Source organism: Canis aureus, chromosome 19, assembly GCF_053574225.1.
Source record: "Canis aureus isolate CA01 chromosome 19, VMU_Caureus_v.1.0, whole genome shotgun sequence".
Classification (NCBI taxonomy): Eukaryota; Metazoa; Chordata; class Mammalia; order Carnivora; family Canidae; genus Canis; species Canis aureus.
The window spans coordinates 49,005,066-49,066,013 of record NC_135629.1 but is presented as its reverse complement, the minus strand read 5'-3'; the positions used below and the strand labels follow the sequence as shown (position 1 = coordinate 49,066,013).

The 60,948-nt window shown below is 41.0% G+C and overlaps 1 protein-coding gene across 3 annotated transcripts; it reads right to left on the bottom strand.

Moving 5' to 3' along the window:
• Positions 1-2,419: 2,419 nt before the first annotated feature.
• LOC144290415 (adhesion G protein-coupled receptor E2-like) lies at positions 2,420-32,755 on the bottom strand. Of its 3 annotated transcripts, XM_077859621.1 has the most exons (20): positions 32,551-32,750; positions 29,803-29,856; positions 25,461-25,610; positions 23,425-23,475; positions 22,995-23,129; positions 19,029-19,184; positions 18,167-18,295; positions 17,592-17,638; positions 17,374-17,451; positions 16,824-17,001; positions 12,089-12,196; positions 11,699-11,922; positions 11,317-11,496; positions 10,057-10,254; positions 9,540-9,775; positions 6,351-6,417; positions 5,853-5,944; positions 4,706-4,874; positions 4,510-4,620; positions 2,420-3,763 (listed from the first exon to the last, which is right to left on the bottom strand). In XM_077859621.1, exons 1-20 carry the CDS (start codon positions 32,576-32,578, stop codon positions 3,749-3,751), a joined length of 2,406 nt encoding a protein of 801 aa, XP_077715747.1. In that variant the 5' UTR covers positions 32,579-32,750; the 3' UTR covers positions 2,420-3,748. The 3 variants fall into 3 exon arrangements, with proteins under 3 accessions (XP_077715747.1, XP_077715749.1, XP_077715748.1); XM_077859623.1 differs by lacking the exon at positions 22,995-23,129 and having other exon boundaries at positions 32,551-32,755; XM_077859622.1 differs by lacking the exon at positions 17,374-17,451 and having other exon boundaries at positions 32,551-32,752.
• Between the last annotated feature and the right edge of the window lie 28,193 nt (positions 32,756-60,948).

Sequence of the window (60,948 nt, the reverse complement as noted above, 5' to 3'; positions counted from 1 at the left end):
TGTCTGGAGCTGTCCTTCGTATTGTACAACTTTGAGTAGAATCTCTTTCCTTTGTTCACTAAATGCGAGTAGGTACCCCTCCAGCTGTGAAACCACAGATATCTCTAGAAATTGCCAAATATTCCCTGGGGCAAAAGTGTCTCCCAGGTAAGAACTACTGCACTAGAGCCTTTGAAATGTGAAGGAGGGTTATTTTAAACTTCCCTTGCTGCTAGTTTTCTTTAAGTCTGGTTCGGTTGACTTCTACATGGGCTGTTTTACTTGTGTTTAATAACTTTTGATTCAATGCTGGACAATGTGTATAGAACAGCAGACACTGAGGTATATGCTATTTATTACTGGAAATAGGCACACGTATTCTTCTGCTAGGCTATTTTTGAGGGAGCTTGAGTCTAATCAGGAGTCCTTGCACTCTGGGCTTCAATTTATTCTGGTGTTACCTTTTTATTTGTACTTACCGTCTGTTTTGCCAGAAGATTTTTTCTCATTGTTCTTTCAGCTGTAGACCTTCCTTTTGTGGCTGCATCTGAGAGAGTCTCTCCACATTTTTGCCACTCTCTTAAGAGTGGCACTTTCTATACTCTCATGATTGTCTACACTTGGGCCTGAGCAATTCATTCAGAAATGTAAGTTCTCTTTAAGTCTTTCTGTGGTACCCAGAAGACTTCTTTTTGTCCTTTGCCATAGGTCAGCCAGGACTCCAGATGGTCTCTCTGTGGATGATCCTGTCTTTCCTTAGACTTTAGGCTACTTTGTTGTCTTTACCTCCCCTCTCTTATAGGTTCAAGAAAATGAATGATTTTGTAGTTTATGTGGATTTTTCTTATTGTTAGGTTGAAAGCAATACCTGTTTCCATTTTTTATTTTCTTTATTTTCCAAAGATTTTATTTATTTATTCATGAGAGACACACAGAGAAAGAGAGAGAGAGAAAGAGAGAAGCAGAGACACAGGCAGAGGGGGAAGCAGGCTCCATGGAGGGAGCCCAATGTGGGACTCAATCCCAGGTCTCCAGGATCACTGGATCCCTGGGCCAAAGGCAGATGCTCAACCGCTGAGCCACCCAGGCATCCCCCATTTTTTATTTTCTAGGAGTGAAGATTCCCTCTATTTTCTTATATTTTAATGATTTTGTTTTACTTTTAATTTTTGATTTTAAATCCACCACCATTAGTCATGAAAATTCTTAGTTTTAGAAAATATCTATTCTGGGGCACTGGGATGGCTCATTTGGTTAAGCTGCCAACTCTTGATTTCAGCTCAGGCAGGTCATGATCTCAGGGTCATAGAATCAAGCCCTGAGTAGGGCTCTGAGCTCAGTGTGGAGTCTGCTTGTCCCTCTCCCTCTGCTCTTTCCCCTACCCTCCCTGCTAGCAAGCTTTATTTCTTTCTCAAATAAATAAATAAAATATTTAAAAAATCCATTCACAAAGTTAGTTTTGTGCAGAGGAAAAGGCATTTTATCTGGACATATAGGAATTTACAAGGGTATATATCTTTAATGAATTAATAGCTAATCAGTATATTACTTACTTTTCTGACACCTTTAAAAAATTAATTAATTAATTAATTAATTTTGGGGGCTTTTTACATATTTTTTTAAATTGAAGTTCAATTTGCCAACATATAGCATAACACCCAGTGCTCATCCCATCAAGTGCCCCCCTCAGTGCCCGTCACTCAGACTGACACCTTTTATTTACCATTTTAAACTTAGAATTTGGAAAAGTGATATAATTAATACTCATATACTCTCCATCCAGAGTCAGTAATTGTTAACATAGTGCCACATTAAAACATTTTTCTCAATGTATTTCCACACATGGATAAATTTTCTTGCTAAAACATATGATAGTCAGTGGCAGACATCATGACACTTCATTCGTCAATACTTCTTTCACAAGTATTTGTGAATTCAAGGAATCCTCTCTACATAACCACAATACTATCATTATACCTAAGAAAATTAGCAACAATTTCAAAATAACTTTCAATGTCTGATACATATTCAAATTACCCTAATTGCCTCCAAAAAGTCATGGACAGCTGTATATCTGAACCAGAGTGCCACTAAAATTGCCTCTGAATTTGTTATGTCACTTTCATTTCTTTTAATTTAGAGTAACATCTAGTCACTTTAAAAAATGATATTGGTTTTAGAAGAGGCCAAGCCAATTGTCTTGTTGAATGCTTATGCTCAGGATTTTCCTGATGGTTTCTTCATGATGTCACTTAAATTGTTTTGTCTCCTGCATTACCTATATATTGAAAGTTACCTAAAAGGATATGTACCAGCAAGTTTCTTCTATAAGGGCCAGGCAGCAAATATTTTTTGTGGCCTTACAGCCTCTGTCACAACTCAACTCTGACATTATAGCATGAAAGCAGCCATAGACAATACATCGATGAATGGGTGTGGCTGTGTTCCAATAAAACTTTATTAACAAAACAGGCAGATGCCTGGATCTGGACTGCATGCTGTACTTTGTCAACCCATAGTCTAAAGGCTGGATTAGATCTCAGACTGATTTGTTAATAATTCTTTATTGACTAAAAATGGGATGTTGTAAATTCATGACATATCAGGAGATACATAGGTCAGTTTGCCCACCATTGATGATATTAAGCTTCATTAATTTCAGGTGATGGCTGTCAGATCTCTACATTGCAAATGTACACTTCAGCCTTTGTAATTAGTTGGCAGTCTTGAGGTGATTCTTTGGTGCTATGGTCCCAGCCTGCTCTCCAAAGCCTTTCAGTCAATGCTTTTAGTGGCCACTTACGGGATATTGAAAGAATCATGCTCTTCTAATTCTGTTGTATTTTCTGCATCTATTAGCTGATATTTTAAAGTATCACTATGGATACATGGATATGTTTATTTAAAATATAATCTTGTACAGTCATTTTCCTTGATATTCAAATTGACACAGAATTGGTCAGAGGAAACCCACGTAGAGTTTCCTGTAGGTTTAACTGCTCTAGATTTAGATCTTGCCTAGGCTGCATGAAGAAGGTGAAATAATATGTTATCTTGAAATACATTTCACAAAATGTGTAGTAGCTGTATACACCTTTTTCCACAACTCAACTTAAAAAACATAAAGATGCAGATTCTAGTCCCAAGCTCTAATTTTGCTCTGATGAAATTTTTTTCTTCACATTTAAATTTTGTGAAATCAGAAATTGGATCTTCTTGATCTGTTCCCAGCACGTATTTTTGGAATAAAAAATTAGTAAGTCCTTAGAAATGGAGAGTGAAGTTGAGGCATGCCATACAGAGACCAACTGGTCTACTTTTCTGTAACCAAAGTGTTTTCTGGGATGTAATACTTCCAGCACTAAAACTGGGAATGTCTTGAGCAACTGGGATTAGTTGTTTACACTATATGCAGGTATGTGAATTACTTTCCTCTCTTATGCTATTTTAGGAAAGTCCTATGGGGCAGGTTTTCCTTATTATATATCATCAACCCGAGGAAGAATTTTTGTAGAAGAGGCTTCTAATGAGATATTCGGTAATAGTTCTTGATTATACTGGGAGTAAGATGAGAGTGTTGTATGCACCAGAAAATCCAAGTTTCTAGCAACTGAATGTCAAATATTTCCTGCATACTTTCTCCCACAGTGGTGCCAAGAAGAGTTATTTGTAACAAACATGAAAAAAGCATTTTTTATATTCTTTGTCCAAAGGATGGCAGCCAGTATTTTCTTCATTTTCTAAGAGACAAGTTCATCAGGTTTAGCTGTTAATTATAATTCTCCTAAGAAGGAAGGTGTAAACATGATTCTATGTTAGAAAGTGCAAGATGGGTACACAGAAAACTACAAAATACTGTCAAAAGAAGCCTAAAAAGAGAAAAGGTTTTTGTTAAGCTGAACATACAAATGCTCAGTATAATTCACATTGCTGGGATTTCCCCTCTGTCCTCTGTGATTCTCTAGTGGGGTTTTGAAGTATTTGTGTATTTGGAAACACTAGGAATGATTGCAAACTTTGAAGAGAAGTCTCCATTCCAGCTTAATACTTATTTCAATTTAATTTTATGACTATAGATACATATTTATTGTTCATCACATACAGGGATGGCATAGAGTGACTTGAGATAATTAATGTGCGGTGACTCTGAGCATCTTGTGTAACAGTGTTACAGATCATTACTTACTGATTACTTGGTTGACCACAGCATCTTTTTCTGTTTATGAGTACTTTGTATTTTGTCACTAAGTACAATTAAAAAGGGATTGCACCCATGTCACACAAGGTGGGTGCTTTACAATTGTGGGGAAAGAGGACAGTCATGTACAAGGGTCAACATGAGCATATAAATGAATGAAAGTATAAAAAGACCTCCTTTCAAGACAGGGAAGTGCCTTCAGGGGAGTCCAGGAGAAAACCAAGTGTGAGCCATCCTAGGGCACTGACTGCTATATACAGGTTGTCCAGTGAGGTAGGCACGAACTTCCCAAGAGGATTGGTTAGTGCTCTGGGAACACTGCAAAATCTTACCACACTGTGTTTGGAGGCATTGGACATGGTCCCACTGGAGAGAGTGTACTGCTCAGACTCAGCTTTGGTTTTCCTGACACCTTTGAACCATTTCTTGTATTGCTCTCGGACCTGCAGAGGCAAAGCATGCTTGGGTCAGCTCATTTGAGGGGACAGAAGTGGGGAGGAGTCCCAGGTGGGAGCTGGGCAGTGATACCTGATGGCTGAGGAGGCAGTACACCAGGAAGATGAAGACACCCTGCAGACTGTTGATGATGGTGAATAGGTAAGCCATGATGTGGGCAGCTGGACCCACCTGAAGGACGCCCAGGCACCATGTGCAGCCCAGGATGAAGAGCTGAGCTGTGGCTTTAAATGTCAGCATCCTGGGTAGGAAGAGAAAGGAGGCTCATGATGCCTGCACAAAGAGCAACACAACCAGAGCTGGTTTTATATCTACTCCATGGATGCTTCTGACTGAGTTGTGATTGACTTTGATCTTTATTGTCAATGATTCCCTAAAAAGAAACACTATTTGGATCCAGGATGGCATTTTGACTTGGACTGAGGATTATGGTGACACTACAGAATGTGGGTCTCAAAAAGCTCATGATGTTTCATGAAGACCCCCAATTTTATTCGACCAACATTACCCAGAGAGTTCTGTGCACCTGGCTTTAGGCTGGGGTCAGGGCATTCAACAAAGACTTCTATTCTTGCAGGTCTTAAAGTCTAGTGGAAACCCAAAAACAAATGATCACTTATACCCTTTGCAAAGTAAGTTACTTCTGCTCAGGTCCAATCTAGGGCTGTTCCTGTCCTCACCCTCCCCATGAATGAGCCAGGACATGCTTTGCCCAGCATAGAGGCCACTGATTCTGTGCAAAGTTGAGGAGAGCAGAGGACATTCCAAAACTCTCAGATGATGTGATATGTGGATGATGAAGCTGAGTTCACTGGGTGCAAGAGAAGGGGAAGGCAGAGAGCAGAGCATGCATGAAGGTATGGGCATGATGGGGTGGAGTGGTTCTGGAAACTGCTATGTGATTTCCTGAATGCATTATAAGGGTATGAATGTTCTCAGGACCTTTTTCATAGGGCCATAGTAGCAATCCCTGCTTATCAGAACAAAGCTGGTTCTCTCTGCAGCTGAAGTAGTTTATTGGTGGGGTGTGCACAGATGGAATGTTTTTGGCATGGGTGTCAGTAACAAACCACAGAATCTGAGCTGGTGGCCAAGGAGGGTGGTGGCACCTCTCTCCTCCAGTCCCCTAGGGAGCCCTGTGAAGGGACATCAGAGCCTTGGAGCCAGGAGGATAATGCTCTGTATGGGTGGCGGTGTGTACCTCTGACCCATAACACACCTTGTGTTCCGGAGGGTGGATACATCTCTGTTGAGTGAAGAGAGATTCTTTTTCACAATCCAAAAGGTCATCAGAAAGAAAGCCAAATTTATCTGCAGAAAACCCACAGATATATTACCTACACTCCACATCTGGCAAAATTTCCTCTTTGCTCACCCAATACCTAACCCAGCAGGGAAGATTTGAGTTTCAAACAGTCCGAGAAAAGCAGACTAAACACCCAGTAGTAACTCAGGCCCATGTCTGTCCCGTAACTTTGATGACCACTTCAATGCAATTTGCATGGGAATTCCGAATTTTAGTCCTGACAGTGCCATGTCTCAGGAAACACCTTAGTCCTGGTTTTACAATGGGAATTCCTGCCTCCTGGGAGCCTCTCATCATTCCTGGGGCAACTGGAATGATTGCTCATCCTGCCTGTAACCCTCCTGATACACCTGGCCTTTGAATGATCCTCAGCTGGGCAGGTGGGCTGCTCTGATATCATGCACTACTCACGGAGAAGATGGTGCAGATGGGGCCAAGGAAGGTCCATATAAATCCCTTGTCTGTGTGGAGCCAGCACCTAAGAGAGATGGAAAGAGATTCAAGAAAATATGGGCCTTGTGGATTAATAAATAAACATCTCCCTCACCTCCTAGTGTTTCCTCCTGCTTCATTCATTATTTTATTACTGCTTTTTTTTTGGTTAAAACATTTAACATACCCTCCTACCAAACTTTAAGTATATAATACACTATTGTTAATGATATGTACTATGTGCTATAGATCTAAACTTATTTATTTTTGCAGAACTACAACTTTGTATATGCCTTTGATGGTGGCAATGGTCATGGGTATTAGCCCCAAACTCATCAGGTTGTGTACATTTAATTACATACATCATTTTACATGTCAATCACACCTTACTAAAGTGGTCTTTAAAAAAGATGAGTTCCTTTCAAAAAGCTCTTCTATATCTTGGCTCCCAGGTATGCTGGCAGAAATAAATATAATTTTAAAAAAGAAAATAAAGGTATTGATCAACAAATTATGTTTTTTTTTGACAAATATTGAATGTCTCTTCTATGTTAGGATCTGTGCTTGGCTCTGAAGACCCAGATGGATTAGGGTAGAGTGGTCTCAGTTCTCAGGGGGACATCAGTGATATGGGAGGATCAACAATTAGCCCTTAGATAAAAACAAGATGATTAGTTTTATGATCAAGTATGAGGAGCTCAGACACCTGCACCCCGATGTTTATAGCAGCAATGTCCACAATAGCCAAACTGTGGAAGGAGTCTCGGTGTCCATCGAAAGATGAATGGATAAAGAAGATGTGGTTTATGTATACAATGGAATATTACTCAGCCATTAGAAATGACAAGTATCCACCATTTGCTTCGATGTGGATGGAACTGGAGGGTATTTTACTTATTTAAATAAGTCAATCGGAGAAGGACAAACATTATACGTTCTCATTCATTTGGGGAATATAAATAATAGTGAAAGGGAATAGAAGGGAAGGGAGAAGAAATGGGTAGGAAATATCAGAAAGGGAGACAGAACATGAAGACTCCTAACTCTGGGAACCGAACTAGGGGTGGTGGAAGGGGAGGAGGGCGGGGGGTGGGGGTGACCGGGTGACGGGCATTGAGGTGGGCACTTGACGGGATGAGCACTGGGTGTTATTCTATATGTTGGTAAATTGAACACCAATAAAAAATAAATTTATAAAAAAATAAAATAAAATATTGTGTATAACATGCAAAAAAAAAAAGTATGAGGAGCTATGAGGACATGTAGTTGGATCCATAACTTGGTCCAGAGTATAGGAAATCCAGATACTTGGGAAGGGTTTCCCTGAAAGAACTGAATTGTATTTATGCTGAGATATGAGGGGTGAGTAGGTGTATAGACAAGGTGAAACTTTTGGACCATGGAAGAGATGAGTAAAAAAACACAAATGAAACAACACAGTGAGCCTGCCCCAGTGGTACGGCTCATGAGCACTACATACTTTATTCCTCTTGAGGACACAGGTACTCACATGCCCACAGGTCAGGCATCTCAAGACCACTCTGAGAGCAATGACAGAGTTGGACTTCAGCCCCAGAGAGGGGAGCTGTGAGTGAGGTGGGAGGTGTGAGGGCCAGGGAGAGGGTCAAACGGACCCAGCAAGAAGCATCAAAGTGAAGCTTTGAAGGGAGGCAAATTGCAGCCTGTGGGCCAGGGTGGTTACCACCTGCTGTTGTAAGTGGGTTTTACTGGAACGCACAGTCCTTCCCTCCTGGATTGTCTGTGACTGTTTCTGTGCTCTGATGACAGAGCTGAGTAGTTGCAGCAAAGACCAGAGGGCCCACAAAACTAGAAGTCTTGATTATTTGGCTCTTTATGGACAAGTTCCCTGACCTTTATGCTCAACTCCCTAGGGAGGCTAGCTGGCCAGGGCTCGCTGATGTAGCTGAGTACTCATGTCATCAGGATAGGTGTGTGTTGTGAGTGCCAGACTGCATGTGACCAACTCTGCCATCAACCTGCTGTGTGACCTTGGCCATGTTAGTGAATCTCCTTGTATCTCAGTTCCTCATCTGTATAATGGCTTGATACTAGTTTCTACTTCATAGGTTGTGGGGGGATGATTTGAGCTGACACACAAAACAGTGATTGTATATCAGAAGTTGTTTCTAGATCTTAGCTGTGGTCAGTTACTTCATCATGCAAATGACCCTCTGTTTCTTTTAAAATTAGAAGAGAGGGCAGCCCGGGTGGCTCAGCGGTTTAGCGCCACCTTCATCCCAGGGCATGATCCTGGAGACCAGGGATCAAGTCCCACGATCCCCACGTCAGGCTCCCTGCATGGAGCCTGCTTCTCCTTCTTCCTGTGTCTCTGCTTCTCTCTCTCTCTCTCTCTCCCTGCCCCCTCTGTGTTCTCTCATGAATAAATAAATAAAATCTTAAAAAAAATAAAATTAGAAGAGAGTTTACACAAATCAATGCCATCTATTCATTTCAGTTTTACTTTCTGGAGGATAAAACTGCCCCTCAATCAATGCAATAAATACTATATTAATATATATTTACTAATACATATAAAGCTATTTATATTATAGACTGTATCCATTAATATAAAATAGCTATTAATATAATATACACTTAATATTTATTTATTTATTTTTTTGTCTTTAATATAATCCTTTTTATTTCAGCCTTTCTGCTTACTTCTCTGACCAATTACAGTTTTTTTTTTCAACTCTAGAATATATGTAAAGCCATTCAAAATTGTTAACTAGTGCCCCCGTGGGCAACAATTTACCAACTAGAGTACAATCTTTCTGGAATGTTCCTTCTATATTTAAAATAATGAAATCTAAAAGATTAAAAACCATCACCTCATTTATCTTAAGTAAAGATTAATTTGTAATCATTAAACACCATTAATGTTATAGTAATGTACAGCTATTAACATAATGCACAATATTATTTAAATAATTATTAACATACTTTATAATAAACATTTAAAATAATTACATCCTAATGACTTAAAAACAATTATTTCAGTGAACACAATCTTTCACCAGGTAGATGTTTTTGGAGTGGTCATTGACCTTTTCTCTGCCTATCATGATCTGATGGAATTAAATCATTATTGGTTCTATGATGGCCATGGTCATGCTGGAGAAGAGGACAGTGGAAATTTGCACTTACCGGGTGGGTGTTCCATAAAGGTGAGGCCTGGATGCAGCAGAAATGGCCACAATTACAGCCGGGACTCCGTAGCCCACAGGGAACATGAGCTTCTTCATAAGCATGCTCACACTGGAGTAGTTGATCACTTTCAGGTTGCGTGCAGTGAGGAAGAGGTGTAGAGCCTCCAGCAGCATCCAGGTGAAGGAGGCCAGGTAGAGATAGTGTAAGGCACCCGCAATGATGGAGCACAGCATCTGGGGGAGGAGAAAGGTGCCACCAGGAGTGATTGTCAGAGAGGAGGGTGGCCCCAGGACCTGTTCCATACCTTGCATTGGAGAGAATGCTCATATATATGGTGGAGTTGTCAGGAGACGATTTGTCTTCTAGTTCGTTAGTCAATGTGGAATAGGCTATTTACCCTTCAAAATATCCCTGGGACCCAATATTATTTTATTAAGATATCAATGCAGCACAGCTCCATGAACTGAGCATCCTCTGGGGCAGGGCAGGGGCTCCTTTGAGACTGTGTCAATACCTTGATCTTGGTCTGGTCAATGGCGATGAGGAAGAGCAGGTGGGCCAGGAAGAGGCAGATTGAGAGCTGCAGGTGGAGGGAGGTGCTGGTGTTCTGGATTGCTTTGCACAGCAGGAAGGTGAGGGCTGCCAGGAGGAGGCACAGCAGAGAGAGGCTCAGCCCCATGTAGGTGATCACAGCCAGCACGGGATCATCCTCCTGGGATCCAGCCAAGAGAAGCAAAGACATCACAGTCACATTTTCCTGGTCTGGGGTAATGACTCTTCCATTTAAATTTTTTTTTTGTTGTTGTTGTAGTCAAGTCAGGAAAGAAGGAGGCAGGTAAGTTTATGTTTTTGATTAAGTTCCTCCAGGATCAGAATGCTAGAATTTTATGGAAATCTGAACTGATTAACTCAGTCCTTGGAAGTGAGGAGTAAGAGAGTCCTTACTTAAGACAAAGCTCTGGAACCCCCAACGGTTTATTTTACTTTACAGATCACCGAAGTAAGTCTTTGGTTGTAATCCAGAGGAAGTAACCAGTTCACGTGGCCAGGGGAGCAGGCAAACATAACTCCTAACCCACTTTCACTCACTGGCTTTCCTGGCCCCATTGGACCTCTGCCACCACGGAATCTTTCTTTTAAGGCCCCAGAGAGCCCCTGTCTATAGCCTTCTTGTCCTGAAGACCCCTGTGATAGGCAGAATTTTAATTTGGCAATGATAGAATGTGTACACACAGTTTCTTCAGTTAAAGCCATTTAAGGTGCTGCTGTGAAAGGATTTTGGAGCTGTAATTCCCGTCCTGTGTCTCTAAGAGAGGGAGTCTATTGTGGGTGGGCCTGGCCTAATCATGTTAGCTCTTAAAAGCTCTGGGTACTCTGAGAGAAGATTCAAAGTTTGAGTGTTTGCGGTGAGAGGGCTCCTCCTGCTGGCCTCTGGTTAAAAATGGCAATACACTGTGTAAGAGCCCATGACAGAAGGAATGGAGGTAGCCCCTAGGAGCTGAGCAGGGTCCCCTGCTCACAGTTTGCTAGAAAGTGGAACCCCAGTCTTACAACTGCAAGGAACTGAAACCTGCCAGCAACCAGGGAGCTCACAGGAGGACCCTGAGCCTCAGAGGAGGATGCGGCTCTGGCTGATTTCAGACTTGTAAGACCCTGAACAGCAACTGAGCCACACCATGACTGACTGCTGCTCTGAAGAAACCACAAGATATAAACATCTGTTTTTTTTAAAAAAGTAATAGACATGAGGTGCAGCCCCTTTCAGGGCTCTCACCTGCACATCGTAGTGGGCCATGAGGACGGCAAAGCTGCTGAGGTGGGTGCACTGGCAGGTGGTGCTGGTATCTCTACTGTTCACCATTGTGCAGCCTCTGGTGGACCAATGACCAGATCCATCCTGACTGTGCTCCCAGAAGACACAGAACACCTTTTGTGTTGGCCCAGCGGTCACTGACTGTAGGAAAAACATAGGTGGGAGTTGGTGGTTCTGGTGCTCAGAAATGCTTATCCAAAGCTGGCTTGCAAAGGGCTTTCCTGGGGGAATGATGCACTAATGGGGGACCTCCCGCAGAACCTCAAGGCTGAGTTAGGCAGCGAGGCTGTGCCCAGGACCCAGGTTCCTTCCACATCCACAGCCCCATGCCATCAGCACTCACATGGTGGGAGAAGATGAAAGTGACGGGGGAACTGAGATTCTGGGTGACCTTGTTGCTCATAAATGCAGAGATGACATCTGAGAGCAGGACAGGGGAGGGTTCTTGCAGCGAGATCTTGTGTGCCTCATGCAGAACTGCCTGCTTCTCAGGCTCCACGACCAGAGGGGCTTCAGCCAGCAACTTGCCCATCCCCGGAGTGGAGATGAGGCCCACCACAGAAGGGCCTGCAGGACGAGACCGATGTTGATATCTTGCGGTGCACAATGAACCCCGTCCTCCTCAGATGGACTCTTTGTGGTCCCACCAAAGCCCCCTTTCCCTTTAATCTTCAGTTCCCTGTTTGTCACATCCTTTGGCATCTTGTGAGCTTCCTCCCATCTCGGCCATTACCTGAGTCACCAGAATCATGCACCACATCCCAGTTCAACATCATCTTCACCTGATTCTGACTCAAGATGACATTTCTGTCTCCTTGCTCCCACAGTTTCAGGGACAGGTCTGTATGATGTCAGAGTTATATAAGGGAGTAAGTTAGTATTTGTGGCTGTAATGGTTGGTATAATATCATTTTATGTGTGTATATAGATATATTTTTATAAAAATATTTAATACATTACATAAATCTATAATATAGATACTGTGTATATAATATAAAAATACACAAAAACCATATAATATATAATATGATGTTGAATATTACATATTGTATAATTTATGGAATGCACACATAATATATAAGTATAATATAGCATATGCATATTTTAGATAGCATATGTAATTTTAATATTTTATTTAAATTCAACTTGCCAAACATTATATGGTCTCATTCGTTTGGGGAATATAAAAAATAGTGAAAGGGAATAAAGGGGAAAGGAGAAAAAATGAGTGGGAAATATCAGAAAGGGGGACAGAACATGAAAGCCTAACTCTGGGAAACGAACTAGGGGTGGTGGAAGGGGAGGTGGGTGGGGGGTGGGGGTGACTGGGTGACGGGCACTGAGGGGGGCACTTGACGGGATGAGCACTGGGTGTTATTCTGTATGTTGGCAAATTGAACACCAATAAAAAAATAAATTTATAAAAAATAGTGAAAGGAAATAAAGGGGAAAGGGGAGAAAATGAGTGAAAATATCAGTGAGGGTGACAAAACATGAGAGACACCTAGCTCTGGGAAATGAACAAGGGGTGGTGAAAGGGGAGGTGGGTGGGGGTTTGGGGGGACTAGATGACGGGCACTGAGGGGGGCACTTGACGGGATGAGCACTGGGTGTTATGCTATATGTTGGCAAATTGAACTCCAATAAAAAAAACATCACAAGAAAATAAAACTATAAACCAATCTGTTATGAACATAGATGCCAAAATCATCAATAAAATATGAGGAATAATTTTATGCAAGATTGCTCAAGACTTGTACATAGAAAACTGTAAACCATGTTCATGGGTGGAAGATTCATTATTATTATGGCAGTAGTCCTCTCAGAGACGTACAGATTCAATGCAGTCTCTAGCAGGATTCCAAAATAGTTTTAATTATTTAATTTTGCAGAAATGAAAAAGCTCATCCTAATCTTCACAGGGCATTGCAAGTGGGCCAAATACTGAAAACTATCTTGAAAATGAAAAACAAAATTGGAGTACTAAAAAAAAAAAAAATTGGAGTACTTACACCTTCTAATTTCAAAACTGATTACTAACTTACAGTAATCAGAACAGTAGGGCACTGACATAAAGAGAGTCACACAGACCAGTAAAATAGAATTGAAAGTCCAGAAACAAACCCATACATCTCTGGTTCATTAATTTCCAACAACTGGTGCCAAGACCCTTCAGTGGAAAAAGAGAAGTCTCTCAACAAAAACTGGCACAAGTCCTGGCACATCTGGCTATCCACACACAAAAAAGGAAGCTGGAAAAATTAATTCAAAATGAGTCAAAGACTTACATTTAATTTTTTAAAAATTTATTTCATTTTTTAAAATTTAAATTCAATTTAATTAATATATAGTGTATTATATGTTTCAGAGGTAGAATTTAGTGATGCATCAGTTGCATATAGCACCCAGTGCCCATTACATCAAGTGTCCTCCTTAATGCCTATCATCCAGTTACCCCATCCCCTACTGCCCTCCCTTCCAGCAACCCTCAGTTTGTTTCCTATAGTTAAGTGTCTCTTATGGTTTGTCTCCCTTCCTGATTTTATCTTATTTTATTTTTCCTACCCTTTGCCTAAGTTCATTTGTTTTGTTTCTTAAATTCCACATATGAGTGAAATCATAAGATATTTTTCTTTCTCTGACTTATTTCACTTAGCATAATACTCTCTAGTTCCATCCATGTTGTTACAAATGGCAAGATTTCATTCTTTTTGATGGTCAAGTAATATTCATTGCATACATATATATACATATATATACAAACCACATTTATATTATATATATATAACATATATATACAAAACACATTCTCTTCATCCATTCAGCTGAAAGACCTACATTAATGAGCTAAAACTAGAACACTTTGGAGAAAACACACTTTGGAGAAATCTTCATGGCCTTGGATTTGGCAGTGGATTCTTAGGTATGACACCAAATATCCATTTCGCAAAAGAAAAAAAAAAACCAGAGAAAATGAATTTCATCACAATGGAAGCATCTATTCATTAAAGTGAAAGACCATGGAGAAAGTGCAAAGATAATCTATGGAGTGGGAGAAAAAATTAGTGGATCATACGTGTCATAGAGAGCACACCTGAACTCCAATGTCCATAGCAGCAATGTCCACAATAGCCAAACTGTGGAAGGAGCCATGATGTCTTTCAATAGATGAATGGATAAAGAAGATGTGGCATATATATACAAAAGAATAATACCCAGTCATCAGAGAGGATGAATACCTACCATTTACATTGACATGGATGGCACTGGAGGGTATTATGCTGAATGAAAGAAGTCACTTGGAGAAAGACAGTTATCATATGATTTCACTCATATGTAGAATATAAGAAATAGTGAAAGGGACCATAAGAGAGAGGAGAGAAACTGAGTGGGGAAAAATCAGAGAGGAAGACAAACCATGAGAGACTCCTAACTCTGGGAAACAATTAAGAGGTTGCAGGAGGGGAGGTGGGTGAGGGGGGTAGGGTAAATGGGTGGCAGGCATTAAGGAGGGCACATGATGAGATGAGCACTAAGTGTTATACTATATGTTGACAAATTGAATTTAAATAAAATATAAAAAAATAAAAGAGTCTACTATCAGAATACATAAAGAACTCTTACAGCTCAACAACGAAAAGCCAAATGAATTAAAACATAGTCAAAGGACTTGCATAGACATTTCTCCAAGAATTTACACATATGTTCAACAATTTACAGAAAAAGATGTGAAACATCATGAATCATCAGAGAAGTGCAAATCAAAACCACCATGAGATATCCCCTGACATATACTGAAAAGACTACAGGAAAACAAACAAACAAACAAAAAACAAACAAACAAACAAACAAAAACAAAAAAAGGAAAGTACCAAGTGTTGCTGAAGGTGTAGAAATTGGAGCCCATTTCTGGTGGGGATGGAAAATAATTTGGTGGTTCTCAAAATGTTGAACATAGAATTACCCTATAACTCACAAACTCCAATGCTAATTGTGTATCCCCAAAGAACTGAAAACAGTTATTCATCCAAAAAACATGAACCCATTTTCATAGTAGCACTATTCACAATAGTTGAAAAGTGGCAACAAACTAAATGTTTATCAGTGCATGGAGGGCTGAACAGGTGCTGTATCCATATGCAATGGAATATTATTCAGCCATAAGAAAGAATGAAACACTGATAGAATCTACATCATGGATGAACCTTGAAAACATTATACTAGGTAAAAGAAGCCACACTATGAAGCAACATAGTGCATGATTCTCTCTATATGAAATGTCCAGAACAGGCATAGAAAACAGACCGGTGTGGCCAGGGATTGAGGGAGAGGAGAAATGAGGAATGACTCCTGAAGGAGGCACAGTGCTTACTTCAGGGCTGATGAATATATTTTAGAAGTACAGGCGATGATTACAACTTTGTAGTGTACTAAATGCCACTGAATTTGGGCACCTGGGTGGCTCAGTTGGTTGAGCATCTGACTCTTGATTTCAGCTCAGGTCATGATCTCAGTGTCATGGGAGAGAGCCTTGCATCAGGCTCCTTCTCGACTTGGAGTCTGCTTGAGGATTTTCTTCTCTCTATGTCCCTCCCCACTGCTCTTGCCTTCTCTCTCCCTCTAAAATAAATAAATAAATCTTAAAAAATAAATGCCACTGAATTGCACACTTTGTTTAAAATGGAGAATTTTATGGTACATGAATTTTACCTCAAATGAAACACTTAAATATCAGACTGTATTAAATTCATATTAATCCAAATTAAATAAATTGCTTTCTTGGGAAGCCATTTCTCCTTTCTCTTAAATTCTTCACTATCATTAATTCATCTGCTCATAATTTATTTTGTATTAACATGTATATTAGTTATACTTTTATTCATTTCCTTTTTTATTAGAACACTATACTAGTTTCAAGTGTACAACATAATGATTTCTTATTTGTATATATTGCAAAAGGATCACCACAGAAAGCCTAGGTAAGATCTGGCACCACACAGTCAAAAATTTTTTTTCCCCTGTGATAAGAACTTTCAAGATTTACTCTTGTAGCAACTTTGAAATATGTAACATCATATTAGTAATTATAGTCACAATGCTGTGCCTTACATCCCATGGCTTATTTATTTTGTATCTCCTGACCTCCTTCACCCATTTAGCTCACTGCCCACACCCACACACCGCACGAATACCCTTCTCATCCCCACCGCTGGCAACCACCAATCTGTATCTATGAGCTTGTGTTTGTGTGTGTGTATTTTTTTAAAGATTCCACATATAAGTAAGATCACATGACACTGTCCTTCCATGACTTATTTTACTTAGCATAATTTATTCATTTCTTTTTAACCACTTTTTAAAAGTTGTTTATAACTGTAACACTAAGATACAAGTGTGGTCTCTCTGCTCCAGTGAGATCAGGCAACAAATGAGGTGGGGAACGGGCAGAGCAGGAGCCCAGTACTTACCTGTGCCTGCAGATGCATTGAAGGTCAATGTCCCATTGGACAGAGCCTGGCTCATATTTCTCAGGGAATTCTCCAGGCCAGTGAGCAGATTAGTGGCCACACGGTGTTGCTCTGAGCGAGGCAGGGCCTTCAGGTCCTCGGGGGTCTCCAGCAGCTCATCTACCCCCTGTATGAGGTCCTGGGGGAAAGCAGCTGCTGAAGTAAGTGATTCATGGGCCAGGCAGACTGCATGAAGAGGCTGTCCACTTAGCCTCAGAGTAAAGATCCTAGAGACTATCTATTTGGGGGATCAAAGTGGCATTGTTTGGGATATCCTGGGATTACCCCTGCAATCCAGCCACTCATGGTCAATCCTACTCATGAATGCCAAGGATGACATCAGCCCAAATTCCAGGAATAGTAAGAGGAAGGGTTGTAAGTGCAAGTAGGTGTCTAATAGTGAGTACAAATACTTGGATGTTTGCTTTTCCTGCCCACCCTGGGAGAGGTGGGGCCTCAGAGAGCCTTGATGGGATGCCTTCAATTTGTTTCCCCTGGATTCTGGTCTTACCTGGATGGTGTTCTGGACAAAGTCTGGTTTGAACTCTCTGTGCAGATCTTGGACTCTTTGAAAGAAGCGAGAGAGTGTCTGGGGAGAGGGGAGATGAGGAAGTCAAAGAGCCTCAGTGTGGGTCCTGAAGCTTGAGGAAAATGGTGGCCAGGCAGGGTGAGGGGCTCATGCTTTAAGGAAGGATTTCCTGTCTTATGGTCCCTGCTGGGGCCACTCACCTGGCTCTTGATTCCACGGGGTGGAGTCCAGGTGGGGAAAAAGATGCCTGCAGGGGATAACGGTGGTTCACTAGGTGTGAGAATCTCTGTGTGTGTGTGTGTGTTGAGGGGAGTGGTCTGGGGATAGGTAAGGCTAGGTAAATTCCCAGGTGGTCACTTGGTTATTTAGGGACCCTAGTTTGGGCATATAAGCATTAGGAAAGCCCTATGTCTCCTCCCTGTTGAGTGGGTGCCTTTTCTTATTCATACAGAGATGCACTATGGGTCAATGTGGTGGCCCAGATGCTCAGCTATCTAGGTGTGGATGGAATTGGACTGAGTCCTCCCTGTCTTCAGCCCCAATGCCCTCAGCTTCCCTGGGCAGCTTTAAGCCAAGGTGAAGAAATCATGGCCATCTATGTCCTAGCCTGAGCATTTGGACAAAGGCCAGAGTAGGTCTTCTAGGGAACCATGTGCAGGGAAAGTGCCACAGTTCCCAGTCAAGATCCTGTCTGGCTCCCAGTGATGGACTTTGTTTTAATTCCATCACGGCAACTGCTTACTTGCTGGTGTTCAATGATAACTTCCATTGGTACCTCTTCTAGATGAAAACCTCTTATCATCCAGCTCTCCATGTGTGTATGGTGGATCCTTGTTATCCAGCTTAGGCTTGACACAACATCCTTCTGGGTTCTGGTCATCTGGTCTGCTCGTAGTATTATGAACTGAAATTATTTGGGACAGTCAGGGTAAGCTTTGTGCAGGGAAATAGACAGAGGCTGGGTAGCTGAGAAGGGGCGCCTAGATGTCATAACTGTTGCCCAGGGAGAATGCTGGCCCAGGAAAGGGGGCTGGCCCTCCCATATTCCCATTGCAGTGTTTCTGGATGGGGTTCCTGGGTCCAACATGGCCAGGAAGTCTGAGGTTTCCTGACATGGGTAAACCCAAGTAGGCTCTGCAGAGGAAAGGTCTCATCCTGGCAGTTGATGATGATGAGAAGGGATTTTGCACTGGAAACAATATCCTGTGAGTTCCTGAAATATCTTTTTTTAAAAAATATTTTATTTATTTATTCATGAGAGACACACACAGAGAGAGGCAGAGACATAGGCAGAGGGAGAAGCAGGCTCCCTGCAGGGAGCCCAATGTGGGACTCGATTCCAGAACCCTGGGATCACAATGTGAGCCAAAGGCATATGCTCAGCCACTGAGACACCCAGATGCCCCAGTTTTTCTGAAATATCTTGAGTGCCATCCTTTTTTTTTATTTTACAAAAATAAGATAGCAGGGGGGCAAGGGGATGCTTTAAAGTGACCCTCTGCAGAGGGCTCTGAGCCCTGGGGTTTAAAGCTGGATGGGTGACTGGGTAGGTGCTGAGGATGGCTGTCTGATGCCTGGAGAAAGTGGAGCAGATTAAGCCTCATGGATGAGGGTATGGAAGATGGGGAGGTTCTTACCTTGACACGTATTCTCACTCTCATCCATGAACATTGTTTCCCCAGAAGCAAGCACATATCCTGGGATGCACATGCAGTAGTAGCTCCCCTCTGTGTTCTGACAGTCTGCTAACTTTCCACAGGACACTGTTGGGGGTGGTCCACACTCATTGATGTCTAGAACACAACAGGACAAAGGGTCACCTCCCAAAGGTGTGAGTTCCTACAGGGCAGAGGCCTACCTCCAGCCTGACTCTGCCAACAGGACTGGAGAGAACTCAGTTTGCAGGTGGCATTCCTGGAGCAGGTCTGAGCTGGAGCCAGCCAGTCTAGAAAGTCTGCTGCCTGCTCTGCTCATCTCTACTCTCTGGCTGGCCCTGAGGGCACCTAGATTCAGACACTCTGCTGTACCATGACGGGGGCTGGAAGGAGATCTGTATCCCCTTCTGCAGGCCTTGTAGGGAGGATGGAGGCACTGAGTCCCTGTTTGCACTACTGGAGATGTGGGGGTGGGTTCCAGTCAGGGTGACTAGTGGCACTGAAGGCCACTCTCAATGCTGATTCAGTGAAGGGAGTCATGGCTGGAATCTGTCCAGGATAACACTCATTCACACCTGAGGACAAAGCCAGGTGGTCAGGCCCCTGCCCATTGACAGCATCTACCTCTGATTACTCACTGTGACCCTAGTAAATCCCACAGTCTTTATTACCTGCTACTTTAATATCCCAATGTCAGGCATTTTTAAGGTTCTCCAAGATGTCTCTGTGGGAGTCATACTATCTCCACTCTGGAGGGATGTCCTCTCTTATAAAAGACATTGGGGATGTGAAATGAAGAAGCTGCACACAGCTAAGCCATTGGGGATGTTTTCTGGCATCTTATCTCTACCTGTTCTTTAAACATGACAGGAAAGATATCCATAGCCAGATCCTCTTTTAATAGCTCAGGGACTCACAGAGCTGGGCCTCCACCCCACCCCACAACCTTGAGGACAGGTCTCTCACCATTGTCACCATCTAAAAAGAGGAGAGGGCATTCCAATTGCCCAGATGGGGGTGAACATGAATGGATCAGGTGTGCATCTTCCCACATCTGTCATGTCCTGGTGCTATGGTCCCATAGCCTGGACCTGGGGCCTTAGAAGGAAGTCCACAATTTCTGGTGGGAAACTGCTCAGCATCATGCTGAGTCATTTCAGACTCTCAAAGTCTTGTTCCCTTGATTGGAATGTACAAGACCAAATATTCTGTCCCTGCATTCTTACTCATTTTTGCGTCCATGGTTCTTATAAAACTGTTGCTGTATTTAGCCAACAGTGTCCAGCCTCAGCTCTTTGAGTCCCTGAGCTACTCAAGGAGACGGTTGAGAATGAGGTGCAAGGTGTGGAAGGCATGAGGATAGGAAACCCCTCAACCAGATAGATGTGAATCCAGAAAGGAGCTGGGATCCAGTTATATTAGCAGTAGGATCTCCTCAGCATGATCACCCAGCCATGAATCTCCATGACAGACACATGTGCAAATGCATCAAGACTGGCTAATAGTCACAATGATATCTTTTCTTTTTTAAATCTGATGACATCTTCTTCCCAATGACACGTGGATACTTAGAAAACAAAGAAAATGTGAAAAATAAGAACAAAGAAAATCAACTGTAAGTCTACTACATGGACCATTGGATGATTTAGGTTATTTTTTTCCCTCTGCTTTTCAAACATATCAGGAACATTTTCCCTTATTATCAATAAATATGCATCTAAGATGATTTTGAGTAGAAGAATATTTCTTGGTGCAAAAATTGTTCATTTCCCCTTTTCTCCACTATTTTTTATTGTTGTAAAATGCCCATAACATAAAATTTACCTTGTTAACCATATTAAAAGCATATAAATTTCTTTTATGATCTTGCATTCTTGAAGAATAAAAGCTCTTTTGTTTTAGACCTTGATCTAGGTTCTATGACCTTATTAATTGTGCCTTTGGATAAATCAATCTCTTTGAGCCCAATTATGATCTTTTAAAAAGATGAAGGTGGGATCCCTGGGTGGCGCAGCGGTTTGGCGCCTGCCTTTGGCCCAGGGCGCGGTCCTGGATATCCGGGATCGAATCCCACGTCGGGCTCCCGGGGCATGGAGCCTGCTTCTCCCTCTGCCTGTGTCTCTGCCTCTCTCTCTCTCACTGTGTGCCTATCCTAAATAAATAAAAGTTAAAAAAAATAAAAAAAATAAAAAGATGAAGGCATAAAATTCATAGGAAAAAAAAAAACCATGGGATAAGCTCTTTGAAATTGGTCTCGGCATAGATTTTTTTGGATTTGACTCCAAACACAAAGATAAAGAAGTGGGAACACACCAAACTAAAAAGCTTCTGAACAGCAAGGGAAACCATCTACAAAGTGAAAAGGCAATCTATAATTTAGGAGAATATATTTGCAGATCATATATCTGAGAAGTGATTAACATTCAAAAAATATAAAGACTCATTTAACACAACAGATAAAACCTAAACAATCCAACTTAAAAATGGGGAGTAGATCTGAATAAGCATTTTCCAAAGATATCCAAGTGGCCAACGGGTACATGAAAAGGTACTCATTCATTTCATCATTCATCATCAAGGAGATGTGAATCCAAACCATACTGTGATATCATCTCACAACTGTGGGAATGGCTATTAAAAAAAAGTTAAGAAATAACAAGTATTGGTGACAATGTGGGGAAAAGGGTATCTTGTGTCCTGTTGGAAGGAATGCAAATTAGTGCAGCCACTGTGGGAAAAATTCTGGAGGTTCCTCAAAAAATTAAAAATGATTCAGTAATTTCATTTCTGGATATTTATTTGAAGGAACCAGACACTCACTTGAAAAGATATCCGTGCCCTTGTGTTCATTGCAGTTTTATTTATACTAGGCAAATAATCTGTTTCTATCAATGCATGAGTGGATAATGAAAAAGTGGGTGTATTTATACAGGGGAATATCATTCAGCCATAAAAGAGAAGGCAGTCCCACCATTTGCAATGACATGGATTGATCTTGAAGGCATTATGCTAAGCGAGCAAGTCAGACAGAGAAGGACAGATGCCACATGATTTCACTTATATGCGGAATTTAAAAACCAACAACAAACAAACTAGAACTCATGGAGAGAGCAGATGAGTGAGTACCGGAGGTGGGGAGGGGTTGTTTGGGTGTGGGGGCGGAGTGGGAAGAATGGATATAAGTGGGAAGGAAAAGCCATGCTAACTGCTTGTCTCATGGGGCTGCTGTGAGGAGCGAGGTAGGAGGAGAACCTGAGCTTCCAGGCCCTGAGTGTTTCTCTCCTCTTGTTGCTTCCACTACTTCTCTTTCCTTGCGCTATGAGAATCATCACAATAATAACAGCAGTGACCATGATAAAAGCTTGTGTTTGACAGTCTGCTCTGTACTAGGCTTTATCTGTTCTTTTTTTAATAATAAATTTATTTTTTATAATAAATTTATTTTTTATTGGTGTTCAATTTGCCAACATACAGAATAACACCCAGTGCTCATCCCGTCAAGTGCCCCCCTCAGTGCCTGTCACCCATTCACCCCCACCCCCTGCCCTCCTCCCCTTCCACCACCCCTAGTTCGTTTCCCACACATGTAAAGTTTAAACCTCACGTCATCCATGGGGGGTAGGTACAATGATTATCCCCAATTTACAGGCAAGAAAACTGAGGCATAGAGAGGAGAAATAATTTCTTACATGTCAGGTATAATCAGTGGTGAGCTGGACCTTGAACCCACATAGCCCAGCTCTGCTGTGTAAGCTCTCATCACTCTACCTACTGATCATGAAAACCTGATTGTCCACTTCCCTCCTACTCTATTTGCTTTGTCATCTTTTTTCCTTGTTGAAGTGCTGGGTGATGCTCTCAGTGAGGCTGAGGGCTTGAGGTGTCCCCCCATTCCCCCTCATCTCCACTAACTGTGTCTGTGCCCCTCCCCCCCTCAAACCCCTGTACCATGACAACTGTCCAAGCGGCTGGTGAAGATCTCCCCAGACAAAGAACTGAAACCCGGAGAGCAGCGACAGGCGGTGGCATTGACACATGTGGATTTCAGAGGGCACCACGGAGCACAGTCTGTGGGGGCAGAGACTGTGGGAACAAAGGCCACAGTCAGAAGGCTCAAGAAATGGAGGGAGCTAGCTGCCAGCTTGGGGGTCCAGGAGTAGAGCAGAGGAGGGTAGGGAAGGGATGGCTGCCATTGGAAGAGCTCAGGAAACTGGATATTTTGGGAGGAGGAAGCAGCTTCTCTTATACCCAGAAGACCATCTGTGAGCCTTATCTGTGGAATAAGATTCTTTCCCCACTGCTTGTCGGTGAGACAATCCAAACCCCAGCATGCACTCCTCAGCTTATGTCACCAATGGAGCTGGCTGGGCAGACTCACCTCTCAGTTTCTGTACAGGTCCCAGTGTCAACAGCAGCAGCACCAACATCCCTAGGGAAGAAAAACAGGTGACAAAGAGAGAATAGTCAAGCTCCAGTTTCAACCAGTGTCTGCAAGGTTATTGCATCCTGGGGGGTGTTTCTGCCTGTAGCCCAGGCTTTCCAGCAGAATCCACAAGCCTCCTATAGTGAACACAGAACAAGACTCAGCTTGTCTCCTCCATCTCCCTGGACTCCCTGAGAAGTCAATCAAGATAACCATAGCCTTTATGGGACCCGAGGTGCTACATGTGAGAGGACAGAGAACACACAGACAGCTGATGTCAGAGACACAACCTAGAGACTCCAACCTCTCCCAAAGAAAGGGAGTACATCTTGAAGGAGAAACTCTTCAAATCCAAGTGTCTTGCCCATATGCATGTTCTGTGTTCTCTGGCAATAGCAGAAATATGCCTGGAGAAGGCCCCGTGCTCTCTTCTGTGGTGAGTGGGTGCCTTTTCTATTTCACATGGAGCCTCTTATGGGAGAATAGTGTGGCTAGATCCTCTGCTGTCCATATGTGGATGGAAGTGGCCCAAGCCCTCTTACTCTGTCAGGCCTAGTGCCCTCAGCTTCCCTGGGTGGTTCCCAAGTGGAGTGGGGACATCATGGCCACCTGAGTCCCAGCCTAAGGACTTGGACAAGTCCAGGGTGGGACTTTCTGGGAACTGAGTACAGGGGAAATGCTGCATTCCCTACCAGGACCTGTCATGGTTCCCAGAGATGGCCTTTGTCCTGACTTTTCCCAGGTGGATTCTCACTGCCTGCATAACTCTTGGAATCCTGGTTGTCCTGGTGGGACAGTAAACTCCCATCCATGCTAACTGTGAGACTCCAGCTTCTTGGAGATAGCCAAGAACCACACCTGAACCAGGCCCTTTAAGGGGCTTGAGGGAAAGAGTCAGGAGAATGAAGGTGATGCCAGATAGGCAAGGTCACTTGGACAGTGAGCACCAGGGCTGTAGTAAACAGTGGGGTTGAGATCCAGTCAGGCAGCTTTGGGGCAGTGAATTTACCTTTTCTGATTCCCATGAAGGAATTATCCAGACTAAAAGAAAGTGGTGAGAATTTGCATCTGAGAAAGATCAGTGGTGGGTGAGGGCGAGTGGCTGAAGAGAGGAGCAGGTGCTGATGGGTGAAAGGTGGCAGATGTTTCTGTGTTCTTGGCCCTTGGCCTCCCACCAGGGATGCAGACCTGTGGGCCATGCCAAGTAGGGATCAGCCTCCATCTTCTGTCTCTGAGTGGTCTGGGTCAAAATAGGGCCTGGGTTGACCTCCTTGGAAGTAGGTCAGGTGTCTGGCAATAGTACCCTCTCTTTCCATCCAGTCCAGATGGCAGCCTCCTCCATTCACCTAAATCTCAGAGTATGTGTAGGGTGGTCCATATCACTCTGCCCACCCACCCTTGTACAACATCTTCCAGGTCCTAGTCATCTGCCCACAAGCCTGTGGACTAAAATTATCAGAAAGGCTCAGGGAAGAGCCTTGCATGGGAAACTAGAGACAAAGGCCAAGAAGCTGTTCACAGTGCCAGGAGGCATCTTCTCCAGGCAAGGTTGTTGGCCAGGGGCAGGGCTGGTCAGAAAAGGTAGGCCCACCTTCGAATTTCCTCCCTTCCCACATTTCTGGACAGGGTTCCTGGGTACATTCTGGCATGGCTGAGCCTTTGTGGATTCTGGGGAGGGGTGGGAAGGTCTCATCTTGGCTGCTACTGATGAAGCAGAGGAAGACAGATATTGCACTGAAACATAACATGCTGTAAGCTTGTGAAGTATCTTGAATGCTACCCTGCTGTTTTCTGAAAATAAAGTGCCATGTGTCAAAGAAGATGTTCTAAGACTGTGTGAGTGGCACGTTGGAGGTATCTGAGCCTTGAGGTTTGGAAAGGGACAGGATACCAGGTAGATGCCCAGGGTGTTCTCTGATGCTTGGAGAAAGTGGGCTGAGTAATCTCAAACCGCAGGGACGAGGAGTTGGAAGGTGCAAAGTCATTCTTACCTTGACACATGTTCTCACTCTCATTCCTGAAGGCTGTCTCAGAAATAAGCTCCTGTCCTGGGCCGCACATGCAGTACTTCCCATCCATGCCCTGGCAGTCAGCATAGGCTGCACAGGACTTTCTCAATGATGGTTCACACATGTTGATGTCTGGAATACAACAAGGTGAAGGATCACTTCTCAAAGGAATAAGTTCCTACAGGGAAGAGGCCCTGGTCTCTAGTCTGACCCCATGATGAATGTTGGAAAGACACAGCTCCTAGGCAGCACTCCTGGGGGAGATCTCAGCTAGAGCCAGCTGCTCCAAAATATTGCTTACTGCTCTGCTCATCTCTGCTCTCTGGCTGGATTTGAGTCCACCTAGATTCAGGCACTGCTGTGCCTTGCATGATGGGGACAGGAAGGCCACCCTCCTCTGCAGGCCTTGTGGGGTGGACAGAGGCACTGAGTCAGGCTCCAGACCCTCCCCTGTAGTGCTGTTTGCACCACTGGAGACCTGGGGTGGTGGGCTCTAGTCAGGGTGGCAGTAGCATAGAAGGCCACCCTTGATGCTGAGGCAGCTTAGGGGCTGTCCAGAGTGATGATATGCATCATTTGCACCTGATGATAGAAACAGATGGTCAGGCCCATACTCAGAGTGGCCCAAGGTCACCTTACAATCCTCATCAAGCACTCCCCCAAATCCCAATGTCGAGCCTTTACAGGTGCCCCAGGATGTCTCTGGGGAGAATTCCCTTTAATCAGAGCCCATAATATATGAGAAATGAAGAAACAACAGGAAGATACTCCTATCTGAGTCATTGCAGGGTGGGTTCCTTGCCTCTTATCTCTTCTTGTTCTCTAAAAATGAGAGGAAAGATGCCTGTGAGCTAGGTCCCCTTTGAGTAGTTTCAGGTCCCACAGAGCTGGGGCTACACATCACTGATTAAAAATAACAGTTTAATAAGAACCAACAAGGGTGGCACGGGTGGCTCAGCGGTTTAGCGCCGCCTTCCGCCCAAGGCCTGATCCTGGAAACCCGGAATCGAGTCCCACGTCAGGCTCCCTGCATGGAGCCTGCTTCTCCCTCTGTCTGTGTCTCTGCCTCTCTCTCTGTCTCTTATGAATATATAAATAAATCTTAAAAAAATAAGAACCAACAAGACAAGAATGCATCAAAATGCAGGGATAGAATGTTTTCTCCCAGGGCAGCCCAGGTGGCTCAGCGGTTTAGCGCCGCCTTCAGCCCAGGGTGTGATCTTGGGGACCCGGGATCGAGTCCCACGTCGGGCTCCCTGCATGGAGCCTGCTTCTCCCTCTGCCTCTCTCTCTCTCTCTCTGTCTCTCATGAATAAATAAGAAGGAGGAGAGTGGAGTTGGGGGTTGGGTGAAGGGGAGTGGGAGATACAGGCTATCCGTTATGGAATGAATAAGATATGGGAAGAAAAGGCACAGAATAAGGAATATAGTCAATGACATTGTAAGAGCAATGTGTCGATTTATGGGGATAGATGGTAGCTACACTTGTGGTGAACATAGTATAAATTTGTTGAATCGTTATGTTGTACATCTGAAGTTAATGTAACATTGTGTGTCACGTATACTTAAATAAAACAGACTTTAGAAATGTTTTCTTTAATTAGAGAGGGAGACAAACCAGGAGAGACTCCTAACTCTGGGAAGCAAACAAAGGGTTGCAGAAGGGGAGGTAGGTGGGGGGAATGGGGTGACTGGGTGACAGGCACTAAGGAGGGCATTTGATGGGATGAGCACTGGGTATTATACTATATGTTGGCAAATTGAGCTTTAATAAAATATTTAAAAAAGAAATCTTTTTTCTTTTTTAAAGTGTATTTTCATTGAAGTATAATTAACATATAGTTTTATGTTAGTTCAAGATGTACAACATAATAATTTAACAATTCTACAATGGAATATTACTCAGCCATTAGAAATGACAAATACCCACCATTTGCTTCAACATGGATGGAACTGGAGGGTATTATGCTGAGTGAAATAAGTCAATCGGAGAAGGACAAACATTATATGGTCTTATTCATTTGGGGAATATAAATAATTCCCCAAAAGTGAAAGGGAATAGATGGGAAGGGAGAAGAAATGGGTAGGAAATATCAGAAAGGGAGACAGAATATGAAGACTCCTAACTCTGGGAAACGAACTAGGGGTGGTGGAAGGGGAGGAGGACGGGGGGTGGGGGTGACTGGGTGGCGGGCACTGAGGGGGGCACTTGACGGGATGAGCACTGGGTGTTATTCTGTATGTTGGCAAATTGAACACCAATAAAAAATAAATTTATTATTAAAAAACAATTCTAGACATTACACAGTGCTCACCATGGTGAGTGTAGTCATCACTTGTCACCAATGTTGTTATAGTATTATTGCCTCTATTCCTCATGCTGTGCTTCTCATCTCTATGACTTATTTATTTTATAGCTTTAAGCTAATCCCCTTATCTATTTTGTCCATCCCCCTGCCACCTCCCCTCTGACAACCATCAGTTTGCTCTCTGTATTTAAGAGGCTGGTTTTGTTAGTTTTATATTTTAGATTCCACATATATGTGAAATCACATGACATTTGTCTTTCTCAGTCTGACTTACTGTACTTGGCATAAGTGCAGATGGCAAGATGTCTTTTTTATGGGTAATTTTCCATTGCAGACAGATGTCACATCTTTTTTAAAAAAATATTTTATTGATTTTTAGAGAGATAGAGGGAGAGAGAGAATGAGCAGAGCAAGAGGGAGAAGCAGACTGTGTTGAGCAGGGAACCTGATGCCGGGCTTGATCCCAGGACTCTAGGATCATGACCTGAGCCAAAGGCAGACACTTAACAGACTGAGACACCCAGGTGCTCCAGATGTTGCATCTTATTTATTCTTTCATCTATGATGGACCCTTGAGTTGCTTCCATGTGTTGGCCATAGTAAATAATGCTGTAGTAAATGTTAGGGTGCATGTATCTTTTTGAATATATATGCCACATCTTCTTTATACATTAATCTGTCAAAGGACATTGTGGTTCCTTCCACAGTTGGGCTATTGTGGACATTGCTGCTATGAACATTGGAGTGCAGGTGTCCTGTCATTTCACTACATCTATATCTTTGGGGTAAATAAGTTTCTTTTGTTTTCTTTGGGTAAATACCCAGTAGTATAATTACTGGATCATATAGTATTTCTATTTTTAATTTTTTGAGGAACCTACATATAGTTTTCCACAGTGGCTACACCAGTTTCCATTCCCACTGACAGTGCATGAGGGTTCCCTTTTCTCCACATCCTCACCAATACTTAAAAACCCCTTAGTTTTATACCTGGATATGCTTCTACCACTTTATTAGTTGTAAGACTTTGGATAAGTCACTCAATCTCTTTGAGCCCAAATTTGATAATTTAAAAAATGATGCTACCTGGAAATCATAAAGTTCATGGAAGAAAACAGAGAGTAAGCTTTTTGACATTGGTGTAGGCAATGATTTTTTTGGACTTGACGCCAAAAGCAAAGGCAACAAAAGCAAAAATAGACAAGTGGGACTATATTAAACTAAAAACTTTTTTACAGCAGGGATAGCACCAAAAAAATTAAAAGGCAACCTACAATTTGGGAGAAAATATTTGCCAATCATATGTCTGATAAAGGATTAACATTAAAAATATATAAAGAATTCATACAATTCAATAGCAAAAAAACCCTTCCAAAGATTAATAATAATAATAATAATAATAATAATAACAACAACAGGTATAGGATTGAATAAACATTTTTCCAAAGAAGACATCCAAATAGTCAAGAGGTACGTGAAAATGTACTCAACATTGCTAAATCATCAGGGAAATGCAAATCAAAACAATAAGATATCACCGTCACCTGTCAGAATGGCTGTTATAAAAAAGACAAGGAATAACAACTGCTGGTGAGGATATAGGGAAAAGGGAATCTTGCGCACTGTTGGAGGGAATTTAAATTGGCAAACCATGACCATGAGGCAGGAGTTCCCCGTGAGCTCATTCTAGGAAGAGAGCCTGAGCTTTCAGGTTTGGGGGTCCTTTCCTCGTCTTATGAAAATAATCACAGTAATAACAGCAGTGACCATGATAATAGCTCATATTTGACAGTCTGCTCCATACCAGTCTTTACCTGTTCTGCACACACATAAACTTTAAACCTCACTCCATCCATGGGGGATAGGTACAATGATTATCCCCAATTTACAGACAAGCAAATTGAGGCATAGAGAGGAGAAATAATTTCTTACATGTCAGATGTAGTCAGTGGTGAGCTGGACCTTGAACCCACATTATCCCAGCTCTGCCCAGTTTCCAGTCTGGGCAGACTCACCTCTAGTCTTCTGGGCTGAAGCTCCTAATGGCAACAGCAGCAGCATCAAGAGTTCTAGGGCAGAAAAAAACAGCGAGAGAACAAAGAGAGGAGAGTGGAGCTCTAGTTTCAACCTCTGATGGCATGGTCATTGCCTCCTGGGGAAGTGGCTCTGGCCCTGCAGCGCAAAGCTTTCCAGCATCATCCACAAGGCTCTGGTACCTTATGTAGAATTGAGGACCAGTCCCATTACCTCCCTCTCCCTGGACTCCCTGAAGAGTCATTCACTAATGGATACCATCCTCAAGGAGACTTGGTGCTACAGGTAAGGGGACAGAATATATTCAGACAGCTGATGTAAGGGACAAAACTTAGAAATGCCAGCCTCTCCCAATGGAGGGGGTAAATCTTGAAGCACAAAGTCCTTAGATTGCTGTTCTCTGCCCATAGCCAGGTTCTTTGTTCTCTGGCAGTGGCAGAAATCTACCCTGAACATTTCTCTTTCAGGAACACTTCCCCTCCCTGTTCAACATACATGTTTCATGGCCCATGAGAAGAGTGTGTATTGAGGGATCAGAGAGCCCCAATCCTGAGTCCCAGCTCACAGTGGCATTGGCTAGTCAGGAAGTCCTGGAATCACGAGATGGGGAGCTGATGACAGGTGAGGGGTGAGAACTATGGCACTGGCAGGTGGAACCACCGTCTCCTGATTAAGGAGATGTTGCACCTTTTCAGGTGCAACATCTGTGGTTTCTATGGTTCCTTCCAAGGGAGCTCCTGGCCCTCCTACAACACACTGAGGGCACAGCCTTTCCCTTTCTCTCCCAGGCTGGTCCTGAGCAATGGGTCACAGGCCTCGTGGTATGAAAACCATTGCAGGTGGGAAGGAATCTACCCCACAGGCAATCATCACCTGGCCAGCTGTTAAAGTCTGTCATTCCATTCATGAGAGGCAATGAACCCTATGAAGACCTTTTAATATCTCAGGGCCTTTACAGGATTTTCCTATAATGTGCCCAGCATTAAAAAAAATCATGTTCCACACATCAGATGATAAGAATGTGGTTATTTTCACAACCAGGAAACAAATTACAACCAATGAGGACAATATATAGGAACACTTAATTTGCTATGTATCAGGTATTATCCTAAGCATGAAAGGATAGAAAGGCTAATCAGAATTAAGCTGACCTTCCCATTATGCATCTTTATTGCCCTTTCAACCACCCAAAGCCTATGGACTAAAGGATGATGTTTTTCTTAGCTCATTAGCATTTTCAGAGAGTTTGGTTATATACCCTTGTGAAAAACACAGTATAGGTGACAGGACGGTTAATTTCATGTATCAATTTGGCGGTAATTTCATGTACCACAGCACGCAGGCATTTGGTCAAACACTAGTTTAGATTTGTTGTGTGGATGTTTGAGGAGGGGCAAGACGGCAGAAGAGTAGGGTCCCCAAATCACCTGTCCCCACCAAATTACCTAGATAACCTCCAAATCATCCTGAAAATCTACGAATTCGGCCTAAGATTTAAAGAGAGACCCGCTGGAATGCTACAGTGAGAAGAGTTTGCGCTTCTATCAAGGTAGGAAGACGGGGAAAAAGAAATAAAGAAACAAAAGGCCTCCAAGGGGGAGGGGCCCCACGAGGAGCCGGGCTGAGGCCAGGGCGAGTGTCCCCAGGACAGGAGATCCCCGTCCTGGAGAAGCAGGAGCTGCACCAACCTTCCCGGGGGAAAGGATCCGACCTCCCCCCGGACAGGCAGAGGCCGGGAGGGCCCAGTACCAGGAGGACGCTCCTGCCCCGAGCTGAGCAGATCAGCGGCCCCACCCCCGGAGCATCCAGGCCCTGCAGACGGAGAGCTCCGGAGTTACCGTGGGAGCTGAATCCAGGTTTCCAGAGCTGCAGCCGCCACTGGGGTTGTTCCTCCTGGGACCTCACAGGGTAAACAACCCCCATTGAGCCCTGCACCAGGCAGGGGCAGAGCAGCTCCCCCAAGTGCTAACACCTGAAAATCAGCACAACAGGCCCCTCCTCCAGAAGACCAGCTAGAAGGACAAGCTCCAGGGGAAGTCAAGGGACTTAAAGTATACAGAATCAGAAGATACTCCCCGTGTTTTTTTTTTTTTCTTTTTGTTGTGTGGATGTTTTTTGGATGAAATTAATAGTTAAATAGTAGACTCTGAGTAAAGCAGATTACCCTCCATAATGTGGGTAGGCCTCCTCCAATCAGTTGAAGACCTTAGGAGGAAAAAGACTGACTTCCTCTGAGGAAGAAGGCATTCTGCTTCCAGATTGACTTCAAACTTGAGATGTAACATCAAGTCTTCCTGGGGTCCCAGCTTGCTGGCCTGCACTGCAGGATATTAACTTCCCAACCTCCACAATCTTATAAACCAATTCCTTAAAATGAATGAATCTCTCTCTCTCTCTCTCTCTCTCTCTCACACACACACACACCTCACACACACACACACACACACACACACACACACTATATTGGTTATGTTTCTCTGGAGAAACTGGACCAATAGAGGTAGTAAAATGAGAAGTCTTTGTTGGATGGGCTCTGGGAATAAATTTTACTGATTTTCTCCTTTGAGACAATATAAATGAGCCAATATCCTTCTTAAAATCTTTTCCCTTTGTCCTTTATAGAAAGTGGGAAAACAAATCAGATCATCAAGAACACAGAATATTCTCTAACTGGATAGAGTTCCCAGATAGCTCTAGTAATCTGTCATTATTGTTATAATTCTACCTACCTGGGAGCAGTAGATTTCTGTTTTTCATGGTGCAAGACACCAGCAAGCTCAAGCACGGAGGACGTCTGGTCTTGGTCTGCGTGTGTTACAAAAACTTCCTGTTTTAAGTCTTATTTGGCCTCCAGAGGATCTGACATAGGAAACCACTGGTCTAGATCCTTTCTTTCCCGATAATCTGTCCTATGATTAACTTCTCAGAAACTCACTTCTGTTTTTAAAAGTATTTGCATAGCATTACTGGGTGTTTGTATTGAAAGCCTCCTTGAAGGTGGTTTTTAAATCTTTGTGGTATGGGAAGATGTGATCCTGTGTATTATAAGAACTTCCCAATGTGAAGAATTACTCTGCTGCTCTTTCTACCCCATGAAGACCTTGGATTAGAGTGAACAGAATTATCTATTTAGTATTTGTTAAAAGACAGTTTTTGAAAAAACATTTTATTTATTTATTTTAGAGAGAGAGAGAGAGAGAGAGCAAGTGTGAGAGAGACCCTATGTGAGCAGGGGGAGATGCAGAGGGAGAGGGAAGGAAGAGAATCTCAAGCAGACTACGTGCTGAGCTTGGAGCCCTACACAAGGCTGGATTCCAAAACTCCAAGATCATGGCCTGAGCAGAAATCAAGAGTTGGATGTATAATGGACTGAGTCACCCAAGCACCCCTAAAAGACAATTTTATTAATGTATAATTGCCTTACGGCACTATATTAGCTTTAGATATATATACACCATAATGATTTAAAATCTTATATATTGTGAAATAATCACCACAATAAGCCTACTTGACATCCATTACCATACATAGCTGCAAATTTCGTGTGTGTGTGTGTGATGAGAACTTTTAAGATCTATTCTGTTAGTGACTTTCAAATATGCAATACAATATTATTAATTGTAATCACCATGCTGAACTTCTATATCCTTAGGACTTAGTGATTTTGTAACTGGCTGAATAGTTTTCATATACATATAAAATTCCATTATATATATAGACACCACATTTTATTTATTCAATCATCCACACCATGAAAAATGTTGTGCTATATTCCACTGGCACCCATGATTTTTGATGAGCAATAACAGCTTATTCATACGTGAAATGTTTGTTCCCTTAGTGATGAGAAATCACAATCTCTCATTACTTTCAAAATTTTTTTCTATGTCTTTAGTCATTAAAAGTTTGATCGTGATGTATCTTGGCCCTAATTTGTTTAAGTTGATTCTGTTTGGAGTTTCCTAAGCTTTTTGAATCTATATGTTTTCATCTTTTGGAAATTTGAGAAACTTTAATCATTTTTTTCTCTGAATGATTTTTTCAGTTCCATATTCTCTATCTTCCTTTGGAATACATTAAAAAAAATTAAATTCAAGTAGCCAGGGACACTTGGGTGGCTTAGTGGTTGAGTGTCTGCCTTTGGCTCAGACCATGATCCCAGGGTCCTGGAATTGAGTCCTGAATCAGGCTCCCCACAGGGAGCCTGCTTCTTGCTCTGCTTGTGTCTCTGCTTGTCTCTGTGTCTCTCTCATGAATAAATAAATAAAATCTTGAAAAAGAAATTCAAGTAGCCAACATATGGTACATCATTAGTTTCAGATGTAGAGTTCAATGATTCATCAGTTGCATATAATGCTCAGTTCTCACGGCATCATGTGTTCTCCTTAATGCTCATCACCCAGTCACCCCATCCCCTTCCTTATCCTCCACCCATTCATCAACCTTCAGTTTGTTTCCAATAGTTAAGAATCTCTCATGGAATTCAATGACAGAAATATTAGACTTTTTTTTGTAGTCCCATAGGTTCCTGAGACTCTGATAATGATTTTTAGATTATTTATTTATTTATTTATTTATTTATTTATTTATTTATTTATTTATTTATTTAACAAAGGGAGAGAGAGAGAGAGAGAGAGAGAGAGAGAGAGAGAAGCAGACTCCCCACTGAGCAGGAAGCCTGATGGTGGACTTGACCTGAGCTGAAGGCAGATCTTTAACCGATTGAGCCACCCAGGCACCATTGATAATTTTTTTTTCTGTAGTTTATTTTGTCTGTCTTATTCAGATTGCATAAATTATGCTGTTTTGATTTCAGGTTCACTGATTCTTTTTGCTCTCTTTTGTCACCATTCTGCTAGCAAGCTTATTCAATAGAGTTTTCATTTCACTTTTTGTATTTTTCAGGTCTAAAGTTTCCATTAAGTCTTTGTAATCATCTGTTTCTTTATCAAAGTTCTGTTTCTTTGCTGAGTCTTTCTACTTTTTTCATTTGTTTCAGAAAAGCTTGCTTGTAATTGCTCATTAGAACATTTGTTTTTTAGATTTTATTTATTTATTCATGAGAGACACACAGAGAGAGGCAGAGACACAGGCAGAGGGAGAAGTAGGCTCCCTGTGGGGAACCCAATGTGGGACTCAATCCCAGGAACTCAGGATTATAACTTGAGCCAAAGGCAGACACTCAACCATGAGCCACCCAGGTGCCCCACGATTGGAAATGTTTACCCCCAAATTTCTTAAAGAAATTTTTAAAGGATTTTATTTATTTATTTGAGAGAGAGCTAGCAGGAGCAGGGTTGGTGGGGATGAGGGGCAGAGGGAGAGGGAGAAGCAGATTCCCCACTGAGCAGGGAGCCCATGGTGGGGCTGGATCCCAAGACCCTGAGATCATGACTTGAGATGAAGGCTGACACTTAGCCTACTGAGCCACCCAGGCATCCCTGTTTAAACTAGTTTTTAAAATTGTTTTCTTTGTGGTACAATATATAAAATAAAAGTTGTGATTTTAACCATCTTAACGTATACAATTCAGTGGTACTAATTACATCGGTAATATTGTGCAATCATCATCACTAATCCTAAAATGTTTTCATCACTCTCTGCAAGAGCTCTGTATCTAGTAAGGACTAACTCTCCCATGCCCTTCCCTGGCCCCCCAGTAGCCTCTAATCTACCTTCTGTCTGTCTGTCTTTTAAATTTTTTTTTTAAATTTAAATTCATTAGAGCACTTTTTATGATGGTTACTATAAAATATTTGTCAGAGAATTCTAACATTTATATTATCTCAGTTTGAGGTTTTCTTGGTTCTTGGTGTAACAATGATTTTTTTAAGCTGTATCCTTGGTCTTTATGGTTATTATGTTTTGAAACTCGATTGTATTAAAATCTCTTTCGGCAGACTCTTCTGACTTCATGCTGGGAGTTTTTAAAAAATATGTGTATATGTATATATATATATATATGTATATATTTTGTATATTTTTATTGGAGTTCAATTTGCCAACATATAGCCCAGCACCCAGTGCTCATCCCGTCAAGTGCCCCCCTCAGTGCCCGTCACCCAGTCACCCCATCCCCCCCACCTCTCCTTCCACTACCCCTTGTTCATTTCCTAGAGTTAAGAGTCTCTCATGTTTTGTCACCATCTCTGATTTTTCCCACTCATTTTCTCTCCTTTCCCCTATAATCCCTTTCACTATTTTTTATATTTCCCGTATGAGTGAAACCGTTTGATGATTGTCCTTCTCTAATTGACTTACATTCTGGGAGTTGAGGGAAGAATGGCCGTCTTGTTGCTGGCACATGAGGATGGGAATGCAGACTTTCCTCTTGGCCCACTGACACTCCTATGTGGGAGGGGTACCTTGTTGCTGCCCCTCCCCCATGTTGGAAGTTCTCCCTCACTGCCAGGCATCTGAGTACACTTCCCTGACATGGGTCGTGGGGGTCATAGGGATACCTTGTTACTGCTCCCCACAGGACCTCTACTGACATGAAGAAAGTCCCAGCTCCTTTTCTGGCACAACCCCAGGGAATGGGAAGGAATGCGTCATCACAGCTGGGCAAGGGTAAAGGTCTGGGCTTCCAGACATGACCCTTGCTGATAGAAAATAAGTGTGGGGCCAATTTTTCTCTGCTGTTTGGTTGGAGTAGGGCAGTTACTGCTGAAATATTTTCTATTTTGTTATGCACTACCTTTCCTGGTCCTTTGGGTAGGAAGAACTGGCTTTTCCTGGGGACATTTTTTGTTGTCTGCATCTGCTGGCATTTTTGGGTTGCCAGTCTCTTCAGTTCCAAGCCTGGGATAGATGAGGCTAAATGAACTTGAGACTCACCACTGCGTAGTTTTTTGGGTCTCCAAGGTCCCTGTTCTATCTTCCTTCCCTCTATCTTTTTTTTTTAAAGGCTTTATTTATTTATGAGACAGAGAGAGAGAGAGAGAGAGAGAGAGAGAAGCAGAGACACAGGCAGAGGGAGAAGCAGGCTCCATGCAGGGAGCCTGACATGGGACTCCATCCTGGGTCTCCAGGATTACACCCTGGACTGAAGGCGGCGCTAAACCACTGAGCCACCTGGGCTGCCCCCTTCCCTCTATCTTTTAGAGTGGTAATTTTGTTTTGTGTATAAAATGTTTATAATGTTTATAATGTAATTGAGCTGTGGTTATGTTTTAAAATAAAGTTTTTACCACTATGTACTTTGTTCTTAGCTTATTCTTTAGTCAACAATATTTGAAGAGGTTTTTCATGTCACTATATATAAATTCACATCTTTCTTTTTGGCTGCTGTTGTGTATATGTAGATTACAATGAATGTCTCAAAAATACCATTAGGAGAACATTTTTATTTTTATTTTATTTATTTTTTATTTTTTTAGGAGAACATTTTAAAATTTCCTTAGACTAGCTATCAGGTGATTTATATACTGGGTTACAGTGCATATATATTTTACATTGTAATAAATTCTGCAACTCTTCTATTTAATGAGACTGTATCATATTGCTCAGGTGCTATAGGAGAGGGTCAATTTTCCACACTGCTATCATATCTTTCTTTATTTTTCATTTTTAACATGAAAAATTTTGGTGATCTATGGCTTAAGTGATGTCTAAGTTCTGGTTAATCATTTATCTCATTTAGAAGGAAATTAATAGAAGAAAGACACAGGGACTTATAATTGTTAGGAAGGCATGTTCATTATATACTCGTGGATAGGAAAAAAGTCAGACCTCAAGAATATAAGTCAGTCCTTCTTGAGGATGTAAGGTTCTTTTATTGATAGAATGACACAGCAAGTCTAGACAATCTGTAAAGGACATTTCACCTTTATAATTCTAAGTTTCTATTTGACTATTAGGAGGCTTAGGGCTTATAGATGTCTTGGAATCTTGAAATTATACATTATCAAATGTTTTCATCTCCCTCCCCCCATTTGGTGGGTAAACAATTTATCTTAACATACTATGAATTAGGATCTTATTAGCAGTGTTGTTGCAATTGTCATATGTCTTTGTATTTTCATGGTGCCCTTTGTGACTTATATATTCCTATCTTTTGCACACTTTATTTTATTCACTGTATTTTTCTTACTGACTTTAAGGCATTAAAATCATATGTGGGTATGTATGTATCCATATCTAGATATCTTTTGTTAAACAATGCAAAATTTTTTATTGTATCATATGCGTTCAGACTTTGAATATGGTGTCTTTTGTCAATATAAACATTTTTTCTCTCTGGAAACTTTGCCATCTGCTTTATTTTTGAAGGAGGGTAAAGGAAGAAGAGAAAATATTCACTCAAATTTGAGAGGCAACTAAATTAGAAGGAATATTACCAAAAATTTTAGGCCTCAAGCCATTCTGGTCAATAATGGAATACTGAAAATTCCTAGTTTGAAAAGTCAAGAGATAAATATTTTTCCAGAGCAAGAGCATCCATTTTCACAAAAAGAGAAGAAACAAAAATCCCAATAGCACCAGATGAGGTTTTATAAGAGGAAATAAGGCCAAGTTTCTCCTTGCAAAAGCAAAATGTTAATTAAAATATAGTTTTAAAATCATAGTTGTATTGCATCTTTTTAAAAAAGTATTTCATTTTCTTAAAAGCAAACTCCAATAAAAAATATACAAAAAAAGCAATCTCTACACCCAATGTGGTGCTTGAAGTGACCTCCCCAAGATCAAGTGTCACATGCTTTACTGAATGAGCTACCCAGGCATCCCTGGTCTTAGTCTCTTGATTCAACCCTTGTCTTACCCTTAACAGGATCTCCAGGAACCCAAAAATCATGTGCATTATTAACCAGATACAATCCAGCTGCCCCTTCCAAACTGGAATCTGATTGCCTAGCTCAGGACTGCCCCCAGGAATGGGACTCTGTAAACAAGTCAACAGGCAGGACAGACACTGTGAGTGAGGATGCACCAGTCAAATAGTCCTACCACTGTGTATGGGGTCCAGGATGATCTCCACACCCTGTTCATTGTATGGTTTGGGGCCACCATGGGCAGGGGTATCTTGAAAAACCCATGTCACTTGATGTTTCTGCGTGTCCAGGCTCACACTGATAACAAACTGGGTAAATATCAATCCTATTATAATTGTAATAAGGATGAAATTGAGTGTGGTGTCACCATAAACTTATAATTTCATTTTGGTCCAGGTTTTTTTATTTACTGACTAAATGAATTTTGCTTTAACCTTGCCTAGGACATGTCCTTCATTTTCTAATATTTTAATAATTCTGGTGGATTTTAATGTAACTGGAATTTGTTCAGTAAATAATTTTTCCTGGGCAGCCTGCGTGGCTCACCGGTTTAGCGCTGCCTTCGGTCCAGGGCCTGATCCTGGAGATCCAGGATCGAGTCCCACGTTGGGCTCCCTACGTGGAGCCTGCTTCTCCCTCTGCCTATGTCTCTGCCTCTCTCTCTCTCTCTCTCTCATGAATGAATAAATAAAAAATCTTAAAAAAAAGTTTAATTATTAAAAAAAAATTTTTTTCTTAAATGAATAGCCTGTTGTCCTGACATCATTTATTGAGAAAATCTGTGACTTCCCTAACTTCACATGCAATGTTTCACACATTGATTTGAAATGCCATCTCTGTGGCACCTTGCATTGCTATACATGACATATCCTTTATCTTGTTTCATTGACTTATTTTTTGTTCCTGGAACAATCCCACACATTAAAAAATGCCATGTTTTTGTTTTTATAGATGTTATGAGGCAGATCTATGTATGGGCTTGAATAAGGAGAGATTTCACATAGAAGGACTATTGCAACAAGGAGAAGATTGTGATCTCAGAAACCCATGAGCATCTCAAAATCATACAGGAAAATATTTTTATTTTATAGTGTAAAGGAAGAAGCAGACAGAAGTAAGCAGCATCTTTGGAGAGGAAGCTAGACAAATAAGGGGAAATTATCAATTTGTGTTGTGACAAAAAGAGGGTCTTGCTGTGGTCAGCCAATTCCCAGGAGAGGCTGAGGGGGAGGGCATGTTCCACTTTTTTGGTTACTTGCTCAGAGTTGAGGGTAAGCAGAATTCAGAAGCCTCTAGGAAAGAGAGGCCAGATTAAAGTTAGGCCAAGATGAAGCAGAGAGTAGGACATGGGACATTGTGAGCGCCTGTTCACTTATTCTTTAAGTGAACTCTCTCCTCTGTCACATTTTTTTCTTCTATAAACACCTGCTGGCTAGTTTACTAAATTCCATGAAAAAGTTTTGGGACTTTGTATTGCATTGACTGTGTAATTGAATTTGGAAATAATAGCTTCTTTATAGGATTAAGACTTCCCCTTTACCAACCTAACTCTCTGTCTAGGTTATGATTTCTTCCAGTTACTCTTGATAAGTTTTCTCCTTGAGAACTTCATGCATTTCTTGTAGGATTGTTCTCAGGTAATGTAGAAGTTTTAGTTTTAAATTTTAAATAGCTCTTTGTATTTTAAAATTTGTTTTTCCTTTGATAGGAAAACCATTGCATTTTTTTAAATTTATTTTTTATTGGTGTTCAATTTACTAACATACAGAATAACCCCCAGTGCCCGTCACCCATTCACTCCCACCCCCCGCCCTCCTCCCCTTCCACCACCCCTAGTTCGTTTCCCAGAGTTAGCAGTCTTTACGTTCTGTCTCCCTTTCTGATATTTCCCACACATTTCTTCTCCCTTCCCTTATATTCCCTTTCACATTGCATTTTTAATGTTGACCTTGCTGTTGGCATGTGATTGGACTGTCAGTATTTTTCCAGTGAATTCTCTGAAGCTTTCTTGGCAGACAATTATCCTTTCTCTAAATAATGACTGCTTTATCTTTCTTTCAGGTACTGGTGACTCTTATTTTTTTATTTCCTTTCCAAGGGAATGACCTTGGAGGTAACATAATGAATTGTGAACCTATTCAAGTATTGATTTTCAAATTATTTTGAAATGAGTATTTACCATGGGGAGTGTGAGATTGCTTCACAAGTCTGCTTCCTAAGCAAAAGTAAAGGCCCAATGGCTACTCAATCAGAATCGACAGTTTAACAAAAGATCTAAGCTGTTCTGGATACATAAGGAATTTTAAGAAGCACTGTGGGCAGAAAACCAATTAAGAATTAGAGTTGGACAGCCATTAGAAATGACAAATACCCACCATTTGCTTTGATGTGGATGGAACTGGAGGATATTATGCTGAGTGAAATAAGTCAATCAGAGAAGGACAAACATATGGTCTCATTCATTTGGGGAATATAAAAAATAGTGAAAGGGAATAAAAGGGAAAGGAGAGAAAATGAGAGGGAAATATCAGAGATGGTGACAGAACATGAGAGACTTCTAACGCTGGGAAATGAACAAGGGGTGGTGGAAGGAGAGGTGGATGGGGGGATGGGGTGACTGGGTGACGGGCACTGAGGGGGGCAGTTGATGGGATGAGCACTGGGTGTTATGCTATATGTTGGCAAATTGAACTCCAATTAAAAAAAAAAGAATTAGAGTTGGAGTATGTCATGCCTTATACTTTCCTCTTCAGCAACTATATTCTTGCTTTTTCCAGGAGAGGGCAGCTTATTTAAAATATTTACAAACTTATTTTTGATAACAAGTAAAAACATGAACTTATTTTTGTTATAAAAAAATATAACACCACAAATGCAAGAGATATCTGATTGATCCTCACCTTGACCTAATCTCCCTTAAATAAGCATTCTCTATTATCAACAAATTATCATTTGTTCTGCCAAACATAGAATGTCTAACTGAATTATGGAAGTTAAATAAAAGTATATCTGTGTATTGTTTGTCCTTCTTTAATTGACTTACTTCACTCATTATATGGTTTAACTCATATGGGGAATATAAAAAATAGTGAAAGGATTAAAGAGGGAAGGAGAGAGAAAAAAAAAGAGGGAAGGAGAGAAAAATGAGTGGGAAATATCAGAAAGGGAGACAGAACATGAGAGACCCCTAACTCTGGGAAACGAACAAGGGGTAGTGAAAGGGGAGGTAGGCAGGGGAACGGGGTGACTGGGTGATGGGCACTGAGGAGGGCATTGACGGGATGAGCACTGGGTGTTATACTATATGTTGTCAAATCAAACTCCAATAAAAATATACAAAAATAAATTAAAAAAGAAAATTAAGGCAAAAAGTATATCTGTGCAAACATTAAGATGTTAATAAATCTAGGCTCTTAGAATTATACAGCATTGTATTACAGACACCCAACAACTTGTACATGGAGATTTTCCATGTCAACATAGGTAGAAGTGATTTGGTCTTTGTGTCTATGGACTGGCATTCCTTAAATCCAAGATAGCTTTTCATTTTGCCATTTCTTATTGATGGTTCACTTAAGAGGTTTATATTTTTCTGCCTTCCAGTGATTCAGTGAATATACTGAAGTCATCATTTCCCTGAGCCCCCTACTTCAGAGGCTTTTAAGAGCAGAGAAGACTGCACACACTCCTCTGGATGAAGAGCACCTTTATTAGCGGGGACTCAAAACTTTGTGGCTGATTCCTGGAAGCTGGAATCCTTAGAATCTGGAAACTGGAATTTTGTGACTCAAGGAGCCTGGGCACAAGAAGCCCCTGCCTCCTGTACTTAGAAATCCAAGACTGGGTGTTGGGGATTCTATGAAGCTGGGAAGTGGGAGTTCTGCATGTGGGAGATGTGAGGAGTTGTAAGAATGAGCCTGAAAAGGAATTGGAGAGAGTCTGATAATGGGGAAGACTGGTCTGGGCCAGAGGGATACTCCAGAGTGGTTGAGCGGTCCTGATGAAAGAATGTGAGTGCCTGATGGTGGGAAGAGGGGTGGGGTCCTGGAGGAGCAGCTAGGTGGGAGAAATCTGGAGCAGTGCTGGAAGCAGTCAGGGAGGATAGGAGAGGGTTTTGAAATGAGAAAGTTAAGACATCTGATATAAAATAGTTTGTCTAAAGTGTAATAAAGAGCAAATAGCTGAGCCAGTATCTGAACTCAGGCCAGTACAAACTGAATTTCCCAGCTGTAAAAACACCCTAGGAGTGTGCTAGAAGGTCATTCTGGGATTTCTGCTTGGGACTTTGTTCTGTAGGTTCTTTTTGTGGGGAGGGCCTTGTTTTCAGGGGCATTTGCATTTGGGGAAAAGTACTGTATACTGTCTGCTTCAGGTAGGCATTTCCACATAGTGAAGTGGGGAGATCATATTGTGAGTAACTGAAAGTTGTTCACTCCTCCTACTTAACCGATCCAAAGGATATTCTATGTCTTGTGGACGATTAACAGTTTCCAGGAAAAGAGATTGCTGCAAGAGTAACTAGTACGGAAAATATAAATGCACCAAGGAAAGATCTGGAGAAGCCCTTCTGGATGTGAACACTTTATTTTTAAAATTTTATTTATTTTATATATATATATATATATATATATATATATATATAGAGAGAGAGAGAGAGAGAGAGAGAGAGAGGCAGAGACACAGGCAGAGGAAGAAGCAGGCTTCATGCAGGGAGCCCGATGTGGGACTCGATCCAGGGTCTCGAGGATCATGCCCAGGCTGAAGGTGGGGCTAAACTGCTGAGCCACCAGGGTTGCCCTAGATGTGAACACTTTAAATTGAAAAGTAGGTAGTTTTACACATCATGTAGATTTCTTTCTTTGTGGTTTGTAGCAACTTAGAATTTTTTTTTAATTTTTCAAATCACAAATATGTGAATATTCTTTTTTAAATGATGTGTTTTTTTTGTATATATTTTGTTATTGGAGTTCGATTTGCCAACATATGATGTTAACAACGTATAGATAGGGGCACCTGGGTGGCTTAGTGGTTGAGCCTGCCTTTGGCTCAGATCGTGATCCTCGGGTCCTGGGATTGAGTCCTGCATTGGGGTACCCACAGAGAGCCTGCTTCTCCTTCTGCCTACGACTCTACCTCTCTCCGTGTGTCTCCCATGAATTATTTTTAAAAAATCTTAAAAAAACCCCAACAACATATAGATACAGAAAAATAGGAAACATCTCCCCCACATCCCATGGCTGCCTCCTCCAATACATAGGCACATGTGGACATACATTTTTTTCCTTCTTTACAAAGGCACTTATGATTTACACTTTGAAATGTACTCACTAACTTTCCTAAACATTAATCTACATACATCATAAAATATTGTACCAAGCTATAAGAATAGAAGTGTTTTTAGAACTCAGCCAGGTAGAGTAGTTGAAATATAAAAGATGAAGAAAGCTCAGTAGAAAGACAGCAAGTATTCCAGGGATTGTTAAGACATAGAAGCCAGAGACACAAGAGGAGTATTTCAAAACGGAGGAGGCAAAGATGGCATCCAGTACTGCAAAGAGTATCAAATGCTAACAGAAATGCTAAGAGGACCAAAGGATATTTATTAAGTGGAGAACATTGGAGGCCTAAGATAGAGCTCTTTTGGTAGAATGATGGAGGCAAAATTTGGGTTTGAATATCTGGAGGAGGATGAAGGAAGAATCAAATATATAAAATTAATATTTCAGAGTCAGAGAAAGGTTTGGCATATTGCAATGCAGGTGGAAAGGATGCTTTTGAGAACATGAGAGCAAATATACTAGAGAGCAAATGTATGATCAGTAATGTGAAGTTACTGAGAAGCCAAGAGGAGTGCAGGTAGAGGGGTTAACCATAAAAGATAGGAAGCATATTTTGTCTATCTGTGGTAACAAGATGGAATAAGGAGACAATGAACAAGATGCCAAATGATTGGTGTTTTTGAGAGTGCAAAATTGACCTTGTTTCTTGTCTGCTGAGTCATGTTTTTGATATGAAGAAGTAGGTAAGAATATCTGCTGGGAAGAGGAAAGAGAAGGATGAGATTTTGATGAGTAGAGCATTTGGGAAGGAACGGTTTTAGAAGGAGGACAAATAAGTTGGGGAGAGATGTGCAGATGACTCGCCAGCCAGGGTGAGGGGGCACTGAAATTGGGGGAAAGTAGAGGAGGCTGAAGACCTTGCATAATTTACATAAACTCTGTGGGTCTCACTTTCTTTCTGGAATGACATTGCACATAAAGGATGTGTGGTGATTCTGTGCAGTTTTTGCATCACTGCTCTAGATCATTAACTCTTGATTTTTTAGCCGACCAGGGTTCCTTCTCTGCTTATAAGTATCTATCTTTTTATCTTCTCACCAAATACAATTAAAAACCATATGAAACATGTCACACGAAGTGGGTTCTGTACAATTGTGGGAAAAGAGAACAATCATGTGCAAGGGTCAATATGAGCATAGAGTGTAAGTCCAGGAAGACCTCCTTTCAAGACAGAGAAGTGCCTTCAAATGAGTCCAGGGGTAAATCAAGTGTGAGCCATCCAAAAGCATTGCCCACTATACATCCAGGTTGTCTAGTGAGGTAGGCATGAACTTCTCAAGGGGATTGGTTAGTGAAGTGCTTTGGGAACACTGCAAAATCTTACCACGCTGTGTTTGGAGGCATCAGATGTGGTCCCACTTGAAAAAGTGTACTTCTCAGATTTGGTTTTGGTTTTCCTGACACCCTTGAACTATTTCTTGTATTGTTCTTGGACCTGCCGAGGCAAATCACTCTTGGGTCAGCTCACTGAGGGGACTGAGGAGGGGACGAGTCCCAGGTGAGAGCTGGGCAGTGATACTTGATGGCTGAGGAGGCAGTACACGAGGGAAATGAAGACACCCTGCAGGCTGTTGATGATGGTGAACAGGTAAGTCGTGATTTGGGCAGCTGGACCCACTTGCAGGATGCCCAGGCACCACGTGCAGCCCAAGATGAGGAGCTGAGCTGTGGCTTTAAATGTCAGCATCCTGGGTAGGAAGAGAAAGGAGGCTCATGATGCCTGCACAAAGAGCAACACAACCAGAGCTGGTTTCATATCTATTGCATGGATGTTTCTGACTGAGTTGTGATTGACTTTGATCTTTATTGTCAATGATTCCCCAAAAAGAAACACTATTTGGATCCAGGATGGCATTTTGACTAGGACTGAGGATTATGATGACACTCCAGAATGTGAGTTTCAAAAAGCTCATGATGTTTCATGAAGACCCCCAATTTTATTCGACCAACATTACCCAGAATGTTCTGTGCAGCTGGCTCTAGGCTGGGGCCAGGGGATTCAAAACAACAAAGATAAGACTTCTGTTTTTATAGGCCTTAAAGTCTAGTGGAAACCCAAAAACAAATGATCACTTACACCATTTGCAAAGTGAGTTACTTCTGCTCAGGTCCAATCTAGGGCTGTTCTTGTCCTCACCCTCTCCATGAATGAGCCAGGACATGCTTTGCCTAGAATAGAGGCCACTGACTCTGTGAAAAGTTGAGGAGAGCAGAGGGCATTTCCAAACTCTCAGATGATGTGATATGTGGATGATGAAGCTGAGTTCACTGAGTGCAAGGTAAGGGGAAGGCAGAGGGCAGAGCATGCACGAAGGTGTGGGCATGATGGAGTGCAGTGGTTCTGGAAACTGCTATGTGATTTCCTGAATGCGTTATAAAAAAAAATGATGGCAGGATGAGCACTGGGTGCTATGCTAAATGTTGGCAAATTGAACTCCAAGCCACTCTGGAAAACTGTGTGGAGGTTCCTCAAACAGTTAAAAATAGACCTGCCCTACGACCCAGCAATTGCACTGTTGGGGATTTACCCCAAAGATACAAATGCAATGAAACGCCGGGACACCTGCACCCCGATGTTTCTAGCAGCAATGGCCACGATAGCCAAACTGTGGAAGGAGCCTCGGTGTCCAACGAAAGATGAATGGATAAAGAAGATGTGGTTTATGTATACAATGGAATATTACTCAGCTATTAGAAATGACAAATACCCACCATTTGCTTCAACGTGGATGGAACTGGAGGGTATTATGCTGAGTGAAGTAAGTCAGTCGGAGAAGGACAAACATTATATGTTCTCATTCATTTGGGGAATATAAATAATAGTGAAAGGGAAAATAAGGGAAGGGAGAAGAAATGTGTGGGAAATATCAGAAAGGGAGACAGAACGTAAAGACTGCTAACTCTGGGAAACGAACTAGGGGTGGTAGAAGGGGAGGAGGGCGGGGGGTGGGAGTGAATGGGTGACGGGCACTGGGTGTTATTCTGTATGTTAGTAAATTGAACACCAATAAAAAAAATAATAAAAAAAATTAAAAAAATAAATAAAAAATTGAAAAAGAATAAATAAATAGGGATGAAAATAAAAAAAATAAAAAAATAATTAAATCTTAGAGACTTAAATAAAAACAGTCTCTTTAATTAACACAATTTTCCACCAGGTAGATGTTTTTGGAGTGATCACAGACTCTTCTCTGTCTATCATGATCTGGTGAAATTAAATTACTATTGGTTCCATGATGGCTATGGTCATGCTGGAGAAAAGGACAGTGGGAATTTGCATTTACCGGGTGGGTGTTCCATAAAGGTGAGGCCTGGATGCAGCAGAAGTGGCCACGATTATGGCTAGGACTCCATAGTCCACAGGGAACATGAGTTTCTTCATGAGCCTATTCACACTGGAGTAGTTGACCACCTTCAGATTGCATGCAGTGAGGAAGAAGTACAGATCCTCCAGCAGCATCCAGGTGAAGGAGGCCAGGTAGAGATAGTGTAAGGCACCTGTGATGATGGCACACAACACCTAGGGGAGGAGAAAGGGTCACCAGGAGGGATTGTCAGAGAGGAGGGTGGTCCCAGGACCTATTCCATACCTTGCCATTGGAAAGAATGCTCATGTATATGGTCGAGTTGTCAGGGGAGGATTTGTCTTCTAGTTCATTAGTCAATGTGGAATAGGCTACTTACCCCTCCAACCCCCTCAGAACCCAAGGCCATTTTATTAAGGTACCAATGCAGCACAGGTCCATAAACTGAGCATTCCCTGTTGCAGGGCAGGGGTACCTCTGTAACAGTGTCTGTAGATTTCAGTCTGGTTGATGGCCATGAGGAAGAGCAGGTGAGCCAGGTACAGGCAGATTGAAAGCTGCAGGTGGAGGGATGTGCTGGTGGTATGGATGGCTTTGCACAGCAGGAAGGTGAGGGCTGCCAGGAGGAGACACAGCAGAGAGAGGCCCAGCTCCAGGTAGGTGATTACAGTCAGCACAGGACCCTCCTTCTGAGACTCATCAAAGAGGGGATCATAGTCACACCTTTAAAAGCATTCATTTGGGGAATATAAAAAATAGTGAAAGGGAATAAAGGGGAAAGGAAAGAAAATAAGTGAAAATATCAGTGAGGGGGACAGAACATGAGAGACTCCTAACTCTGGGAAATGAATAAGGGGTAGTGGAAAGGGAGGTGGGTGGGGGGTTGGGGCAACTGGGTGACGGGCACTGAGAGGGGCACTTGATGGGATGAGCACTGGGTGATATGCTATATGTTGACAAATTGAACTCCAATAAAAAAATAAAAAAATAAAAAAGCACAGACTAGAATGGGAAAACTTAAAACATTGATAGTACCAAATACCAGCACAATGGAGCAATTGGAACTCTCATATACTGCTGTTTGAGAATATAAAAGATAACTACTATTTTGGAGTGGAGTTTGGGAGTTTTTTTTTTTAATAAAGTAAACATACACTAATGCTAAGCATACACTTGCCATATGACTCAGCAATTCCATTTCTGGGCATTTACCCAAGAGAAATGAGAACAAGTGTCCACAAAAGCAATGTTTAAGATTGTTCATATCAGCTTTATTCATAATAGCCCAAACTGCAAGCAATGCAAATGCCCATTAACTGGAGGACAGATAAACAACTTGTGGAGTAGTGTATATTGGAATGCCATACAGCAATGAAAAGGAGTGAACTATTGTTACATGGTAACATGGTAATATCGGAGACTCTCATAGAATGTTGAGCAAAAGAAGCCAGGCACAAAAGAGAATAATTCTACTTTACTGAATGACTCTGGGACAGTCAAAAGGAAACTGTAACAATAAAATGAGGTCTGTGGTTTCTTGGGACTAGGGATGGGAACACGGAGAGGACACCGAGGGTCTTTCTGAGGTGATGGAATGGTTCTATAGCTCAGTGGGTGTTGTAGTACAGGGTCTTTACAATTGGGAAAACTCATGAAGTGTATGTACACTTATAACCTGATTTTTATTGCAAATATATTGAACCCATAGAATTCATTTTTTAAAAAATGAATTACCTGATGGTCTGATATCTAGAAGAGAAGTAGAGCTCATATTAATTCAGCAGTACCTGTGTGACAGGATAATCCTCCTTCAAGATATCAAGACTTTAATATACTAGGATTGTATTTTGATGCTGAAATTTGTGGATCACTATGTTCATTAGTTTTACATGTTGCTCTCCTGGAAATGATGCTTCAGTCCTACTCAGGTGAGATCACCTTCATGAGGATTTGTACCAGGTCAGCTAAAAAATAATATTCTTGGGCTGGGAAAAATAACACGGATCACAAAAGCACATGCAATTATCTGTCTCCCCTGCTTCCCTCTCATTTTTCTCTATTGCTAATGATTCATTACAAATCCTAGTACTTATCAAGTTTTAAAGAAAATCCTTGTTTGTTTGTTTTTTTTGTATATTTTTTTATTGGAGTTCGATATGCCAACATATAGTATAACACCCAGTGCTCATCCCATCAAGTGCCTGTCACCCAGTCACCCCATCCCCTCGCCCTCCTCCCCTTCCACTTCCCCTTGTTCATTTCCTAGAATTAGGAGTCTCTCATGTTTTGTCACCCTCTGATTTTTCATGGTGCTGATTACTGTGATAATGGAGCTATTTTCCAGTTATTCACTTATGCATATTTGCAGAGTTCCTTCTATGTGCTAGGCACTGGGGTACAGTGGTGAGAAATACCTTGTTTACCCATGAAGTGTATGGTTTGTGAAGAGTGACTATAATTTTTCACAAACCCTTGATTTATATTGCATTTGTCTATAGGTCTGTCTGCCCACTGGAGTAAAAGCTCCAGAAGACAGAGGCTATGCTTATTTAGTGTTGGAGTCACAGTGCCTATCATAGAGCCCAGAGCAGTGGTAGACAACCAAATCATGCCTATGACGAAATTATTGCCTGAATACTACTAAGAAGTAGGATTTACTTTTTGGACTACTACTTGAAAAGTTTTAAAATTAAAATACACTTATGGAAATATGCTTGAGATTAATGAAAAAGAAAGATAAGGGAGAAGAAAAGCCATTGGCATAATATACCACCTATGCCATTGGCATAGGTACCACCCCACAACATGCTTTTCTGTTTAAAACAAGTTGGAAAGCATTCCAATGTAACTCATCAAGGGATATGTCTTTTAACTCTATTATTAATCATCCTAAACTGTAAACAATCCAAATGTCCCCCGATAGGTGAATGGACAAGCCAACTCCGGTAGAGCTGTACAAAGGAATATTACTTAGCAATAAAAAGGAATGAGCTAGTCATCAAAATTACCATTGGAACTTTGAAGAAATATAAATATCTGAACCACATGTCTAGGCATGGTTCAGTACATCTTAGGTAGGGAGGGCTTAGGCATCTGTATTTTTTTTAAATACAGTGTGATTCTACCAGAGAGCCCAAATTGAGAATTACTATGCCCACTTTTGTAAAAAATCCCTGGACTAATATGACTTGTAGATCCAACAACAGATTAGAATTATGCAGCCCACACAGGGAAAGTAATTTTATGCAACTGTATTATCAGCCAAACCCAGGATCCAGATAAATAGGAGAAGAAAACGGTCATTATAAATCCAAGCTAACTGTATCCATATTTCTTTCTGGAAAATAAAAATTTCAAAAATGGGGGTTTAAGGAGGGCATGTGATGTGAAGAGCACTGGGTGCTATACACTACTGATAAATTATTGAACACTACATCTGAACCTAAGTATGTTTACTAGATGAATGTTGATGTTGACTAACTGAATTTAAATTAAAAAAATTTATCTTTGTGTATGGTGAAAGAGAGTGGTCTAGTTTCATTATTCTGCATGTGGATGCCCAATTTTCCCAGCACCATTTATTGAAGAGACTGTATTTCTTCCAGTGGATAGTCTTTCCTACTTTATTGAATATTAGTTGACCATAAAGTTGAGGGCCCACTTCTGGGTTCTCTATTCTGTTCCATTGATCTATGTCTCTCTTTTTGTGCGAGTACCACACTGTCTTGATGACCACAGCTTTGTAGTACAACCTGAAATCTGGCATTGTGATGCCCCCAGATATGGTTTTCTTTTTTAAAATTCCCCTGGCTATTCGGGGTCTTTTCTGATTCCACACAAATCTTAAAATAATTTGTTCCATCGAAAGATGAATGGATAAAGAAGATGTGGTTTATGTATACAATGGAATATTACTCAGCCATTAGAAATGACAAATACCCACCATTTGCTCCAACATGGATGGAACCGGAGGGTATTATGCTGAGTGAAATGAGTCAAATGATGAAGGACAAACATTATATGTTCTCATTCATTTGGGGAATATAAATAATAGTGAAAGGGAATATAAGGGAAGGGAGAAGAAATGGGTAGTAAATATCAGAAAGGGAGACAGAACATAGAGACTCCTAACTCTGGGAAACGAACTAAGGGTGGTGGAAGGGGAGGAGGGCGGGGGGTGGGGGTGAATGGGTGACGGGCACTGAGGGGGGGCACTTGACGGGATGAGCACTGGGTGTTATTCTGTATGTTGGCAAATTGATCACCAATGAAAAATAAATATATTATTATTAATTTTTTATATTTTTTAAAATTTTTATTTATTTATGATAGTCACAGAGAGAGAGAGAGACGCAGAGGGAGAAGCAGGCTCCATGCACCGGGAGCCGGATGTGGGATTCGATCCCGGATCTCCAGGATCGCGCCCTGGGCCAAACCGCTGCGCCACCCAGGGATCCCAAATAAATATATTATTAAAAAAAAAAAAAAGAGGGGCAGCCCGGGTGGCTCTGAGGTTTAGCGCCACCTTTGGCCCGGAGTGTGATCCTGGAGATCAGGGATCAAGTCCCATGTCGGGCTCCTTGCATGGAGCCTGCTTCTCCCTCTGCCTGCATCTCTGCCTCTCTCTCTTTCTGTGTCTCTCATGAATAAATAAAATCTTTTAAGAAAAAGGAAAAGTGGAGTAAAGAAAGGAATAAACTATTGATACACAAACAATATGAATGAACCTCAAAAATGCTACACTGAGTGGAAAGAATATAACTCAAAAGGCTGCATATTGTATTATTTCATCTGTATGACATTTTCAAAAGACAATGCTACAAGTGGAAAAAACATCTGTAGGTTTGGGTTTGTAGGATAGAGGGGTGGAGTGACTGTAAGGGAACAGAAGGAAGAAATGTTTCAGGATAATGGAACTAATTGGTCTAGATCCTGAATGTAGTGTTGGTAGTCCAAATATGTACATGTGTTAAAATTCATAGACCTCTTTGGGGCCCCTGGCTGGCTCAGTCAGAAGAACATGTGACTCTTGATCTTGGGATTGTGAGTTCGAGCCCCTTGTTGGGTACAGAGTTGACTTAGAAAAATCTTTGAAAAAACTCATAGAACTGTTCATCAAAGGGAAAAACAAGTTGATAAAAAGGCTCTGAAGCTTATCATTGCATGGCAGTACCATAATATGTCAGACTCTTCTCCATTAATAGAAGTCATCTGTTTCCAATCTTTAACTATTGCATACAATGTTGCAATAAAGAATCTTCTAGATATACCTTAACATGGCACTGTAAGTCTGAGCAAGAATGAGAAATAGGAAGAATGAGCCTCTGATAGACCCAAGGTACTCTCTCCTGGACTCTCAGACCTAAACGATAACGGTTCTAAGACAATTGTCAAAATTGACAGGATGAGGTTGGTTCTGGGAGTGGGAGAAATGTGAGTCATGGGAAGCTACTTACCTTGAAAAGTGTTCTTCTCTTTTTAAAATTTGGTGCTGTCTGAAAGGAGCTTTTGCCCAGAGGCACACTCACAGTAGTGACCCTCCTCCACATTGTGACAATGTGCAAGGCTTCCATAAGACATGTAGAGGTGGGCCACACTCGTTGATACCTAGAACACAAGTCAGAACTGCTAGGAATGTCCAAAATTCTGGTAGGATTGGTAGCAGCCAAACTCAAATGATTTTACCCCTTACATTTTCTTTCCAAACAAAATAATGTGTTTATTGAACAAAACTAGGAAATCAGAAAATGCACACATAAAGACCCTACCACTGAGATTGCAACAATTTTTTTTAAATAATGGAGAACAGTATAATAAATCCACATATACCTGTCACCCAGTGTTACCAATTATGAAAATAATTCTACTACTTTTTCATCAATTTCCCATGGCATCAGACCATAGCTTAAAAAAAAAATTCACAGCTTTTGGCATATACAAATTCTCCTGGGATTTTAGAATATTTTATGACTACTATTCCACATCAAAATAATAAATGATTTTAATGCCTCTAGATATTCCATAGAAGTATTTTATATTTTATCCAACTCATGACCACCCAGACAGACATCAGATTGCTACAGTTTGAACCATGGGTCCAGATTCTTCTACTTCCTAGTTGTGTGACTTTGGACGAAGGGATTTCCCTCTCTGAGCTCAGTTTCCTTATCTACAATATGGCACCAACTCGACTTTATCAAGGGGCTGATCGGAACTTCTTCAAGGACAGCGTTTGAGAGATTTGTGGACTTTAAATTATCCCTTTCTGAATTCCAGCTGTATGACCAGCTGTATGAGTGTGAGAAAACCACCTCTCAATGTCTCAGTTATCTTCTCTATAAATCGGATAATAACAATATCCACCCATTTGGTTGTTGGGTAGTTTAATTTTAATTTCAGAAATAGTATTTTACAAATGGCGAATGGCCATCCTGGCATGAGATTACATGTGGGTATTTTTGGATGGAGGAACTGAGATTATAGCTTATAGGGAGTTCCCAGAAAGTGAGTACTAGGGTTGGTAGAACATTCCAAATCTCTCATGGTTGCACTGCCCTCCCTAAACACCTCCTTCAACATGCTGCCTCCATCTTTGACCAATTAATAGCCAACAACAATAACAACAACAGCAAAATGTATTGGTTTCTTATCAGGTGCAAGGCGCTGTTCTAAATGTTTTGCATATATTAATTTATCATTTATGTATTTTTTTTATTGAGGTAGCATTCACATAACAAAATCAACTGTTTTAAAGTGAACAATTCACCGGGATTGATTACATTCACAATGTTGTGGAAGCACTAACTGTCTCTAGTTCCAGAACATTTTTATCACTCCAAAAGAAAACCCCCTTTGGTGAAAGGGGATTAAGAGTACAGTTCTCATAATGAGCACTGAATAATTGTGAATCACTGAGAATTTTTGAATCACTACACCACTCCTGAAACTAATATAACTAATATAATACTGTATATTAATTATACTGGAATTAAAATTAAAAACTTAATTAAAAAAAAAAAGAAAAACCCTTACTCAATTAAGTAGTCACTCCCCATTCATCCCTCCCCAGCATGTGGCAACCACCAATTTGCTTTCCGTTTCTATGGATTGTTTATATGTATTCATTGATTTAAAGCACATAATAAGTAAGCAGGTGGATATTATCATTGTCTCCGATTTACAGATAAGAAAACTGAGGCACTGGGAGATGAAACAATTTGCTTGGATTTGCACAGCTGGTCAGTACAAGAGCTGGAATTCAGGTAGTCCTGCTCCAAATTCTAAACTTTCAACACTATACTGCTTGACCTTGAGACATGATTGCCTATCTCTTGGCTTCTCTCTCCTGCCCTTGGCAAAGAACTTAGTCTTGCTTCAAGGGCTGAGGAGTCTGAATACACCCAAGAGATGCCTCTATGATGACCCTTTCTACTGTCTCTCAGTAGAGACTCTACCTGTACAGACCTCCAAGGGGGTGGTGAAGATGACCTCTCCAGACAGAGAAGTGAATCCAGGATCACAGTGGTAGGAGGTGGCACTGGTACAGTAGGCATTCCATTGGCACCAAGCACAGGGAGCTGTGGGGAATGAATATATGGGTTTGAGGGCCCTCAGAAGATGCCAACTGTCAGTTGGGAACAAGGAGATGGAAGGAGGAGAAAGATGTGATGCTCGTCTTCATATAAGGACTTGTCCTTGGTAATGAACTGGAAGATTGAGAAGCAGGGTCTAAGTTCTCAAAGCCAAGAAGACTACTCCCAAGGAAAGGCCCTTGCTAGTGTAAAGTCCCTTTCCTCAGCTTCAGGTGATGGGTGGGATTTGTTACACATATAAGCCTCCATTCTTGTGGGCAATAGCTTCCAGTCATATTAGTGGGACACAGAGCTCTAGAACAGGGAGAGGAAGTAAATATAGCTGAGGAATGAAATCCAAACCAACCCCAGAAATAGGTACTACAACTTGGTTAAGGCACCTGTACCCCATGGCCCCATGGCTTCTAGATCATCCCAGTGTTTCCTTCTGAACAGACTCTTAGACTTCCCCACAGGACCTAGGGGGGCACATGTTCTCCCTTTTATCTTCTGGAGGTCTCCTGGGGGAATTGATAACAGTAGGCTTTTGGTATTGGAACAAAAATCTATACAAATGGAAAGTAATAGGCACACATATTAGAACATCTATTCCCATCCATTTTACAAGATACATTTTATGGAGAAATTTTCAGATCTGCCTGTCTTTATTCAATACAAATACTAGTTCTTTACAGTCAGGATCTTTCTTCTTTTGACGTGGCTTAAATCCATTTTTATTTCCAGGCTGACCTGAGATTACACCATGGTCTTGGAGCTGAATGCAACGGAACTTAAATTTTAGTTCTTCAACTCACTGGCTCTGTGACTTTGTGCAATTTGATCTTTACTTTAGATTGTTTTCAGTTTAATAGAAAATTCCAAACATAGTAAAAAGTAGAAAACAGTCAACTGAAGTGTGTATTAATCACCCTGCTGCAATAATAATAAACTCATGGTCACTTTTTTTTTTTTTTTGTTCATGGTCACTTTCAATTCTTCTACACCTCTACTCAGTTCCTGCCCCACTGGATAAGCTGGAGGCAAATTCTAGGCACCATATTATTTCACAGGATTTATCCTAAGAACAAAAATATTTGTAGGTAATAATAACAAAAATATATAATCATAAATTGAGAAACCCCAAAATAAACCCCATATTTTCCCTTGGTGCAAATTCAAACCACTTCCTTCTTTGAAAGCTTATTAGAATTGAAAAAATGTCCTCTTTTGGTTCTTATCCTTTTGGAAAATAGTGCAAGAGCAAGCTGTGAATCAAGCAGAGGAAAAACATTGCTGCAAGTCACAGAGAATACTAAAATGGTTTTAATTGAAGATTCTCACAATTCTACCTATCTGAATAAAATGCAAAATACCTGCCCCTTATGTACAGAATCATGAAGCCTTAGCTGTGGGAGAATTCAATCTTGAGCTGTGGGTCAATAATATTTCCTGTTGAAGCAACTATGTTCCCTAGAAGAACTGACTTGGCAAATAGCAAGCCTGAATGCTTTCTTCCCCTTCCCCCACTAATTTGAACTTACCAAATCTCTCTGTTCTGCTTTTCATTCCTTGCTTGGCATTACTATTCTTTTCACCACCAATCTCTGTGCTGATTGATGATTCTTAATTTCCAATGATGAAAGAGTGAGTGATGGTGAATCTAGAGGGTCTTTCTAAATGAGTAAATCTGCTGGTCCCTGGCCAATGATGCAGTTCAGTATTGTTGAATAAGACCACTGCCTAGCTAACATTCACTGAGTACTACTACATCCTGGTATCTGAGCCATATATGTTATTCTTCTTCATTCTTAATTTTCTCCATTGATTTCACTCTAGTGATTCCAGCCAAACAAGAATGTGTTTAGGTGGGAAAGCTAATGAATTTATAATGACTAGTTTATGATTTCAGGCACATATACCCCTTAAGATTTTTTTAAGTTGGAAATACTTATTCTTACCAGGATTTTGGGAGCATTCACATTACATTGTCTCCTGGAAATACCTAACAAACAACATTCTTCATATTCTCTTTTGTGAAAGGCAGTTAATCATGCCAATATTAGTTATATCCACTATTTCATCAACAGTAGGCTATTTTTATTAATTTTTGCTTTTTTTTGAAGTTTCTTAATATTATTCAGTTGTTCCCATATTATAATCGCAAGATAAATAGACCTGGTTTTGATATTCCATTTAAATTACTTAGAAGTGGGCAGCCCTGGTGGCTCAGCAGTTTAGCACCGCCTTCAGCCCAAGGTCTGATCCTGGAGACCGGGGATCTAGTCCCATGACGGGCTCCCTGCATGGAGTCTGCTTCTCCCTCTGCCTGTGTCTCTGCCTCTCTCTCTTTCTGTGTCTCTCTTGAATAAATAAAATCTTAAAACATAAATTACTTAAACGTTTTAAATCTTTTTCATCAACAAATTATACAACTATATATTTGATTGTTAAAATATTTCTTGTAGGCCAATATTCCTGATGAATGTAAATATCCTCAATAAAATACTGGCAAACCAAATTCAGTGGCTCATTTAAAAGGATTATTCATAAATTCAGGTAGCACTTTTTTCCTGAGATGCAAGAGTGATTCAACATTAGGGGCATCTGAGTGGTTCAGTTGGTTAAGCATCTGACTCTTGGTTTCAGCTCAGATCATGATTTCAGGATCATGATATTAAGTCCTACATTGGGACTGCGCTCAGTGTGGAGTCTGCTTGAGATTTGTTTCTCCTTCCCTCCCCCTCCCTTTCTGCTTCTTCCTCCCCTCATGCTCTCTCTCTCAAATAAATAAATAAATAAATAAATAAATAAATAAATAAATAAATAAAAATTTAAAAAGATTGGTTCAACATTCACAAATCAATGTCATATTACACTAATAAAATGAAAGAAAAGAATCATTTGATAATTTCAATAGGCACAGAAAAAGGATTTGACAAAATTCAACATCCATTGACAATAAAAACTCAACAAATTGGAGATAGAAGGAACATATCCTAACATAATGAAGGCCATATATGACATATAACAATTCCACAGCTAATATACTCAGTGATGAAAGGTTTTCCTCTAAGATCAAGAATAAGATAAGGTTGTCCACTTTCATAACTCCTATTCAACATAGTACTGGAAATCCTAGCTAGAGCAATAAGGCAAGAAAAAGAAATAAAAGGTATCAGAACTGGAAAAGAAGAAGTAAAATTGTCTCTATTTGCAGATGGGATAATTTATATATTGAAAATCCTAGACCCAACCTGTTAGATCTAATCAACAAATTCAGGAAAGTTACAGGATACAAAATTAACATACAAAAATCAGTAGCAATTCTATACATCAATAGTAAAATTTCTGAAAAGGAAGTAAAGAAATTGATTACTTTTACAATAGCATAAAACAATGGAATATCTGGGAGATGAATTTAAAATTAAAATTTAACTTGATGAAAGATTTATGCATTACCTGACATTGATGAAAGAAATAAAAGAAGATACATAAAAATGGAAAGGTATCCTGTGTTCATGGATTGGATGAATTAATATTGTTAAAATGTCAATACTGGCAGAAGACATCTATAGAGTCAAAGCAATCCTTATCACGATCCCAATGGCATCTTTTCCAGAACCAGAAAAAACATTCCTAAAACTTATATGGAACCACAAAAGACCCTGAATAGCCAGAGAAGCCCTGAGAAAAAAAAAGAACAAAAGCGGAGGTATCACACTCCCTGATTTCAAGCTATGCTATAATGCTGTAGTCATCAAAACAGTATGGTACTGGCATAAAAACAGACAACAGACCAATGGAACAGAATAAAGAGCCCAGAAAGAAACCCAAGTATATGGTCAAATAATATTTAACAAGGGAACCAACAATACTCAATGGAGAAAAGATGTACAGTAAGACGTGAAACTGTAAAATTCCTAGAGGAAAGCAGGAATAAAGCTCCTTGACATGAGTTAATGTTAAAGATTTTTTTGGGTATGACACCTAAACGCAGCAACAGAGTTGAAATAAACAAGTGGGACTACACTAAACCAAAAAGCTCCCATACTACAAAAGAAGACATCAGAATGTGAAAAGACATCCTATAGAATGGGAAAAATATTTGCAAACCATGTACAATTGACCCCTGAACAAAGTAGGGGTTAGGGGCGTTGATTCCAAAACTTGACTCTCCCGAAACTTAAGGACTAATAGCTTACTGTTGACTAAACCTTACTGTTAACATAAACCATTAACATGCATATTTTATGTGTTAATTATATTTTTTTACTACATTCTTGCAATAAAGTAAGCTAGAGAAAAGAAAATGTTGTTAAGAACATCGTAAGGGGGACACCTGGGTGGCTCAGTGGTTGAGCATCTGCCTTCAGTTCAGGGCATGATCCAGGGGTCCTGGGATTGAGACCCATATTGGGCTCCCCACGGGGAGCTGACTTCTCCCCCTGCCTATGTCTTTGCCTCTCTCTGTGTCTGTCATGAATAAATAAATAAAATCTTAAAAAAAGAGAAAATCATAAGGAAGAAAAAATATATTTACAGTACTGGACATATGTTTATGGAAAAAAATCTATGTATAAGTGGATTCATGCAGCTTAAGCCTGTGTTGTTCAAGGTCAACTGTATCTGTTAAGGGGTTAATAACTGAATTATATAAAGAACTCATGGAACTCAATAGCAAAGTAATAATAATAATAATAATAATAATAATAATAATAATAAGTTCAATTAAAAAATGAGCAAAGGACCTGAATAGACATAGATATAGAAGATATTTGAAAGGCCAGCTGATATATGAAAAGTTGCCCAGCATCATTGTCATTAGGGAAATGCAAATTTAAAACAGAATGAGGTATTACCTCACACCTATTAGGATGGCTACTTTTATTTTTTATTCTATTTTTTATTTTTATGATAGTCACAGAGAGAGAGAGAGGCAGAGACACAGGCAGAGGGAGAAGCAGGCTCCATGCCCCGGGAGCCCGATGTGGGACTCGATCCCGGGTCTCCAGGATCGTGCCCTGGGCCAAAGGCAGGCGCCAAACCGCTGCACCACCCAGGGATCCCGGATGGCTACTTTTAAAAAGACAAAAGGTAATACATGTTGGCAGGGATGTGGAGAAAAGACCCTTGGTGCACTGTTGGAAGGAATATAAATTGGTACAGCATTTATGGAAAATAGCACGAAAATTTGAAAAATGTATAGCTATCATATGACAGCAATGTAATTTTGAGTATGTATCCACAGGAAATTAAGTCAGTATCTCAAAGAGATATCTGTACTCTCATTTTTATTTATTCACAATAGTCAAGATATGGAAACAACCACTTGTCCATCAATGGATAAATGGATGAAGAAAATGTGGGTATATGTGTATATATGTGGGTATACACACATAATGGAATATTGTTCAACCTTAGAGATGAAGGAAATTTATCATTTGTGACAAGATGGATGAACCTGGAGGACAACTGCTAAGTGAAATAAAACAGACATGGAAAGACAAATAGTGCATGATCTCACTTACATGTGGAATTTAAAAATGTTGATCTTTGAGAACCAGACAGTAGATAAATGGTTAGCAGGTGCGGGAGGCAGGGGCAAGGGGAGAAATATTAATAAAAGGGTATAAGGTTTCAGTAATTCAGGATGAGTAAGTCCTGGTGATGTAATGTACAGCATAGCAAGTATAATCAACAATACTGCATTGTATTCTAGAAATTTGCTCAGAGAGGAGATCTTGATTGTTCTCACCAAAGAAAGAACTATGTGAGGTGATGGGTATGTTAATGAGCTTGATTGTGGTAATCATTTCACAATGTATACATATATGAAGGCATTATATTGTGTACTTTAAATATATATGCATTTGGGCAGCCTGGGTGGCTCGGCGGTTTGGCACCTGCCTTCGGCCCATGGCATGATTCTGGAAGCCCGGGATCGAGTCCCACATTGGGTTTCCCGCATGGAACCTGCTTCTCCCTCTGCTTGTGTTTCTGCCTCTCTCTCTGTGTCTCCCATGAATAAATAAATAGATCTTAAAAAATATATATACACATTTTATTTGTCGATTATACAATCATAAAGCTGGAAAAAAGTCATACGGCTGTAAATTTTCTATATCTTTTTTGGATTAATTT

Coding starts and splice junctions, on each gene's coding strand:
- LOC144290415 (XM_077859621.1), bottom strand. CDS start 32,578: ATGAAAAACAGAAATCTACTGCTCCCAG. Junction 12,197..16,823: donor CAATGCATCTGCAGGCACAG/GTAAGTACTGGG, acceptor GACATCATACAG/ACCTGTCCCTGAAACTGTGG. Junction 11,497..11,698: donor CTTTCATCTTCTCCCACCAT/GTGAGTGCTGAT, acceptor TTTTTCCTACAG/TCAGTGACCGCTGGGCCAAC.